This window comes from Miscanthus floridulus, chromosome 8 (assembly GCF_019320115.1).
Source record: "Miscanthus floridulus cultivar M001 chromosome 8, ASM1932011v1, whole genome shotgun sequence".
NCBI classification, from domain to species: Eukaryota; Viridiplantae; Streptophyta; class Magnoliopsida; order Poales; family Poaceae; genus Miscanthus; species Miscanthus floridulus.
The window spans coordinates 16,944,097-17,016,185 of record NC_089587.1 but is presented as its reverse complement, the minus strand read 5'-3'; the positions used below and the strand labels follow the sequence as shown (position 1 = coordinate 17,016,185).

Genomic DNA, 72,089 nt, shown 5'->3' with positions numbered 1-72,089 from the left:
AAAAAATTTACTCATGATGACTAAAACATTCACTTATACTTTATTTTCTAATTAAAATTTTCCGTTGATTTCAATTTAATCAGAAAATTAGTAAACTAATAAAAAACTATCCTGAATTGGCTTGACTCAAGCCTTTTCATTCACATATCCCAATATTGCAGCCCATTGACATATAGTCGAGTGATCTCGTCGGTTAAAAAATAAAGCTTATAAGATGCTTCTACATCAATTCTACATGACCGTTGGGCAGAAAATAGAATTGATGCATAAAACTCATAAATTAACTTGAAAGACATATAACTACTCTTCAAAATTGAATTCTCTCGCTGGTTCAAATTTAATTAGAGGATAATCAACATTGTTGCAGCAGAAACTTGATAATAAAATGCATTCTATTAGTTTAGCATTTCTTGGTCTTTATCTACTCTCTGAAAAATTGACCATCTTGGCGTAAAATTTATCAGAGATTTAAACTTCAACCTTAAACTCATTATAATATTGTTATCATCAATGTTGGTCAGAAAATAACAATACCATAATTTAACATAAATAAATAGGACTACTCCTCTAATTTAAATTTTCTCGTTGGTTCCAATTTAATTAGAGGATAAATAAAACCATAATTTACTAAATAAATATAACTGTTTTTCAAATTAAATTCTCCCGTTGGTTCGAATTTAATTAAAAGATAATAAACATGAAACTTTGCAGTGGAAATATGAAAAAATAATTTATCTACTTTTCAGAGATATTTCACTGTACTCATCTACTCTCTGAATAATTTATCCCGTTGGTTCAAAATTGAATAGAGATGAAAAACTAATTAAAATTCATCAAAATTTGCTTCTAAAAATAATAAAATTATTTACTGTTCATTCAGCCCGGCCTGGGGAAATAGTCCGCGGCCGAGCGATGAAATCGCGCCCTCACGCTTGCGCTCGGCCCAGTGCGCTGCACCGCTTTCCCGCAGCCCAGCAGGCGAAATTAGCCTGCAGCGATCGCTCGCGCTGCGCTCCCCCGTGTCCCAGGGCGCAACCTGGGCCTGGGCCGAGATTTTCGAATCCCGCCTGGGCCGAAACTAGGTCCAGCAAATCGCAGCTGTTCCCAGTCATCCGACGGCCATCCGTACTCTTCGGCAGAATAAAAAGCCTCGCCGTGGCCGAGCGCCCTAACCCTAATTTCATTCTCTCCTATGCTCTCTCTCTCTTCGCCGCAACGCTCAGCGCAGCAGCTCTGGTAGCTGCCCACAATGACGTCGGAGAAGAGGAGTGTGGAGCAGCGCTGCCGCCGATCCCCTTGCCGGCGCGCGTGCTCGCCCTAGGCTGAGTGCGCCGTCGTCGAGCGGATTGGGTGACGATGCTTTAAACCACCACACGCTTCGATGGGCTAGCCCTAAAGCCTAGATCTGTCCGGCGCCGTTGTGGGTCCCCTCGCCAGAGCGCGCGCTCTCTAGTGGGCGAGCGCGCCGCCGTCAAGCGGTCCTGTGACGGTGACCTTGGGCGAGGCTCGTGCTCATGGCTACGGGCGCAGCTCGGCTTCTCCCCGTGTGTCGACGAGGCGGTGGAGCTCCTTCCCACGCGACGACGGTGGTGACGGCGACGAGAAAAGAAATCGGGTAGGTCTATCCCTCTTCCGTCCATTCGTTCTAGGGTTAGGGTTAGGGGTTTGGGGTTCAATCCGATTGACAGATCGAGTCCCCTCCTTCTCTTTCTTGTTTTGATCTACTCCAAGAGCTAGATCTATGCCTAACCTGGCTCTGATATCATTGATAGGATTTCTGGAACCTCTAGGTGCAGATCAGTGGGTAAATTGCTTAACTTAGGTAGGCTTGGTGATATACCTCACCACATGCAGTCGCTGCCATGGCGCCGCCATCACGGTGGCCGCGACGTGTCGGAGTAGGAGAAGCCGTGCAGGTGCCCGCTAGGTCGTCGACTGTAGAATCAGCGTAGGCGCGGACCAGTGGCGGCGGCAAAGGCGATGGGGCTTCCCATCGCTCACAGCGCCCCTCTCGATCGGTCTAGGGTTAGGAACTTCGGGGTGGGGCTGGCGGTTACCGGTGACCTCATGTCTTGTGCCCCAGCCCCCACGGTCCTTTTATGACGATGCGCGACGGGGGCCCATCAGTTAGGAGAACCGGCTGAGCGCCCCCGATCAGGGCGCGGATCAAGGGCCCAATTGACTGTTGGACCAACCGGTGGAGATCATCCTAACAAGATTCGCCATTGCCTTGGGCAAGACCTGGAACTTCTGTATGTATTGAGGGCTTTGATTCATCTCTCCATGTTGAGGAGATAAGAACACAGATTTAGATGGCTCAAGCATTGGGAAAGCTTACATAAAGTATGGGAGCTGGTGTTGTTTTTCAAAAGCACTCAATCTGAATGGATCCAACCTTGAAGGACATAAGTTGATCGAGTGTCACTGAGTGTAATGGGGGCAGTAGATTCTGGGATGGCCATATCATCCCTGATTGGCCTCGTACAGGGAAGAGGAAATTGTTTAACAATGACAGCGATTGTGACTGAATGAATAATTGAAAGCTGACATGAAGCGTACAGTTACCTGAAGCAGTAAGTATGGAACATGCATCGTAATGTCACAAATGTCTGTATTTGTGGTGTGACTTTGCTGAAACCCTGCAACCTAAATACAGTTTGAGTGTTTTTATCATATGTGTGATGGTGCTTGAAGACAGTTTAATTTGTCGGTGCTATAAATTTGTTGTGTGAGACATTTTTTGAAAGAAAAACCTAGCTAGTTTTGATCAATCATTTCATTTCCTTTCAACCTCCAATCCTCATGGTATTATAATTCCTCATTTGTTCTCACTATCGCTTCAACCTCTCCCATTAGCACAACAAGAGGCCATGAAAGTAAAAGAAGACTCGAGCTAAGGAGAAGGGCGCTTGTTTTGGTGTAATTTAGGGGGTGTTTGGGACTGCTCCACAAACTCTGTTCCACAAACTCCACCGTAGAGCAGCTCCACAAAAAACTGGAGTTTGTGGAGTACCTCTTTAGGTGCTCTCACAACTCCACCCTTTTTCCTGGAGCAGAGTGCGTGGAGCTAAAACCGTTTGGCTAAAAAACGTAGAGCAGAGCTGAAAAACGTGGAGCGGAGCAGTCCCAAACACGCCATTAATTGTCTCTCTGTTTGGTGTCTTCTTGAGTGGGACGCCCCGTTGGTTGTTTAGGGCATGTGTGGGGCCTCTTTAGTTAGCCCCGGTCTTTATTGTGTTTAAAACTTATTTCTCCTCTTAATTGAAAAGCAGAGTATTTTTTTTAAGAAAAATAGAATATGATTTCTCTTCTCAGATATATAATCTTTTGCATGAGTTTCTTCCATGTGATACAAATAATTCCCTTTTCCATATAGACTGCTACATCATTTATTTATTGATTTTATTCCTTCCAGAACATGTCTTTTCTTGAGGTTTCAATATTCAAACATAATTTATATTAGACTTCTTAATACTTAGTGTGAGATTTAATTACCATATCTTAATTTAAGAATCTTAAAATATTAAAGTTTTTTTCTATAATATAATATGATTTGTCTATCACAACTATAAACGTGTGCTGCATGTGCATAGTCACTAGCGTGTGAAAAGACATGAGAGAATGCTCACAGGCTTTGTGGTGGTGTGTTGCCCTATTAACATAACGGGCGTGGCTAGTGTCCCGACGTCCAGACGGACGCACGTATTCGGACGACCGTGCAGCCCGCCTCCATCCACCTCGCTCTGACTCGCATGTGCACCCCGCCCTCGACACTGCGCCCGCCCGCTCCCCGCGTCAGGACGGCCGCGCAGCCCCTCCCCCACCTTGCACGTGCGCTCCTTCCCCCTAACCCCCTCCTCTCTCTCCGCATGGGCGGGACCCGGGAGCCGGCCCCAGCTCGCTGCGCCCCCCGTCAGTCGGTCTCTAGCTTTGCCACACCCCATCTGCCAGTGCCTGGGCCGTGCGCCCATCACTCAATGTGCCCCCCGTGAAACACTTAGAAACATGATACACTTGGATATAACATACGTCGGACGCAGATGAAACATTTAAAACATAATGTTGCAATATATGTGTGAAACATATGCAACATCAGATAAAATACTTGTAACATATGTGTGAAACATATACAACAAACCCTTGCAACATGTGTGTGAAACATAGCAACATCCAGATAAAACACTTGCTGCACCCTACGTCTGAAAACAGATGAAACATTTTTTTCAAAACACTTGCAACATACCACTGAAAATACTTGCAAAAATATGCAACATGTGCAACATTCTGATTTAATTTTGCAACATCTATATGTAACAATTGCAACATACCTTAAATATTTAAAACATACATTTACAACATAAGTTACTTAGAAAAATAAGAAGATTAAATTTTAAACCTATCTGCTTATCCGTGTCAATATCCCTAGGGCAGCCTTTGCGTGATGGAACTACTTCGCACGCGTGCTGCGCGGAAACCTAAACTTCTAGTGAACAGGCAGGGGAGTGTGAGGGTGTGAGGCATCGATTGAACAGATTTTTTTTGTTTTGTTTTTTACATAGTAATACTACGTTGTATTGCGGCTGGACTGCCTGGTATGCCGCATGCGCACGCACCCCATATCACATTGCAAACTAATATATAGGAATTGGATGCATTATATGACTTTTACCAATATTTGAATATATAATATAAGCAAAAGAGAGCTTAAATAAACTCCACCAGATATCTTATTTCTTATTCCTTAGGGTTACAGGAGATCCCTCAAAAGCAATTTTAGTATAAAGAAGTGCTAAAAACAATTTCAGTATATAGGTATTGTGTTGTAATAGATTACTCAAAACCCATACCTGCATCCATTTTTACATGTGGTGCCACGTCTTCATCAAATATATTTTTTCCTTTTTTCTCCCTACACCACAATCCTTCGTGGCTTCGAATGGACGGGTAGCTTGTGGCACGTGGCTTAACTGCGGGCATGCAGTGCCCGCTGGGCGATGGCGCGAGGAGTGATCGCGAGGGCACGATGACCGGTGGGCGGTAGCGTGAGGTACGGTCGTACGATCGTTATTTTCATTCGTTGCTTATGTACACATTTAACACTTTTCGTCTTCAAATTATGTATTTTATTTATATTCATGTTCAGTCTTTCACCCTTCAAATATGTGTTTTGAAGATTATACATCTTCTATGACAATCCTCGATGGTGGTATTATAGGATAGAATTGTTTCCACTAGCGATTCTGAAATCTTCTAATTTCTTGTCCATCACCCATCCCACCATGCCTCACTCTCCCATTTCCGATTCTGAGAAAAACTCAGTTTTATTTATGCCTAATAATATTGAAAGGAGAAAACTATAATATTGGAAGGAGAAAAGTTTTCTCCTCTAATTTCCATCTACAGGCGTTTCAAATCAAAATCTAAAACAATCCAAATCCACACGAGACCAAGTTTCCAACAGCACGCATTTAACCACATTCCGCTCACAGGTGTTTCTAATCCAAATCTAAAACAACCCAAATCCACAAAAGACCAAGTTTCCAATAACACGCATCTAACTATAATCCGAATACACACGAGACCAAGTTTCCAGCTCGTGGTCTCTAACAGCACGCGTCTAACTACAATCCAGATCCTCGCTCGATCGTTTCTGTAGCTTATAAGCCAGCTGATGTTGTTTTGTTGTGAAAAAAAACACTATATCATAACTGATAAGCACGACTAATACGATCAAACGAACATGATGCAGTTTCCAACAACACGTGCTTAACCACAGCACGGAGTCCAGGTTCAAAGACATTAGAACATACTAAAATCTAGAACAATCCAAATCCAACACAAGACCAAATTTCCAACAGTGCACATCTAACCATGGTATGATGTCTGATTCAAAGACGTATTAGAACAATTGATGCAATTGTTGCATCAATCTCCGAATCACAAGTCGTCCATATGATTGCACAACAAGCTGTACTGTTTCATTGTTACACAGCATGTTTGCTAGTATAAGGCGAATAGGCGATAATATGTACATGCAAGCTCAACAGAAATCCATTATCGGACAACAATGGCTTTATACATCAGTTGCTCTGGCGTGGCTGACACAAGGGTAACAGTTCAGGAGAAACAGAGACCACTAACCCACCCAAAGAAGGCCCTCCCACAGAATAAGGTTAATAAGTGCTTCCCCCTGATCATGTCTGTCACTGGAAATACTGATAATACATTATCTTCCTATTTATTCAGCCCTTCAATGAGTATTTCTTTCCTGTAAATGCTGTGAATTTTGGGTCTTCTTTCTTGGGCTCCTCTGCTTCCTTTTCAGGTGCCTAAACATTTAATGCAAAATGGAACATCAAAGCCGAGTCCCATAAGGTAATCACTTCCACATTATGTGTAGATGGACTCAAAGAGATCAAAATGTTGTAAAGACCAACCTTTTCGGCTCGGCTTCCACCAGAGCCAAAGACAAGTTTTCCTGTGGTCTTGCGCGATGAACTGCCCTGTGATGTGGTGGCTGTTGAGGGCTGCACACCATTGGTCGCATTAGCTTGACGCTTTGCAGGGGATGAGGGCCAGCACATCTTTATCTTTGGAAGGCTTCCCATCCAAGCGCCTTCCTGAACCAGTGAAGGGGATGAACTTTGGTTCTTCTTCAGCTGGAGCCTCTGCACACCAAAAAAAACACAAAAATAATTTGAATGACCAAAAAAAACATATGTAGAACAGTAATGGCATCCAGTGATGTATAGGACAAGAGTATTACCAGTAGTAGGTTCTGTGCTTGCAGGAACAGAAGGTTTTACTGGCTCGGGTTCTTTGTAGTCAAGTGGTGGAGCAAAGTCAACCTCACAGTCAGTCTCAATAATACTTATAGCATTGGAGGGTTTTGTCTCCACTATATCAATGTAGTACTTCTTGTTATTATACGCTACCATAATGTTGTCACCTGTAGTTAGACAAGAAAAGTTCCGCAAAGTTTTCTCCAAGCTGCAAGAATGACACAAACAGGTCATTAATGTTATTGAGGGATTCAATCGCTACTAATACCATGTAACCCTAGTCAGAATACAGCAGTGATATGGGAAGGGAAGGGTAAAAGGATGTTTTCACTAGGATAAGAAATAGTTAATGAAAAAATACTAACATTGCCTTGGGATTTGAAATATCTAGAAAGTCTGTTGTATGAGGCTGCAACTTCACATATGTGCCCTTGGGGAGGTTGGCGTTTTTTATGAACACCATATCTCCCTCTTGCAGAAGAAGATTTTGCATCATCTGAAGACCACATAAAGTTAGCTTTGTTGACGTGGTGATATAATAAAGAAGTGCAACAGTATCCTAGATCTTGACATACCCAATATGGCATGTAGATCATGCCTTCTTCTGCAATGAACTCCAGAACACCACAATGTGAAGTCCGTTCTGCTGCTGCATTGTGAACTTCAAATAGCATAGGGTATTCAATATGCAGAGATGCTGCAGAGAAACCAATTTTTTTTTCAGAATTGAGGAACTTATTGAGAAATCAGTGTGGAAAAAATTGTCAAAAACATGGAAGATGAAGTATCATTGTGCATGTCAAAGATGAGAAGTAACGAATGTGCCTAACTTACCGAGACGATCAAGAGCTGACGGTGGCATTATAACTGGGAAGAAGCAAAATAATAACCCTGTAAACTTCCAATGGCAACTAAAATAGATACGGAGCTCAGAACTCAAAACTCAGGGAACAGAGAACATACTTTTGTCACCAGCCTCAAGCTGTGGCTGCAAAAAACGGTAAAAAGATCTTTCACAATAAATTCCAAAAATGCAAACTAAAATATTATTTTAAAAGCTACTCCCTCCATCTCAATTCCCAAATTATAAGTCACTTTAGCTTTGTCCTAAGTCAAACTTCTCTAATTTTGACCAAGTTTTTAGAAAATACATTAACAGCTACATGCTCAAATAAATGCACTATCAAGACATTTCATGTAGAATTTTAACGAAACTAATTTGATGTTGTAGATGTGGGTCCATTTTTTCTATAAACTTAGTTAAAGCTAGAGAAGTTTGATTTAGGAAAAAGCTAAACTGACCTATAATTTGGAACGGGGCTGTAGTAATTATTCTAGCATTAGACATACAGAATTTACTGCAGGATGCAATTCTGTTATCATAACATTAGAAGCTTAACAGTAATTTTGTGACATCCTTTAGAAAGGCAAGAGTCAACAAACATGCCAACAAGTCGCTACTACAGCTTAGCTACTGATAATGTAAAGATATTTTACTTGTTCAATTTGCAAGTCATTTTGATAAGAAAAGAGAAGTTCCTCGCTCACAATCAAATGAAAATACACATTTGAACCCAACCTATGGAACATGCTACATATGCATACGGCAAAAGCAACTCATATGGAATAATAGAGTTGATTACAGTATCTCATAACGAACTACTATCTCATATAGTCATAGGTGCCATGAAACTTGGCACAGCATGAAACCATGACATGGAACACAACATATTCAACTAGAAAACATGGCACCTCATCACATTTAGATTTACAAACCTTGTCAATGAAGGATGCAGGATAGCAGCGATAAGTCTGCTCGAAAGTACTTCCACGGAATCCATAGCCTTCGAAGTACTACTCATGATGAACAAATGTATGAGAATTGAGGACACAACAGTGTGGTTGAGCAACAAATGAAATAAGTAACTTTTTTGTTGAAAATCTGCACATGTGAAAGAAGACAGGTGACAGCTCACAGCAACTATTTTAGTTTATGAGTATCGACGACATACTTGCTACATGAAAGAAAGTATATCTTGGTTCAGTTCTACAATCAAATGCTATCGTATTGGCCAAGCAAGTAGAGAGGGAAGACTTTGTGGATCTGAACTCACTGCTGCACATGGGACAATGATGTAGACCTTGAGGAATAATCTCTTGGCATTGTTAAACTGCTCAGTTCTATCATCTACTTCCAAGTGGGGGAAGGCGTGTATACCAACTACTTACATGATTCCATAGACGAAATTCTCCAGGCCTATAGGTCGAATTGTTCAAAAAAGATAAGAAGAAAAACATAATTTTAGCTAGTACTTACCATTGTTTCCAACCAGAAGGTTAACCTCTTCTACTCCCTAGAATATGAGGGGGGAAGAGAAAATAAATTAAATGATGCAGACAAGACAGACATACAATACTAGGCGCTCGAGGTATCGAGCATAGATCACAGCTGCAAAATCAATTGCATTCAGACTTTGGATCACAGATGCAACATCACAAAATAGAATTAACATTCACACTAAGGATATCGCCTGTTCGCAAACTGCTCATGGACATGATGACAACCATTTATGGAGGTATTAAGGTATATGCGCCATGGTATAGTCAGTTGTTTTAAGTCCAAGGAAATTTGATGGGAAAACGCAAATCAAAATTCGAGGTCCAAATACTAATCGGCATGGCAACAACAATATACTGATACAGCTTTCTGCACAGCGTGCTGACTTAACAATAGTTAACTTGTTACTTGAACTGTTGAACAAATAGACAATAGTAGGCTGCTAGCTGGGACAGGAGCTGACCCGGTAAGGACATGGGGTGCAAACATGTACACCCGATAATTTTTGCACAACAATCGAAGTTAGTAGGCATAATACATGCATATACACTTGTAAGTAGATCAGATCCGAATACAAACAGTAAGCTAGGGTTTGGGTGCTCGGTTGCGCACATCAGGAAGGGAAGACCAGAGAGCGGGCGTACCTGGTGGTGCTCGTCGCGGCTCAGGGGCCGAAGAAGACCTGGGCGTAGGGCGGCAGCGACGGCGGCCCAGTCCGTCTCCACGAGAGAGAGGGAGGGGCAGAGGGCGCGCACGCTGGGGGGTAACGGAAGAAACGAAGAGTCGAAGAGTGCGCTGTGGGGAAAAGGAAAGGCAGGGGGTAGGTGCAGAGGGGAGCAGGGCAAAATGGTTGGAAAAAAATGGGATAAAAGATCGAAATCGGATATTTTAGTCAGATAATGAACTTTTTACCGGATATGAGTACAGATTTGAATACGAATACAAAACAAATAGTTCAGAATCAAATTCATGTTCATATCTACTCGATTTAGATGATATCAATCTTCATTCTGCTGATACTATTCCTAAAACCTCATAGTATAAGAGCGGTTGTTCGTGCAGATCTTCTATAGAATTTCTTTTTCCCTTTTCTTAAGATCTCTTAAAATATACATTCCTTTCCGCCAAAAGAAAAGAGTTCTTTTAGAGGTAATCTAAAAATCTACCTCCCCTTCGTAAAGAACGCCTCGCGCCTTCACCCTCCCTCCATTGTGTGCTCACTGGATCATACGACCGTATCTCACGCTACCGCCGACCGGTCATCATGCCCTCGCGATCACTCCTCGCACCATCGCCCAGCGGGCACTGCATGCCCGTAGTCGAGCCACTTGCCACTAGCTACCCGTCCATTCGAAGCCACGAAGGAGTGTGGTGTAGGGAGAAAAAAGAAAGAAAAATATATTTGATCAAGATGTGGCACCACGTGTAAAAATGGATGTAGGTATGAGTTTTGAGTAATCTATTGCAACACAACACCTATATTCTGAAATTGTTTTTAGTACTCATTTATACTAAAATTGCTTTTGAGGGATCTCCTGTAACCCTAAGGAATAAGAAATAAGATATCCGGTGAAGTTGATTTAAGCTCTCTTTTGCTTAGATTATATATTCAAATATTGGTAAAAAGTCATATAATGCATCCAATTCCAGCCGTAATGGCTTTGTTCGGCTTACCTCATATTCGGCTTTTCGGCTTCTTTTTTTTAGCTGAAACAGTATTTTTCTTTTACAACAATTCAGCCGAAACAGTGTTTTCAGCCAGTTTCAGACCAGCGAACCGGGTCTATATGTAAAAAAAAAAAACTGTTCAATCGATGCCTCACACCCGCACACTCCCCTGCCTGTTCACTAGGGGCTAATTTGGAAGCACTGATCCCCACCGGATTCCCCGGGGCGGGAACCCACGGGGCGATCTGTCACGGGGTAATCTTCCGCTGCATTTGGAAGGTCCCGGAGACGTGGAATACAGCCCCCTTCCCCGCGTTTTTCACGGGGAAGCAATCCACGACGCAAGAGGCCGGGAGCGCTTCCCTGGGGCCCGGTTCCCTCCTTTCGCAAGTCGTTGTTGGCTGTCACAGTGTTGGCGATGGACTCGCCGAGGGCGGCGCAGGCGGTGACGCGGCGCAAGAAGATGACAAAGCAGCTGACGGGGAAGCGGGACGACACCGCGATGCACGCGGCGGCGCGCGCTGGCCAGCTCGGGTCCATGCGGAGATGATGTCCGGCATGGACGCCGAGGAGCTCGGGGCGCTGCTGTCTAGGCAGAACCAGGCTGTGGAGGTGGTGCGCGCTGCTGGAGGCGGAGCCCAGCATCGCGCTGCGCACGGACAAGAAGGGCCAGACCACGCTGCACATGGCCACCAAGGGCACCAGGCTAGACCTCGTCGACGCGCTCCTCGCCGCCGAGACGGCGCTGCTCAACCAGACGGACAACAAGGACAATATCGCGCTGCACATGTCCGCGCGCAAGGCGCGCCACGAGATCATCAAGCGGCTGGTCACGATGCCGGACCACGGTCCCGCGAGACCCCGCTGGACACAGCGGATAAGATGGCAACGCAGACGCGGCGAAGCTGCTGGCGGAGCACGGCGTGCAGTTGGCGCGCACCATCACCCCAGGCGGCGGCGCGCGGCAACAAGTAGGCGCGCGAGCTGAAGCAGCAGGTGAGCGAGACATCAAGCACAAGGCGCACTCGCAGCAGACGCGTGTGCGCATGCAGGGCATCGCGAACAACGCCATCAACTCGACGACGGTGGTGGCTGTGCTGATCACAACGGTGGTGCCGCAGGCCGCAACGGCTTCAGCCTCGCTGTTGCAGTGTCGCTGGCCTCCGGCTCGGGGTTCGCTCCACGCCTGTCATGGCCGGTGTGCACATCCTGGTGAGCGGCCTCGCCATCATGTTGCTTAGCTGCTTGGAAGCCTGCTTCGGTGTCTTCCTGATCATCAGGAACAAGAAGAGGAGATAGCGGTCATACTTTTATTTCTAGTTTTTCTCTCTCTCTTTTCATGATTTATTGAGACCATTTTTTCCCCGAGATTCCTGCTCTTTTCTCCAAACAGCGACAGGGAACTAAACCTCTGGCAAGGAAGACAACCCAGGGAAACGAATTGGCGTCAGAATCCTGTCGAGGGCTTCTCTTCCCTGGGCTAGACTCCCCATACTTCCAAAGTAGCCCTAGAAGTTTCGGCTTCCGCGCAGCACGCGTGCCAAGTAGTTCCATCACGCGAAGGCTTGCCCTAGGGATATTGACACGGATAAGCACATAGGTTTAAAATTTAATCTTCTTATTTTTCTAAGTAACTTATGTACTTAATTAATTATATATCTGTAATTTATTTGCATATCTACGAGACTATCGAGATCACTAGATTAGGGATCAGAAATATTTAATTCATCCAGTATTAGTATATTAGTATAAGGGCAGTCCCAATAGTGCATTGATGATGGTTTCTATTCTCATTAAATGACTTGCCACATAGGCAAAACGCTGACATGGCAACGTAATTAATGAAGAAAGAGAGCAAAAATCATAGAAATGGTTTCTTCATGAAGAAATCAGGTCTACTTTTGACCCAATGCACCAAGAAACCATGAAATCGCCATTGAGGAGAAACCACCAATTTCTAGAGAGCTCGTGTCACACTCTCATTGGAGGAAGAAAATAGAGTTGGAAGAGAGAAAGAGAAAATAATTATTACTCATAGAAACCATGGGTTGGAAAGCAATACTTTTTGATGCGGTATCCTATGTTATAGAAACTACTAGTTTCTTTCATTGGGACTGCCCTAAGATGTTTAGCCAGTCACAGTGCGGTTTGTGAGCTTTATCTGCATTTAATAGACTGTTATAGGCATTTTTATGATATGACAATGTTTTTAAGGAGATAGAGAAAAAATGAGTTTCATCTAGATGATAATCTTTTATATGATTACCAACTCTCTATGAGTCATGAAGTTAAACTTTTTAATGAGAGTGAGCTTTCATCCATATTTTCTTAAGTAGATAGAGATAACATAATCGATACTATCATCTCCTATAAAAAGTGGCAACTAAAAGGCAAGTACTATACTAAGTCTCCTTTTTGCCTATATTTTGAATTATTAGTATTACAATTCAAGTATTTATATTGTAATTCATTGTAGTTTCCAGTTTAATATTTGAATTTAGGACCTATTATGTTATTTAGTCCTTTTACCGAATTTTATTGTAAATTTACTATTATTTACGGAATAAATAAATGATTTTACTAAATCGTATATGAAAAATTTTGTGCTGCATACCCTATGATTAAATCCTAGGTCCGCCATGGCTTATGTGAATATAAACGTTCTAGTTTTTTATGATGTGGCTTATACTCACATCAACAATTACACAGTCGTTTAATGTGTTTAAACAACGTCTAAACGGAAAATTGAGGCCACCCATGACATTTAGGCCCTAAACAGTGAATTAAACAGTTGGACCGTTTGAACAGTTAAAAACTATCTAAGCTATTTAAACTGAATCATGTTAAATGAGATTAAATGAGCTAAATGATTATTTAATCCATAATTTAGTTGATAGAAGGATTACGACTACCATGATTAACAATGAATTAATTAACATTGTAAGTATATAAAGTGGTGTGGGATTTAGATTTCTTCTAACGTAGTATTATGTAGAATACTTATTCTTTTAATGTACAAATATGAACACTAGCTTTCTAGTATATTTGACTTTTACATGCATAAATATATATATTTTAGTGTTACTATATAAAACCGTTTAAAGCCGTTGTCGACAAAAGATGCTCGGCAGTCCACCGAGGGGTATCCCGCAATGGTAGATTTGTCGGTGGGGGTGCGCGTAATTAGGAACTGGATGGTGACACAAGGCGCAGAGGCAGTGATTTAAACAGGTTCGGGTCATCTGATCGATATAATACCCTACGTCCTGTGTCTTTGTTGTATTGTATTGAATATGAGATGTATGTAGATGTCGACTAGGGGACCCCTGCCTCTCCTTATATACTCTGGAGGGGTAGGATTACAAGAAAAGTATCATATTTGGTACTATACAATATGATGTGACCACGCTAGCATTGGGGACCCTCCGACCACCTCAGCGACCTCTCCGACCACCTCACCAGCTGATACACCACTCTAAGTCTCTACTAGACCAATCACCCGTAGCCGCGCCCAAAAGATATAGCAAGAGGTGCACGCGCTACTTTGTGAATTTCAATTAAACATTAATGGTAATTTCGAGCTACCTAAGTCGTGCATGTTGTTATTACTCAGATTCTCCGAGAAGGAAGACAAAGATACATCAAGGATGGATCAGAAAGAAGAGCTACGTTTGAGTCAACCCAGCATGACAGAACCATCTAGATGAAACAGTCATACCTTTTGTCTCCCAAAAGCTATGAAGGAAGGAGTTATGACCAAAATATTAAAGACTACACAGAAGCCCAGAAGACGCGCAGGAACTGAAGACCACCTCATAAAAGCTCCAGCCAGTTGACTTTCCACCTCCCAACGTGGTTTCTTCAGTTCACATCTATCTTAGAGACTTCTCATAGTATAAATACCACCTCTAGGCTACTAGAAAAGTACTTTTGATGATTTGATAATTTCAGTGATATTGCAGTCGAGCTATCGAGTGCTTACTCAAACCCTTGTTCTTCCTTGTTCTTCCTAGACTTGTGAAGAGATTCCTCTGGAATCCACTAGTTCGTGCTTTGCGGGTTCCAGTACGGCTGCCCCGCCTTATGTGGATTAGCTCCGGTTGTGGTTTTGCGGTCATTCAGAGATTGAGTCAAAGTCTTCGTGGTTTCGGTGCCTCTCTCCCCGTCGCCTAGTAGTTACTCCGCTGTTCTTCAGCAAGTTATCCTTTTATTTCCCGCTGCCTTGTTGCAAGTTATCTTGATCGTGACCTACTATCGTGAAGATCGGGCCAACTCCCGTACTGAAATAGTTCAGTACCTATCATCTGGTATCAAAGCTTCGGATTGACACGGTAGGTCTTGCCGTCATCCACATCGTTATCCTTGTTTAATCTACTTCATATATTTTTTTTCATATCCTATAGTCCAAAGCCACACAAAAAAACCTATAACCATTTCGCGATACTGTTACGTTGTGTTTTGTGTTCATCGAGTTGCTAGTCACCACCGTTTATATATAAATTGAGTTGTTTCGTTCATTACCACTGTCAGTGTTATAAAAAATATAGATAAAAAAGAGAGAAAGAAAGATTAGTTTCAAAAAAAAGAGAGAAGTGAACGAATTTGAAGGATCTATGTTGCAGTGTATTGCTGAAAATTTTAGTTTACATATTTGAGATTGATGGTAATCTTATTAGCAGCAACGTCGTATCTTTGAGCACATCAAACCACTCGGTTGGCAGTACCGTAGCCCTCTTTGTTAGCCATCTATAGCTCCACCAAAAACCTGAATCGGGACGTTCGATTCATAATCCTTACGACCTCTCTACCACCTCCGTTGAAGCTGCCACACCAGCACCGTCACGATCTTTGAGATCAGGAAAGAACTTGGGTAAGTAAGAGGTGAGATTGTGTGTTTCCACAAATTTACCTATTTCACTTTTTTTCTTGCAACTGGTCTAACATGGTAGGATCCAATTCGAGTGTTCATGGTGGGAACCACAGAGATGAAGAACCCCCTATTGCACGGGCGAAGCTATGCCAAATGGCCAACTCGCTCTTGGAAGCGATGGAGAGGATGTTCAACGAACGTCTCCCTGCAGCGGGTGGTCGAGGTCCACAACATCAACATGAAGACAATCACCGTGAAGAATTTGGTGATGAAAATTCTAGTCTGGGTGCTGGATTTCATGGCCACGATGGTGATGGTCAAGGTGGTCAGGGTGGAAGGCGTCGTGCTAATTTTGATCAACGCGGTGGTGGTCGGCATGCTGAATTTGATCATCAGCGTGGAGGAGGACGTGGACGTGATCGTCGTGTACATTTTGATGATGAAGATAAGGTTCATGATGAGTGTGAGGCATGATTTGATGATAATGAAAATCCTTTTGGTCACCATGGGCGTTTTGGACAGCCACATGAACATCGTCGTGGTGCTGGTCATGATGGGGAAAATCATCATGGTCGTCGCAATAGAGATGATCCGGATAGCATTGCTCGTGTAAAGTTGAGTGTTCCAAAATTTTCAGGGAAAGAAAGTGCTGATGCTTATCTTGAATGGGAGGAGCATTGTGATCAGATTTTTAGAGTGCATAATCTTTCTGATCAGAGGCGTGTCAACCTTGCTTCTGTTGAGTTTTCAGGTTACGCTCTCACATGGTGGAACCAAGTTCAAGAAGATCAACATGTGTTGGGATATGATCATATCAACACATGGGCTGAGATGGAGTGATGAGAAAACGCTTTGTGCCATCAAGCTATCAGCGTGACCTCTGCAATAGGTTACAAACATTGAGACAAGGATCAAAATCTGTTGATGATTACTTCAAGGAGATGGAGTTACTCTTGGTGAGATCTAGAATTAGAGAAGATGAAGAGTCAAAATGGCAAGATTTTTGAATGGTCTCAATGAAGAAATTTTAGGTTTTGTTGAGATGTTTCCATATCATAATTTGCAAGACCTTGTTGATCAAGCTATGCGCACCGAGAGAAAAATTCAGCAAGAGGGACGAAGAAGGTCTTATGGGATCCATTCAATTTTAGCCCCATGGCGTCGGCAGCAACCCGGTACCTCTGTTGGTGGGGGAAGATCACAAGGAGTTGCTACTAGGCCTTCTCCATCCATTGGTGCTGCAAAGACAATGGTTTCTACTGCTTCTTCACCTGCAATTCAGCAAGAACAGTGACGTCCTGCTGCAAGCACAGCAACCCCTTCTGTTGCATCAGCTGCTGCTTCTTCTTCCCATACCTGAGGCATTGTTTGTCACAAGTGCCAAGGTCGAGGACATATTGCTGCTCAATGTCCTAGTCGAAGGACCATGATTATAAATGAGCAAGGTGAATGGGAATCTAAAAGTGAACCTGAGGAAGAAGCTCCAATATATGATGAAGAAATTATGCAAGATAAAGGTGATGAAATTCAACCTGATGATGGAGACAATAATTGCTTCATTTCTCGCCGAGTGCTTAGTGTTACTGCTGTCCAAGAAGAGAATAATCAGCGGCACAATCTTTTTCACACCCAGGGCATGATCAAGGACAAGTTGTGTCAAATCATTGTTGACAATGGCAGCTACAATAATATTATAAGTCAAGAATTAGTTGAAAGATTGGGACTGAAACAGCGGCGCCACCCTTCTCCATACAAGATGCAATGGTTAAATGATTATGGTGCGCTGCGTGTAACAAATATTGTGACCGTTCCCTTCTCTATTGGGCGGTACAATGATTATGTGGAGTGTGATGTGGTTCCAATGAAAGCATGCCAATTACTATTAGGAAGACCTTGGTTGTATGACCGAGATGCTCAGATTTACGGTCGTGCCAACAAGATTGTTCTCATGTACAAAGGAGAGCGCATCACTTTGCTTCCCTTGTCACCGGAGGAGATTGTGAGAGATGATCTGAAAAGAAAACAGCGAGGGAGCGAGAACCACTTACGAGTGACACACAAACATAGTGAAGGAGTGTTTCCAAAGCCAAATAAAACTCCACAGCTGCAAAGAACCGAGCCAAAGGGAAAAGAGGGTTTAGTGATGATGGCTAGGAAGGGGGGTTTAAAAGAATTGAGTGAACCCAATGCTGTGTTCTATGTACTCCTGTACAAGGACAATTTTCTTATCACTAACGACTTACCCTCTACTTTGCCTAGTGTTGTTTTTGATGTGTTACAGGAATATGAAGATGTGTTTCTAGATGAAGTGCCACCAGGACTACCACCTAAGAGAGGAATCGAACATCAAATTGATCTTGTGACCGGTGCTTCACTCCCAAACCGTGCTGCCTACCGCACCAACCCAGAAGAAACCAAGGAGATTCAGCGACAAGTGGAAGAACTGATGAGAAAAGGGTACGTACAAGAAAGTCTATCACCTTGTGCTGTTCCTGTCCTTTTAGTTTCTAAGAAAGATGGGTCTTGGCGGATGTGTGTGGATTGCCGAGCAATAAATAACATTACCATAAGGTATAGACACCCCATCCCTAGGCTAGATGATATGCTTGATGAACTTAGTGGTGCTATCATATTCACTAAAATTGATTTAAGAAGTGGATACCACCAGATTCGTATGAAAGAAGGAGATGAATGGAAAATAGCTTTTAAAACAAAATTTGGGTTGTATGAATGGTTGGTAATGCCTTTCGGGTTAACCAATGCACCAAGTACGTTTATAAGATTGATGAATCATGTGCTTAGAGCTTTCATTGGCAAGTTTGTTGTCGTTTACTTTGATGACATCTTAATTTACAGCAAGTCTCTTGATGAACATGTTGAACATATCCAATGTGTGCTTGTTGTCCTACGTGAACAAAAATTGTATGCTAACCTTGAGAAGTGCACCTTTTGCACCAACAAGATAGTCTTTCTTGGATTTGTTGTTACAGGACAAGGAGTGGAGGTAGATGAAGAAAAGATCAAGGCTATACGGGACTGGGTGCCTCCATAGAACGTGAGCCAAGTAAGAAGCTTCCTTGGACTTGCTGGTTTCTATCGGCAGTTCGTGAAGGATTTCAGCACTATTGCTGCACCAATCAATGAGCTAACAAATAAAGAAGTGCTCTTCAAGTGGGGAGAAGCACAACAGAAGGCATTTGAAGAATTGAAGATGAAGTTAACAATAGCCCCAGTCCTTGCACTCCCAGATTTTGGTAAGTCATTTGAAATAGAATGTGATGCAAGTGGAGTTGGGATTGGAGGTGTGCTCATGCAAGGACGAAGGCCAATTGCATACTTCGGTGAAAAGCTAAGTGGTCCAACTCTAAATTATTCAGTTTATGATAAAGAATTATATGCTCTTGTTTGGAGTTTGGAAACTTGGCAACATTACCTTTTTCCTAAAGAATTTGTGATACATTCAGATCATGAATCATTGAAACACCTTAAAGGACAACTGAAACTGAATAGAAGACAGACAAAATGGTGTGAATTCATTGAATCATTTCCCTATATTGTCAAGTATAAGAAAGGAAAATAGAATGTTGTAGCAGATGCGTTGTCTCGACGTCACACTTTGCTAACCCAACTTGACACTAAGATTCTTGGATTAGAAAACATAAAAGGTTTATATACAACTAATTCATATTTTGCTGAACCATATTCCAAGTGTCGAGATGGCAAAGGATGGAAAAACTTTTATGTGCATAATGGGTTTTTGTTTCGAGCTAACAAACTATGTATTCCAAAGTGCTCTGTTTGAATTTTACTTGTGTAGGAAGCCCACACAGGAGGACTCATGGGCCATTTTGGCGCCAAGAAGACAAAACAAGTCCTTACCAACCACTTCTTTTGGCCAAAGATGAGAAGAGATGTAGAGAGACATGTTCTTTGCTGCGAATCATGCCACAAAGCTAAGTCTCATGTGAACCCTCATGGATTATACACTCCTCTACCTATCCCTATTGTGCCTTGGGAAGATATCTCCATAGATTTTGTTCTTGGTTTACCTCGAACCAAGCAGGGAAGGGATTCCATCTTTGTTGTGGTTGATCGTTTTAGCAAAATGGCACATTTTATCCCGTGCCACAAGAGCGATGATGCTTCACATATCACTGAATTGTTTTTCAAAGAAATTGTACAACTATATGGAGTGCCACGAACCATTGTTTCTGATCGTGACACCAAATTTTTGAGTTACTTTTGGAAAACTTTGTGGGGAAAACTTGGAACATGGTTGCTATTCTCTACGACGTGTCATCCATAAATGGATGGACAAACTGAAGTTGTGAACCATACTCTATCAATGCTACTACGAGCAATCCTCAAGAAGAACTTGAAACTTTGGGAAGAAAGTTTGCCACATGTCGAGTTTGCATACAACATGGCAGTACACTCGACCACTAAATTTTGTCCATTTGAAATTGTATATGGGTTTAAACCCATTGCTCCCATAGATCTTTTGCCTTTACCTATGTAGGAACGTGTAAACTTCGATGCAAGCAAGCGAGCTGAGTTTGTTAAGAACCTTCATGATAGAGCTCAGACAAACATTGAAAAGATGACAAAGATGTATGAGAAGCACGCTAATAAAGGTCGAAGGAAGGTGGTATTTGAACCAGGAGACTTGGTTTGGGTGCATCTACGCAAGGACAGATTTTCTGAACAACGCAAAAGCAAGTTGCAAGCCCGAGCTGATGGTCCTTTCAAAGTGCTACGCAAGATCAACGACAACGCTTATAAAATTGATCTGCCTAGTACTTATGGTGTGAGTACCAGTTTTAATGTGGCCGACCTATCTCCATTCTTTGGATTGGAAGAGTCGAGGATGACTCTTTTTCAAGGGGGGAGGATGATGTGACCACACCAGCGTCGGGGACCTCTCCAACCACCTCGGCGAGCTCTCCGACCACTTCACCGACCTCGACGACCTCTTCGACCACCTCACTAGCTGATACACCACTCCAAGTCCCTACTAGACTAATCACCCGTAGCCACGCCCAAAAGATACAGCAAGAGGTGCACGCGCTACTTTGTGAATTTCAATTAAACATTGATGGTAATTTTGAGCTACCTAAGTCGTGCATGTTGTTATTACTCAGGTTCTCCGAGAAGGAAGACAAGGATACATCAAGAATGGATCAGAAAGAAGAGCTACGTTCGAGTCAACCCAGCATGACAGAACCATTTAGATGAAACAGTCATACCTTTTGTCTCCCAAAAGCTATGAAGGAAGGAGTCATGACCAAAATATTAAAGACTACACAGAAGCCCAGAAGACGTGTAGGAACTGAAGACCACCTCATAAAAGCTCTAGCCAGTTGACCTTCTACCTCCCAACATGGTTTCTTCAATTCACATCTATCTTAGAGACTTCTCATAGTATAAATACCACCTCTAGGCTACTAGAAAAATACTTTTGATGATTTGATAATTTCAGTGATATTGCAGCCGAGCTGCCGAGTGCTTACTCAAACCCTTGTTCTTCCTTGTTCTTCCTAGACTTGTGAAGAGATTCCTCTAGAATCCACTAGTTCGTGCTTTGCGGGTTCTAGTACGGCTGCCCCGCCTTGTGTGGATTAGCTCCGGTTGTGGTTTTACGGTCATTCGGAGATCGAGTCGAAGTCTTCGTGGTTTTGGTGCCTCTCTCCCCGTTGCCTAGTCGCATCCAACCTTGGTCAGGTATAAAGCTAGTTACTCCGCTATTCTTCAGCAAGTTATCCTTTTATTTCCCGCTGCCTTGTTGCAAGTTATCTTGATCGTGACCTGCTGTCGTGAAGATCAGGCCAACTCCCATACTAAAATAGTTCAGTACCTATCACAATATCTTGTGGTGCACGTCGACTAGTACCATGCATGCCTTGATCTTATGGGTTGGGCCACCTCTGATAGTACGACCCATGTCTTGTCTTATGGATACCAGGGGTCATATCCCCCATAGTCGTTTTACTCCATCTAAACATCATCTAGAAATCATAGTTCCAATGGTTAGTTTCTTCGAAGAGTAAAATTCATGTCCGGTACTCAAACTTGGCGTGAGGTGTCATGTAAGTTCATGTACTTCCAAAATGGTATTTTTAGGTCTCTAAGCTTGGTTTTGGATCTCATATGGGTCCAAACCAACCTTAACTCATTTCTAACATGTGGGGCACTCGTGTTAGGTCCACTCATCTCTCCGACTCTCCGTGTTCGTCCATCCTCCCGGCTCCAAGATCGTGAACTCTATGGTCACCACCGGTTCCAACACTCCACGACATCCTCTGGTGCGTCGTCGTCGAGGCCACCGTAGAGATCGGAGACACCGACGTCGAGGTCTCTCTGGTCACTCATGGACAAGAGCAGCGGTAGGGTCATGTGGTGCCCCGGCCATGGCTGCGCACACGCTGTGGGGTTCATCGAGCGCGTATGTGGCCACGGCGGCGAGGAGCATGACGGGCTTTTGGGTTTGGAAGGCCCAAAGCCTTATATGTTGTAGCTCCAGTGGACCTGGGACCTATGAGAGCGTAGGCTCATGGTAACGAGCCGGGCCGGCTGCAAGCCCGCTCCAAGATCATGAACTCGGTGGTCACCACCGATTCTAACATGGAGGTGCTGCTCCACGAACTCGGTGCCAGGCGCCATCGCTGTGGCATGCGCCCACTAGCTGCCATTACCGCACGAGTCCAGACACTAGCAGATGTAGCCCTCGGCATCATGGAACGCACGATGGAGATCATTGTTAATGAAAGCATGCAGTCGATTCAGTATTAGCATGCCGCCCTCCTGTCGTGGCTAGCCGCCTAGGCCTTGTCCTGCATTAGCATGTCGCCCTCCACACAAGCACCACCACCTCTACCACATACACGGACGTCGAGGCCAAGGCCGGCACCCGGCAGCACTCCACGCGCCACCCCCTCGCTGCCACCATCACCATCGTGGCACCGCACGAAGAAGACGCCCTCCGTGTGACCTCCTCCATCCCCGGCTACCGCGCCGTGCACCTCAAAGCATGCACCCTCGATGGTGGTGATGCGGTCGGCACTCGCGTACGCATCCTGTCCTCGGAGCGCGCGGCCGTTGAGCCCTAGCGCTGCGCCGCCGACATCTAACACCACCAACCACCTACTGCTGTTGCTGCTTCTTCTTCCCGAACTTGAGCATCAGCGGTAGCCCAATGTAGCCATGGCAACGAGGAGCCTCCACGTAAGGTGCACCACGACGGCCCCATCTAGCGTGGCTGCGGACAAGAGCAGGCACCCGGACGCCGCTACAGCCCACGAGGTCTTACGTTGTCGCGTGGCATAGGGCCCTGCCCCCGTGCTCGAGGTGGAACACACTGCGTCATGCGCCTGACCGTGAACACGGAGGCCAGGCCAGTAGGGTCCGGGTGGTGCAGACCGTGGCGCTAGGTAGGGAGGTGCGGCTCCACGGGGTCAATGTCTTCTCTGAGCAGTGGTATGGTCAGTGGGAGAGCATGTTGGGCTAATCCAGCATATGCACTAGTATGGTGAGTGGACTAGAGAAGCCAAGTCAGCAAGTCACGTGGGAGATTCAAAGTTTGAAGTCGAATCAAGGCGGCGCGCGGTGAGCGCACCCACGACATCGTGGTGGAGCGGCAGTTGCGCTGAGGGCTCATTGTATCCATGTTTTAGTAGTTTATTCGCATGTGTGAGTGCTTTTGTAATGGCTGGGATATAAAGCCAAGAGTTAAGACTTGTTAGCAGTTAGCTAGTCTAGAATTGTCGTGCATTGTAATCAAACTTATCAATAGTGAAAAGGGGCACTATCTCCCTGTTGACAATTTCTAGTTCATGGTGCACACAGTGTTCTTGATCAATTTCATCAATTGATTTCTCACGTTCTAGGCTAGACACCGATCAAAGCTCGTGATTGCTGGTCCTAATTCCTACATTTTGGTATCAGAGCCGCAATCAACGAAGCAACCACCACATAGTTCTCATCCATAGGGTTGACTGGCGGAGATGGAGATGGCGGTCGAGGTGACGGTGGGCGTGGGCACTAGAAGGTGTTCCCAACTCTGTCATCGACAAACTTCACTAGTTGGAGCATCAGGGTGTAGGCGATCATGGAGGAGAAGGGGTGGTGGGAAGTTGTGGAAATGACAGAGGGCACATCGACAAGGCCACAGTCAGAGACGGTGGTCGGCAAAGATAGGAAGGTGTGGGCGCATCTGTTCTAATGCTTGCCGGATGACTTGCTCATGCAAGTAGCCAAGAAGAAAATAGGAAAAGAAGTCTGGGACTGCCTGAAAGCGAGATTTGTGGGCGCAGATCAGGTGAAGGATGCACGCCTGCAAGCGCTTAAGGCGGAATTTGACGCGATGAAGATGAAGGACGAGGAGCCCCTAGACCAGTACGCTGGAAAACTGACAGCTATGTCAGTCAAGTACGGTAACTTGGGGGAACGCTAGAGGATGCAGATCTAGTCAAGAAACTGTTCGATACTATGCCAGATCGCTTCATCAGCGTCGTTGTAGGCATTGAACAGTTTATGACTTGAAAACACTACCATTCGAGGAGGCGATCGGGTGGTTGAAGGCATTTGAGGAGAGAATTCAGCGGGGAGATGGAGGATCGGGAGCCAAAACTGATAGCAGTGGCCAACTGCTGCTCACTCAGGCGGAGTGGGAATCACAACAGAAAAGATTTGACGGTGAATCCTCAGGAAGAGGAGGAAGATAGTCGGATGGGGGGAGTCATGGTCATGGACGTGGCCGAGGGAGAGGCCATGGTCGTGGCAGGCCTGAGGAGGCACAGGGCGTGGCGAAGAGAGACAAGGGGCACATTCAGTGCTTCAACTACAAAGACTATGGACACTATGCTAACAGGTGTCCAAAAGAGAGGAAGGGTGAGGAGGCTCATCACGTGAAGGTGCCGAAGCCGCTTGAGCACGCGCCATGTCTGCACCAAGCTTCAGTAGGGCAGCGAGCAGTGATCCTGAACGAGCAACGCTTGTTCCTGGAGCTACATCTCACTAGCGGTGGGGCCAGCACTGGTAATATCTGGTACTTAGATAACGGTGCTAGTAATCATATGACTGGGGATCTATAAAAGTTTAAGGAGCTTGATCGAAAAATTGCTAGGAAGGTTAGGTTTGGGGATGGTTCAGTAGTAGATATTGTTAGAAAAGGTTTAGTCTTATTTCAGTGTAAGAACAGTGCTGATCAATGGCTGCTACATGATGTGTTTTACATTACCAAGTTAAAAAGCAACCTAATAAGCTTAGGTTAGCTCACTGAGATAGGTCATAGAATTAATCTTGATGATGATTGGCTTGAAGTGGTAGACAAAATGTTAGGGAAACTGATAATGAAGGTACAGAGAACAGTGAATCGTCTGTACAAGATAGAATTGCAGCTAGCAAAGCCAGTCTATCTAATGGGGAGTTTAGAAGAACCTGCATGGTTGTGGCATGCTAGGTTGGGTCATGTCAATTTCAAGGCTATGAAATTGTTGGTGGAAAAGAGAATGGTTGCTAGAGTGCTAGAGATTACACACCCTGAACAACTATGTCATGGGTGTGTGGCTAGGAAGTAGACTAGAAAAGCTTTTCCAAATGCTACCACATTCAGGGCTAATAAACCACTTCAGTTGGTGTATGTTGATTTGTGTGGGCCCATTACTCCAGCTACATCAGCTGGGAATAAATATTATATGCTCTTGGTGGATGATTATAGTAGATGGATGAATGTGTTTATGCTGAAAAGTAAAGATCAAGCAATTGATGCTTTTGTGAAATACAAGGCAGAAACTGAAAATCAAACAGGGCATAAGATCAAAATGCTCAGATCAGATAGGGGTGGGGAATTCCTATCAAGCATATTTGCAGGTGTATGTGAGGATGTTGGGATCAAGAGACAACTGACAGCCCCATATTCACCACAACAGAATGGTGTGGTGGAGAGAAGAAATAGAACAGTAATTGAAATGGCAAGATGCATGCTAAAAGGAATGAAAATTCCATGGAGGTTTTGGGGTGAGGCTGTCAGACATGCAGTATATTTACTGAATAGACTTCCATCAAAACCAATGGGTGAGCAAACTCCATTTGAAGTGGGAAAAACCACACCTTGGACATCTCAAGGTGTTTGGCTGTCTATCACATGTGAAACAGACATTGCCAAATCCCAAGAAGCTAGATGACAGAAGTCACAAAATGGTGTATTTTGGTGTGGCAGAAGAAAGCAAGGCTCATAGGTTATATGATCCTGTGCAAAAGAAAATTGTTGTGAGTAGAGATGTGATATTTGAAGAAGGAGCAGAATGGAAGTGGAGTGGAGACTCAGTAGATAACCTGATGGAGTTTCAGGTTGAAGATGAAATTGGTGTCGACAACAGACACTGGGAAACAATTAATGTTGATGAAGAACCAATTCAGGCACAATAAGAGCAAGGGGGAGCACAGGGTACAGAAAGCTCAGGTAGTGTACCAAATGATCCACAGTCTCCTAGAATTGTGTTAAGAAATGATGCAACAGAAGAATTTCCATTGCAAGAAATTTTAGAGTCGCATAATGATGCATAGTTAAACCCAGAGTTGCTAGAGAATGGTCTATCAGATGAGGAACCAGTGCATTTTAGGAGTTTGAATGAAATCTACCAAAACACATATATAGTGGAATTGGTAGATTCAGACAATGAGGCTTTACTTGCTAAAACAGATGAGCCAACTAGCTATAGTGAAGCAGCAACAGATCCTGAGTGGGTGAAAGCCATGAATAGTGAATTCCAATCTATTCAGAAGAATAAGACTTGGGAGTTGTTAGATCTACCTGCAGGTCACAAAGCTATTGGATTGAAATGGGTATTCAAACTGAAAAGAAATGTAGATGGTGAGATTATTAAACATAAAGCTAGGCTGGTGGCCAAGGGCTATGTGCAACAGCAAGGAATTGACTATGAGGAAGTATTTGCACCAGTTGCCAGAATCGATACAGTAAAAGTGATCTTGGCATTGGCAGCAAATAGAGGGTGGAAAGTGCATCATCTGGATGTGAAGACAACCTTCCTTAATGGTGAATTAGAGGAAGAGGTCTATGTGGCTCAACCAGAAGGTTTTGTCACAAAAGGGAAGGAACAGTGTGTTCTGAAATTGAGCAAAGCCTTATATGGACTAAAACAAGCTCCAAGAGCTTGAAACATCAAACTGGACAAAAGTTTGAGGAAACTAGGGTTTGTGAAATGCCCAAGTGAATCTGCAATTTACAAGAGAGGAACTAGAAGAGATGCTGTAATTTTGGGAGTCTATGTAGATGATTTGCTTATCACAGGAAGTGAATCAAGGGAGATTGAGAAATTCAAGCAACAAATGGCAGTTGAGTTCGAAATGAGTGATATAGGACTATTGTCCTACTATTTGGGAATAGAAGTGGAACAGCATGAAGACTTTATCACTCTGAAACAGGCAGGTTATGCTAAGAAGATTCTCACCAAGTTTGGGATGGAGGATTGTAACTCTACCAGAGTACCTATGAATCCAGGGGCTAAGCTAGATGAAGATAAGAAGGGGAAAAGAGTAGATGTTACTGACTATAGAAGTGTCATTGGTTGTTTGAGGTATCTGATACACACAAGGCCTGATCTTGCATTCTCAGTTGGTATTGCAAGCAGGTATATGGAAAAACCTACTGTCATGCACCTAAAGGTAGTAAAGCAAATTCTCAGGTATGTGAAAGGGAGTGTAAACCATGGGCTTGTGTACACCAAAGGAGGAGATCTAGAGGTGTTGACTGGTTATTCAGACAGTGACCATGCAGCAGATGTTGTGGGAAGGAGAAGCACTACAGGGATGGCCTTTTATCTCAATGGTTGTCTGATAACATGGAACTCACAGAAGCAAAAGACAGTGGCATTGTCTACGTGCGGCCTATGCTCCAGCTTCGTCACTGAGACTCCTCCCTCATGCCACCACTCGCACGACTCACCGCCATCATTGTCGTCGCCGCTGCCGCTCTCGTCGACGACCACGACGCCTCACTAGGGATTCCCGCCGCCTGTGCCGAACCGCCCTCCCTCCCGCTCGATGAACTCGCCGTCGTCTTACAACGACGACTGGACCAAACACTAAAATCAAACGCCACAAAGATCAGAGAACGTGCCAGCTCATTCATTCCGTTCCAGATGATATAAAGTTTAATTCTTGCAGATGTTTATGCATGAGTTGTTGACAAATGTGATATAGTTCTTGGCTCATAATTTATACCTTTTCTATTTAAAGTACTTATAGGTTTATTTTTGAAAATGTCATAAAACCATAGTGTCACTTACTCCTCAATAGTGGGAAAAGTCCTACCAGAGCCATATATGGTCTTACAAAGTTCAAAAACCTTCTTCTTCTGCTTGTATTTGTATTGAGTTTAATCAAACCTTATAACCCTTGTTAAGAATTTTGTCATAGTCCCAAGATCAAGATTACGTACACACCACATACGCATGCTGCTTCTACACTAGAAGTACACAAAAATATACATTTAATTCTCTACCAAATAAATGCTCCATAATTAGTATGATCTCTCTCTGAATTTCTTGCAAAAAGAGATATGGCTATGCAAAAGAAAAAAAATTAAAAAAATGAGCAAATTAAAGGGCTCATGAAAAAATAAAAAAGAGAAAAAAGATAGTCATATCTCAAATAATCATAAGTTAGAGAGACCATGCTTGTCTAAGGAGTAAAATAAAAACCATTATCATTTTTCCACACACTTGCACATCTTGATCAAGGTTTATGATATTTTTCTTCTTGGATCATTTTTTTGAGTTTATAATATATATACAATGCAAGTATGCTATTACGTTTATCCCTACCTAAGCTCCACATAAACATGATAGAGTAGGATGAAACAAAAGAAGGCAAATTTCATGTTATGCCATGGTAAGAAATCGGACACCTTTTGAGTGATCTGAGTGCTATTTGAGGAGTAAGAATGAACTATGTGCTTTCTTTTGAAAAACTTATCAAAAACTCTAAGTACTAAGATGTGAAAATAGGAAGATGACTTTGCTTTGAGAACTATTCCATTTTTTGACATCTCAAGGATATAGATAGTGCCACATAACCCACTTGTATAAGATATGGCTTGAATTAAGCTTTGTGTTTGTTGTACATCTTGAAGATATCATGGTGATTGTTTGCTTTTCTCTCTAACCTTTACTCAAGGATGAGCAAAGACTTAAGTGTGGGGGATCTTATTGACGATGATTTCGTCAACATTCTGGTTGGTCAAAAACATCACAAAACTATGACATATGAAAGGACATAAGCCAACCATAAATGATTTTGGTTCAAATAACTTGGTTCCACATGTACATGTCCTCTATTTGAATATAGGTACACAGTGGAGGAAAAAACAAAGCTTGGGCCCAACTTAACACATTGGCCAACTCCACAAGTATGGCAAATGGACAAACCAACTCCACCATCATGATGAGCAATGCTTCTAGAAGTTGCCTACAGAAGATGGGCCAGATTTGGCCCCATATGGCCATCGCCTAGTTCCATGCTACCTTCTTTTATGACATCTATACTAATGAGATACACTAAATGACTGAGGGATGGCACTATCGAATTGACTTTGTGACTTTTAGCCAGATACTTGGTTTTGGTGAGGAGGAGCGGGGCTTCACTTATATCCATAATAAGGCTAGAGCTGAGATCCGTGACATTGCATACATGTGGATTGACAGGAGAGGTGCAGATAGCACGATTAGTGGCTTGCAAAGCTACTACTACATCTTGAACAACCTAATTAGGCACACTATCAATCCTAAGGATGGATCAACTTCAGATCTTAATGGGTATGTGAGAAATGTGCTTGCTAGGTAAAAGCCTAGTTTGGTTTTGGTGAATTGATAAAACCCTAAGTGCTAAACTAGTTTATCAAAGTGATTATGAGATAGGTAGCACTACTCCAAGTGATTAAGCATGTGAAGATCATGACAAGATGATGGTGATGGCATGGTGATGATCAAATGCTTGGACTTGGAAAAGGAGAAAGAAAAACAAAAGACTTAAGGCAAAGGTGAAATTGATAGTAGCTTTTTGTTTTAGTGATCGAGACACTTAGAGAGTGTGATCACATTTTGGATCGATAGCCATACTATTAAGAGGGGTGAAACTCATATCGAAATGCGGTTATCAAAGTGCCACTAGATGCTCTAACTCATTGCATATGCATTTAGAATCTAGTGGAGTGCTAACACCCTTGAAAATGTTTTTGTGAAAATATGCTAATACACATGCACAAAGGCGATACACATTATGTTTAGCACTTGGGAGCAAGGGTTCAAAACTTCACCGGCGGAGTATCCGTCCGTAGAGTGTAGATAGTCCGACGGTGCCACCGGCGCCCTATAAAGAAAAGACAAGGTTTTCACAGAGTGCACCGGACGCTGGTCACACAGTGAATGGACGCTGGTCATGCAGTGAATGGACGCTAGGGTCCTGCGTCCGGTCAGTGGCGCAATGAAGTCCGTCGGTGCCCTATACAGAAAAGATAGGGTTTCATAGAGTGCACCGGATGCTGGTCACGTAGTGACTGGACGCTAGGGTCCTACGTTCGGTCGTGGCATAGTGAAGGCCACCCTTGGTCTCTTGATCGGACGTAGATGATTGGACTCTAGCTAAACACTATTCAGTGTTCGGTCCTGCTGATGTGGCAGCTCATAGAGTAGACGGTGAGTGACCGGACACTAGGCGAGTCCGGTCAGGCATGACCGGACGCGTCCTATCACGACTGGAACCTTACTAGAAATGATCGGATGCTAGGGTCCTATGTCCGGTCACTTTGGCACTAGTTGTAGTATGTGGCAGAACCACCCGGAATAGCGTACTTACGGAGCGCTCGTCTTCCACCAGACACTAAGCACCCCGAAAGCCACTACCACGAGCGGTATCCGTCGGGCACACCCCGAGGGAGAACCCGAAAGATCCACATTTATCCCAAGGATCCAATAATGAAAACGAGTTACAACACCAGTCCATCTCATACATTAGAGTTTCTTCAAAGTACATTATTACAATACCAAATACAGAGTGCGGAATGATAAACAGCGGAATATTAAAAGATAACATCTAGCGATAAGATAACGAGGATTCCGTCTGAGCCCACCAGATGGATCCTCCACACAAGGAACTCCTCAAGCATCACCTGCAATAGGGGTAAATAAACCCTGAGTACACAATGTACTCGCAAGACTTATCCGATCAGTGGGAATACTTTCCCGACTCCAAGGAATATGCTAGGCTTTATGGTTGCTGGTTCTCTTTTAGCAAAAAGCAATACTAATAGTGAATCCTTATTGATACATTATTATCATCAGCCGGATTAAGTTTTCATCTAGTCAATCTATATAAGCACCTGTTCTACTTTCAAGCAAGGGTTGAGCAATCGATATTGTTCCTTCTCCTTTTTCACTTCCAGTTCTTACTACGGTGCTAAACCGCAGACAAGCCGTACCGGATAACCCGGCGATTCGCGAATCAATGTACCCAGCTGGGTGCCCCGAAGACACACGCCCCGCTTGTACCCCAGGCACAAGCAGGACTAACCCACCACTCTCCTGTCCTGGGTGTCTAGGTCCCCGTCCAAACTTGGACTCCAAGCCCCCGCCTCTGAATCCCGGACTCAGTGCGGCGCAAGGACCTCCACCACCTCCTCTTCCCATCAGTCGGTCCGGAAAGAGCCGGATCCGCGACAAGAGAGCAGCAAGTCTTCCCTGCGCCCATACCCAAGTATGTGCTCGGGACAATAGTCTGTGACTTGCCTAGAGTCATATGCAACGACCGGTCCTTAATCGACACAGACAGGGAAAAAGTGTAACCGGGCTATGCCCTGTTGGCCGCAGGACACAACCCCTCACACCCACCAGTACCAAATCCACATCCCTGTCCGGTCACCATTTTCCTTTCCATTATTTCATCATGATATCATAGTTTAATCACCTATTTGCGAGTAACGACAGGTTACTCACGCTACCGACATCCTGAGCATAGCAGCTACTCGACCTGTACTAGTAGGACTCATGGTGGATATATTTATGCATGTAGCTTCCATAAAATGCCTGTAACGTAAATGCATATCATATAGATATATTCAGTGATCATTTAAAAATAGGGTTATGCACCGGGGCTTGCCTTGGGCAGTTGCCGAGTCAGCAAAGTCAGTACCAACAGGCTCCTGGTCTCCTTCCTGCGTGAAAAGCTCCTCCTCGTACTCCTCGATCACCTCGTCGTACTCCGGATCGCCGACGAGTACGAAGTCTACCTGTTCGTGATCTACATGAAATGACGAGGCAATGATTACACTATGGCAACAGAAATTCTCAATGCAAAAGTACCTCTATTACATTACTAAGCGAGGTCTTCCTACTAAAGTCTAAGTTATACACCAGTACTACTAACAAGTATGACCGTGTCCTATATCCTTACAATGACTACGGATATTCATACTCCTAATGTCAGTTTATGATAAAGCAAGGATAACAACTACGTCCTCTAACGACTCGTTCTATGATTATCATCAGTACAGCAAGTATATACATGCCTAAGGAACCTACGGTAACGATTTCAAAACTAAAGTAATCGTCGGTTTGTCCCAACAAATCTTGCAATTAAGGATCGATATACCGCTAAGCTTCTACTTCAAGCTTATGAGCCTACCATCCTGACCACTAACGGTGAACCAACTGTACTAACAGGTAGGCGACATTTATGCGAACCTAACAAACTTTGTTTCGCTATTTTTGGACAATCATGCGATTTACTACTAATTATTGAAGTTCAGTTCATAACCTAAATAGATAAACAATTCCTAATACCATGAAATGGAGAAAATGAAACCTCCCTGACCGGCCCACGACGCGCGGCCCGACCCAACTCGCCATTTACTACGGGCTCTACGGTACTGTTTCTCTACTCTACCATTTTACACCAGCACCCTCCCACCTCCTCTTCTTCACCGCGAGGAGGTCCCTGGCCCCCCCAGGGCGCGCACCGGCGCGACGGCACGGCACCGGGCGACCACGCCGGCCTCACCTGAACCCCTACAGCCTACCTAAGGGGTCGATAGGTACCTGGATAGCACGTAGAAGCTACTGGAGGCGACGCGACGAGCAGAGATGCAGGCACAACCTCCCTCCCCGGCGGTGACTCCTGACCTGCAAGAGCGAGCGCGTTCCCGTGAGCACCATCGAAAGCGAGGCCAGCGCACGAGCTAGCGAGCCCCAGGGAGCACTCACCGACACCCCTGCGTTGACGGTTAGGTTGGAGGCGGTCTGAGCAAAGCTGGCCACGTGAGCTCGCGGCGGTGCGGTGATGACCGATGGGGGCACTACCGTGGCGGTGGGGCTGGCCTGCTGCTATGCTAGGACTGAGGTGCGCGGGGTGCTCAGGAGGACATGGCGAGTCTGTGGGTGCACTGAATCGCCACGAGGCGCACTGCGGGACTGGCTCGCCGCTAGAGGGCGTCGGCACGGCCTTATGGACCCGGTGGCGCGGTAGTCCAAAATTGAAGCGCAGTGAGTCGAGAATGGCAGCGCAGTGGGGTAGGCTAGATGACCGGCTGTCTAACGGAGCTGCAAGCAACGTCAATTTGAAAAATGGTGCACCCACTACGGCGAATTGGAAGAAAAAGTCGCGACGGCTAGGAGACAACGGATACAGAGGAGGTCCCGTCGCGGTATGGCTCACCAGCAACGTCAACGCTCGGTACTGACTTGCCTGGCCATGGGGAACTCCATGGCGTGCTCCTGACAGCCGTTCACACGGCCGCAGCAGCAACGACGAGCCATGGCATGGCATGTCTGCGGACAGCGCCAGAAAAAGACACGGCGGACGCGACGCCGAGGCGACAGCGCAGCGGCAGGTTTCTAAACGCGCAGGCGGCCAAGGGGTCAACTGGGGGTACCGAGCGCAGCCGCTAGCGACACGGACGCGGGACCCCGACCGACCACGGCCACAGCGGGGGCAGGGCAAGGCAGGCAGAGCACGGCCGGCGGTTCGAGCGCGACACATCGGTTGGCGAGGCGAGCAGCAGCGAGGTAGAGCGCGTAGGCGGGTAGCAGCCAGGCAGAGGGTCAAGACGCGCGGGGCGTGCGAGTGAACGGCGTCGTCAGCCCAGCCGAGCGTGGCAGTAGCTCAGGCCCGCGCAGCACAGCGCGCTGGCAAGCCGACCGGGTGGTGACCGCGCCCAGCGCCCAGCCAGGTGATGTGCACGACTTTTAAAGCAGCTCGACAATGCGTACGCCATGTTCCAATCGTTAATCTAATTTCTCGATGCGAATATGGGTACACCTAGCCGTCACCATCAGTCGCGACATTGCTCTCCTTCTTAGACCAATTGTTCTACAACTAATGCCGAAGATGGCTTCGTCGACCACTTCGAATACTTACGCGGAGGACGTCGATTAGAAAGGTTTCGCGTCGAATCACCAAACCCGACCCCCGGGACGTACGCGCTAGCCATCCAATGTTATCGGCCGCAACCTTTTTATCATCATTCACGAAACGTTTTACACCATTTAGCGTTAACAATAATTCGATTAAGGTAATAAACACGTTATGTGACACGAAACATAACCTTGTGCTTTCCCGTTTCGTAAACATGTTTCCAAGCCAAATATGGATTATAAAGCCTATCTTACACCAATGCACCTAAATCAGATGCTTGCAAAATGTTTCAGCAAAACGTTACAATATAACACCAGGGTGTTACAAATCTACCCCCCTAAAACAAAATCTCGACCCGAGATTTCATGTGCCTAGTGAGAAAAGGTATGGAGTACATTTTGCACAAAACTAACTATCTGGCCCAGAGAGGAGATGGGGGTAATGCTTTGTTAAGTAGTTCTCTTGCTCCCAGGTGGCCTCGTCCTCTGAATGGTTTTGCCATTGTACCTTGTAAAACTTTATCACCCTGTTCCTGGTCACTCTCTCCTTCTCATCCAAGATTTTTATAGGATGTTCCACATAGGACAGATCAGGTTGGAGCGGAAGTCCTTCTATTTCCACAGATTCTTCAGGAACTCGTAGGCATTTCTTCAGTTGCGAGACGTGAAATACATTGTGAACTGCCGAGAGAATTTCAGGGAGTTGGAGACGATAAGCAACGGGACCACACTGCTGCAACACCTTGTATGGACCCACATACCGAGGGGCTAACTTGCCATGGACACCAAACCGATGTACTCCTCTCATAGGAGATACCTTGAGGTACACAAAATCTCCAACTGCAAATTCTAAAGGCCTTCTTCGTTTGTCTGCGTAAGCCTTCTGTCTACTCTGAGCTGACTTCAAGTGTTCACGAATAATATTTACTTTCTCTCGAGCCTCCTTTATGAAATCAGGCCTGAAGTACCCACGGTCTCCTACTTCAACCCAGTTTAGTGGTGTCCTACACTTCTGTCCATATAAAGCTTCAAATGGTGCCATACGGATACTCTCCTGATAGCTGTTGTTATAAGAAAATTCGGCCAGCTTCAAACACTGATCCCACCTCTCAGGAAAAGAGATTGTACAAGCCCGCAGCATATCCTCGAGCACCTGGTTCACCCTCTCAGTTTGACCATCTGTCTGTGGGTGGTATGCCGAGCTCCTGAGAAGGCGAGTACCCAAACACTCCTGGAGTTTCTCCCAGAAACGAGAGACGAAAACTGACCCTCTATCCGAGATGATGGTGAGAGGAACTCCATGTAGGGTCACAATCCGATCAAAGTATAACTCCGCATACTTCTTTGCATTGTATCTAGTGTCCACTGGAAGGAAGTGGGCAGACTTGGTGAGACGATCCATGATGACCCAAATAGAATCAAAACCAGAGGAGGTGCGGGGTAAACCCACAATGAAATCTAGGGAAATATCCTCCCATTTCCAAACAGGAATGGGCAAGGGCTGCAGATATCCCGGAGTACGCATATGATCTGCCTTGACTCTGCCACAAGTATCACATTCCACAACGAACTGGGTGATATCTTGCTTCATGTATGACCACCAGTACAGCCTGCGCAGATCATGATACATCTTGTTGCTACCAGGGTGGATAGACAGCTTGGAATGATGGCCTTCTTGCAAAATCTTCCTTTTCAACTCTTCATTGGATGGAACTACCAGTCTATCCTTGTATCTCACGACTCCCTGCTCATCAATGCTAAAATGAGGATCACGCCCTTCTGCTAGTAACTTCTTGATGTGAGGAATCTCTTCATGGTCTTCCTTCTGTTCCTGAATAATTTGCTCCAGTAATTCTGAGGTTAAAGCAATATGAGCTAGCACCTCAGTGTGGTGGAGTGACAAGGGTATTTCCTCAACCTGATGCGACTTATGACTCAAAGCATCAGCCACCACATTAGCTTTTCCTGGATGATAGTGGACTTCCAAATCATAATCCTTGATCAACTCTAACCATCTCCTTTGTCTCATGTTCAACTCAGACTGAGTGAAAATATACTTAAGGCTCTTGTGGTCAGTGAAGATATGTACTTTGTTGCCCAACAAATACTGCCTCCAAATCTTCAGAGAGTGAACTACAGCTGCTAGCTCTAAATCATGGGTAGGGTAGTTCACCTCGTGCTTCTTTAGTTGGCGCGAAGCATAAGCTATCACACGCCCTTCTTGCATAAGCACACACCCCAATCCCGTCTTCGAGGCATCACAGTAAACATCAAAGGGCCTCTCAATATCGGGTTGAGCCAATACAGGAGCAGTGGTCAGAAAAGTCTTCAGGGACTGAAAGGCTTCTTCACAAGCTGGACTCCAAACAAACATAGCTTCTTTCTGGAGCAGCTTAGTCATGGGCTGGGCTATCTTGGAGAAATCAGGGATGAAGCGTCGATAGTATCCAGCTAGTCCAAGGAACTGGCGGATCTGGTGCACAGACCTTGGAGACTTCCAATCTAATACATCTTGCACCTTGCTGGGATCCACAGACACGCCCTCAGGTGTCAACACATGTCCCAAAAACTGCACTCGATCAAGCCAAAACTCGCACTTGCTGAATTTAGCATACAGCTGGTGCTCCCTTAGCCGAGTCAGTATTATCCGGAGGTGATGGGCATGCTCTTTCTCATTCTTGGAATAGATTAAGATGTCATCAATGAAAACTACCACAAACTTATCTAGCTCCGGCATAAAAACTGAGTTCATCAGGTACATGAAGAAGGCCGGGGCATTGGTGAGGCCGAAAGACATCACTAGGTATTCATATAGCCCATACCTAGTAGAGAAAGCTGTCCTTGGTATATCCTGGGGCCTGATCTTGATCTGGTGATAGCCCGATCGGAGATCTATCTTCGAGAACACCATGGCACCAGCTAACTGATCAAACAAAGTATCAATGCGGGGCAAGGGATACTTGTTCTTAATTGTTACCGCATTGAGGGGATGGTAATCCACACACATCCGCAGGGTGCCATCCTTCTTCTTCACGAAAATCGCTGGGCAACCCCATGGTGAAGAACTTGGGCGGATGAAACCCTTGTCCATCAACTCCTCCAGTTGCTTCTTCATTTCTGCTAGTTCTCTTGGGGCCATGCGGTACGAACGTCTGGAGATAGGAGCAGTACCAGGCTCAAGCTCAATAGAGAATTCTACCTCACGGTCCGGTGGCAATCCAGGAAGATCTTCAGGGAAAACATCTGGGAACTCACATACTATTGGAATGGAGGTAAGATTAGGAACGGCTTCAGCAAGGGCAGCAACAGGTAAGACCGGTTCTGAGGGTATGATGAGAGACATCCTGTCCTCAGAAGACGGAAGCCGTAACTCTACACTTCTTCTCTTCATATCCAATACTACCCCATACACCCGCAACCAGTTCATCCCAAGAATAACATCAATGCCTTGCCCAGGCATTATCATGAACTGTAGACGGTAAGTGTGGGTGGCTAATACCAAACTTACAGTATCCGTACGGGTATTGATAAACATCTGAGAACCCGCAGTACGGATCTTATAGGCATACGGTATAGCCACAAGTGATAAGTTGTGCTGCTCTACAAACCCCATGCTCATAAAGGAATGCGATGCACCAGAATCAAACAACACCAAAGCTGGATGGGATTCGATGGTAAACATACCAGCCATAACTGTCTCCTGATGCACAACTTGCTGAGCATCCGTGAAGTGCACCTGACCAGATCTGCTGGGCACCTTTCTCTTGATGAAAGTCCTCTTAACGAGCCTGGAATTTGCAGACGGCTGAGACGGCTGAACTGTCTGCTGCTGAGGACACTCCCTGGCATAGTGGCCCTCCTTGCCACACTTGAAACAAGCACCAGGCTTGTTCCTGAATCCCTGACGAGGTGGGACCTGCTGTCCCTGAGTCTGCTGGGGCTGCACCTGCTGCTGAGATGCCTTGTACTGAGTAGCAGAAGTATGTGATGTCTGCTGGGGTGACCGAAACGGAGGCCCGCCGGATGGTTGATAGGGCCCCCGCCTAACAATTTGCACCTTCTGAGTATGAGGGTGGCTGGAGGATCCAGCTGCCACCCTCCTCCGCTTCCAATTCGCCTGAGATGCCCGCTGAAAACCCTCAAGAGCAATGGCGGCGTTCATCAGAGCCCCAAAGGTCTGATAGTTTCCCAGGTACAGTTTCTCCTGTAGAGCAGGAGTGAGACCACGAAAGAAACGATCCTTCTTCTTGTCATCTGTGTCCACCTGACTACCAGCATACTGAGCCAAGTGGTTGAACTGATTCACATACTCCATTACCGTCCCGCTTCCCTGACGCAACTCCATGAACTCGGTCACCTTCTGGTGGATAACGCCAGCCGGTATGAAGAACTCGCGGAAGGCGGCGGAGAACTCCGGCCACGTTGCCGGGTGATCCGGCAGCTCCGCGGCCTGGAAAGTCTCCCACCAGGCACCTGCGGACCCCAAAAGCTGTTGGGACGCAAAGTGCACCTTCTGCTCGTTGGCCACTCCGAGCAGCCGAAACTTCTGCTCCAGCGTGCGAAGCCAGTGCTCCGCCTCCAACGGCTCGTCCGACGGTGTGAACGTGGGCGGGTGGGTCTTGAGGAAGTCCTGATAAGAGGACTGTCCCTCAGGACGGCGAGCACCACCCCCATTCCCACCGTTGCCTCCGGGGCCTCCACGGGCGAGACCCGCGACGGCCTGTGCCATAACCTCCAAGGCACGAGCAGTCTCCTGTCGAGCAGCGGCTGACTCCCGACGAGCAGCCAACAACTCCACCATGACCTCCGCGGCGGACAGCGGCGGAGGCGGTGGTGGCGGCGGGAAAGGATGAGGAACCAAAGGTGGAACCTCCCGAGCTCCCTCGTTGTCACGCTCAAAAGCCCGAGCACTATCACCATGGCCCTCGTTGGCCGCTCCCGAACTGGTGCTCCCACGTCCGGACCTCAGATTCATCTGTAAGAGAGACGAACCATCCATTAGGACACCCTTCCGATTATCCGATGAGAATCTAGGGATTAAAGCGATGATAGCACATTTTTTTTAAGTATTCATTAAGTTAGTTCTACCAATTTACTACTTTCATTATACGTGAAGGGGGATTCCTAGATCAAGTAAGATGCTATTATATGATGCATGCTTCGACCTATACGTTCCCTCAAGCCGGAATATAGCGGCGTTCGTAACATTTTCGGCACATCGCACCCTCACTTTCCGTATACTAAGCGATTTCTTACGCAACGTAAGTCAGTGTTCCTGCAGAAAACTGATTAGATAAAACCAGTGCCGCTATCCTAGATACACCATATAGCTAGGGCTTATACTTATATAACTTAACTTAATCGCATCCTACTTTTCGCAAAACCTTTGTTGGTCAAACTTTTAGTTTTGTAACAGAGTGAGGAACTCATGACCATTATTGGCTCTGGTACCAACTGTGGCAGAACCACCCGGAATAGCGTACTTACGGAGCGCTCGTCTTCCACCAGACACTAAGCACCCCGAAAGCCACTACCACGAGCGGTATCCGTCGGGCACACCCCGAGGGAGAACCCGAAAGATCCACATTTATCCCAAGGATCCAATAATGAAAACGAGTTACAACACCAGTCCATCTCATACATTAGAGTTTCTTCAAAGTACATTATTACAATACCAAATACAGAGTGCGGAATGATAAACAGCGGAATATTAAAAGATAACATCTAGCGATAAGATAACGAGGATTCCGTCTGAGCCCACCAGATGGATCCTCCACACAAGGAACTCCTCAAGCATCACCTGCAATAGGGGTAAATAAACCCTGAGTACACAATGTACTCGCAAGACTTATCCGATCAGTGGGAATACTTTCCCGACTCCAAGGAATATGCTAGGCTTTATGGTTGCTGGTTCTCTTTTAGCAAAAAGCAATACTAATAGTGAATCCTTATTGATACATTATTATCATCAGCCAGATTAAGTTTTCATCTAGTCAATCTATATAAGCACCTGTTCTACTTTCAAGCAAGGGTTGAGCAATCGATATTGTTCCTTCTCCTTTTTCACTTCCAGTTCTTACTACGGTGCTAAACCGCAGACAAGCCGTACCGGATAACCCGGCGATTCGCGAATCAATGTACCCAGCTGGGTGCCCCGAAGACACACGCCCCGCTTATACCCCAGGCACAAGCAGGACTAACCCACCACTCTCCTGTCCCGGGTGTCCAGGTCCCCGTCCAAACTTGGACTCCAAGCCCCCGCCTCTGAATCCCGGACTCAGTGCGGCGCAAGGACCTCCACCACCTCCTCTTCCCATCAGTCGGTCCGGAAAGAGCCGGATCCGCGACAAGAGAGCAGCAAGTCTTCCCTGCGCCCATACCCAAGTATGTGCTCGGGACAATAGTCTGTGACTTGCCTAGAGTCATATGCAACGACCGGTCCTTAATCGACACAGACAGGGAAAAAGTGTAACCGGGCTATGCCCTGTTGGCCGCAGGACACAACCCCTCACACCCACCAGTACCAAATCCACATCCCTGTCCGGTCACCATTTTCCTTTCCATTATTTCATCATGATATCATAGTTTAATCACCTATTTGCGAGTAACGACAGGTTACTCACGCTACCGACATCCTGAGCATAGCAGCTACTCGACCTGTACTAGTAGGACTCATGGTGGATATATTTATGCATGTAGCTTCCATAAAATGCCTGTAACGTAAATGCATATCATATAGATATATTCAGTGATCATTTAAAAATAGGGTTATGCACCGGGGCTTGCCTTGGGCAGTTGCTGAGTCAGCAAAGTCAGTACCAACAGGCTCCTGGTCTCCTTCCTGCGTGAAAAGCTCCTCCTCGTACTCCTCGATCACCTCGTCGTACTCCGGATCGCCGACGAGTACGAAGTCTACCTGTTCGTGATCTACATGAAATGACGAGGCAATGATTACACTATGGCAACAGAAATTCTCAATGCAAAAGTACCTCTATTACATTACTAAGCGAGGTCTTCCTACTAAAGTCTAAGTTATACACCAGTACTACTAACAAGTATGACCGTGTCCTATATCCTTACAATGACTACGGATATTCATACTCCTAATGTCAGTTTATGATAAAGCAAGGATAACAACTACGTCCTCTAACGACTCGTTCTATGATTATCATCAGTACAGCAAGTATATACATGCCTAAGGAACCTACGGTAACGATTTCAAAACTAAAGTAATCGTCGGTTTGTCCCAACAAATCTTGCAATTAAGGATCGATATACCGCTAAGCTTCTACTTCAAGCTTATGAGCCTACCATCCTGACCACTAACGGTGAACCAACTGTACTAACAGGTAGGCGACATTTATGCGAACCTAACAAACTTTGTTTCGCTATTTTTGGACAATCATGCGATTTACTACTAATTATTGAAGTTCAGTTCATAACCTAAATAGATAAACAATTCCTAATACCATGAAATGGAGAAAATGAAACCTCCCTGACCGGCCCACGACGCGCGGCCCGACCCAACTCGCCATTTACTACGGGCTCTACGGTACTGTTTCTCTACTCTACCATTTTACACCAGCACCCTCCCACCTCCTCTTCTTCACCGCGAGGAGGTCCCTGGCCCCCCCAGGGCGCGCACCGGCGCGACGGCACGGCACCGAGCGACCACGCCGGCCTCACCTGAACCCCTACAGCCTACCTAAGGGGTCGATAGGTACCTGGATAGCACGTAGAAGCTACTGGAGGCGACGCGACGAGCAGAGATGCAGGCACAACCTCCCTCCCCGGCGGTGACTCCTGACCTGCAAGAGCGAGCGCGTTCCCGTGAGCACCATCGAAAGCGAGGCCAGCGCACGAGCTAGCGAGCCCCAGGGAGCACTCACCGACACCCCTGCGTTGACGGTTAGGTTGGAGGCGGTCTGAGCAAAGCTGGCCACGTGAGCTCGCGGCGGTGCGGTGATGACCGACGGGGGCACTACCGTGGCGGTGGGGCTGGCCTGCTGCTATGCTAGGACTGAGGTGCGCGGGGTGCTCAGGAGGACATGGCGAGTCTGTGGGTGCACTGAATCGCCACGAGGCGCACTGCGGGACTGGCTCGCCGCTAGAGGGCGTCGGCACGGCCTTATGGACCCGGTGGCGCGGTAGTCCAAAATTGAAGCGCAGTGAGTCGAGAATGGCAGCGCAGTGGGGTAGGCTAGATGACCGGCTGTCTAACGGAGCTGCAAGCAACGTCAATTTGAAAAATGGTGCACCCACTACGGCGAATTGGAAGAAAAAGTCGCGACGGCTAGGAGACAACGAATACAGAGGAGGTCCCGTCGCGGTATGGCTCACCAGCAACGTCAACGCTCGGTACTGACTTGCCTGGCCATGGGGAACTCCATGGCGTGCTCCTGACAGCCGTTCGCACGGCCGCAGCAGCAACGACGAGCCATGGCATGGCATGTCTGCGGACAGCGCCAGAAAAAGACACGGCGGACGCGACGCCGAGGCGACAGCGCAGCGGCAGGTTTCTAAACGCGCAGGCGGCCAAGGGGTCAACTGGGGGTACCGAGCGCAGCCGCTAGCGACGCGGACGCGGGACCCCGACCGACCACGGCCACAGCGGGGGCAGGGCAAGGCAGGCAGAGCACGGCCGGCGGTCCGAGCGCGACACATCGGTTGGCGAGGCGAGCAGCAGCGAGGTAGAGCGCGCAGGCGGGCAGCAGCCAGGCAGAGGGTCAAGACGCGCGGGGCGTGCGAGTGAACGGCGTCGTCAGCCCAGCCGAGCGCGGCAGTAGCTCAGGCCCGCGCGGCACAGCGCGCTGGCAAGCCGACCGGGTGGTGACCGCGCCCAGCGCCCAGCCAGGTGATGTGCACGACTTTTAAAGCAGCTCGACAATGCGTACGCCATGTTCCAATCGTTAATCTAATTTCTCGATGCGAATATGGGTACACCTAGCCGTCACCATCAGTCGCGACATTGCTCTCCTTCTTAGACCAATTGTTCTACAACTAATGCCGAAGATGGCTTCGTCGACCACTTCGAATACTTACGCGGAGGACGTCGATTAGAAAGGTTTCGCGTCGAATCACCAAACCCGACCCCCGGGACGTACGCGCTAGCCATCCAATGTTATCGGCCGCAACCTTTTTATCATCATTCACGAAACGTTTTACACCATTTAGCGTTAACAATAATTCGATTAAGGTAATAAACACGTTATGTGACACGAAACATAACCTTGTGCTTTCCCGTTTCGTAAACATGTTTCCAAGCCAAATATGGATTATAAAGCCTATCTTACACCAATGCACCTAAATCAGATGCTTGCGAAATGTTTCAGCAAAACATTACAATATAACACCAGGGTGTTACATAGTAAGCTCTTTAGTATAGCTAGAATTGAGAGCTTACTTTGTAGCTTAAGTTCATCTAGTGGAGCTCTTTAGTGTAGCAAGTGTGAGAGTTCTTAGTGAGTAGTGACTTAGTAAATTGTGTGTCTAGTGATCATAGTAACTAGAATTGTTGGATAAGTAGCTTGTAACCCTTGTAGAGCTAGAACTAGTTTGCTTTTTGCTATTTGGCATACTAATCAAATTGCTCTAGTTAGTTTGTTGAATTTTAAATAGGCTATTCACCCCCCTCCCCCCTCTAGCCATATTAGGACCTTTCACTAGGTTTGCTTCTGGAGGTGACAGGTTCAATGTCCCTCACTTTATGTGGCGTGAGCTAAGAAATGTCATGGATGATGGGAGAAAGAGGCTGGCCTATGCCCCTATCTCATGTTCATGATTGAGAGGGTCACCGGTTATAAGTTTGACAAAGATGGTCTCCACACCATCTACAAGATTGAGAAGACCCAAGCCTTAGGTGCTAGCAAGGCAGTGAGACGCTCTCCATCAGTTGTAGACGTGCCTGAGTCCTCTCGCTCTAGGCCTCACAAGGATAAGAAGATGGAGAAGTTTGGGAAATGGATCAAGGCCATTTTCACTACTTGCACCTATACAACGAGGACCGCATATGAGGACCGGTTGAAGAATCGTGAGGCCAACTAGGAGGCTAGGGAGCGTGCAGGGCTACCACCCCTTTCTCTAGCTCAGTCACCGTCGAGGTTTGATAACCTCCCTAGCCTCTTTGACATGGATTTAGAGGATGAGGAGGAGGAGGAGGAGCAGGAGCAGCCAGAGCTTGACCCTCACACAACGTTGAGCTCTACCTTGTAGTCCTTGAGGAGGAGCACCAGGCGTAAGCACCACACTTCGACCACCCATCACCAAGGGAGGGCAGTGGTGTCCTCCTCCGATGATGATGATGGTGGTGGTGGTGAGGAGGCTGCTACATGTGCTGGTGGAGCTGTTGGTGGCGCTAATGTCGATTGGGAGAACATTCAAGAAGATAAGGAGTGAGTTCGTTGGTTTTTCTTATTTTCTTCTCTTTTTGGTGCTTTATGCCAAAGGGAGAGAAAATTAGAGGGGTCGACAACTTTTTTGATGCCATGGAGAGGTTGTTGTAGCAGGAGCTTCATGTTCTTATCCGTTGAGAGTAGGCTTCGCTAGGTTGAGAGTTTGACAGGCGATTAAAACTCTATATGTGTAATAATGCTACCTAAGTACTCTATATGTGTGGGATATGAACATGTATTAATCTGTGTTGTAGCTTGTGAAACAATTATGCTAGAATGTACTTGTTTATATGTGTTACATGTTGTATGGTGCCTGTTTTTATCTGTGCTGTTGCAGCAAGTGCGGCAGTGCCGCACCCAGCTATCACAGCTATCTTGTTGTGCATGAACTATCATTTGCATCATGGTTATATATTTGACACAAGTGTGTTGCACCCCACAGGAGCATGGATGTAGGGGGAGCTCCATCACTTTCACTAAAAATGTGAATCTTGGCCTCTTATGCCAATTTGAGAATTCAAATTCTCCATTCATATATTTAGGGGGAGGCTCTACACCCATGGTTCAAAAATCTCAGTATTATTTCTTATCTTTTGTAAGCTCTAATTGGGTTCTTATCAATCACCAAAAATGGAGAGATTAAAAGTGCAATCAAGCCCTAATTATGGGTTTTGGTGATGATGACTACACAATTAGAGAACTAATGAGATTTATCAAGATGACAAGCAGGGAATCTATATTCGAGGATGTTACACAAAACAGAGGAGCCCCCAATTACAAATGTTGATGGCTTCAAACTCAAAGGAGGTTTAAATTATTTTATATTTTAAATTTGAGTACAAGAAAAGTCATACTATAAAGGGGAGCACAATGCTTAAGCCAACATGTGCTACCAAGTGCTCAATCCTACACATATACCCTCAGTTTCACAGCCAAGATAGCCAGCACTTCACTCTTACCCTTGTTGTCTTGCCTAGTGCGGCAGTGCCGCATATGAAGAGAGACACTACCGTAGAGCGACACTACTGCACTTGAGCCGCGGCACTGCCACGACTTAAGTGACCATTGGGGGCTAGGGGTATTTATACCTTTTCCCTGTCTCCCTAATGTCTCTCTCTTCTTCTAACCCTTTTAGTTCGACCAGAACATAACAGAGTGCTCTTCTCTATCTCCTTCATTGGTGACCTTGAGCCCCCAAGCTTCTACATTGATTTCTCCATCAATCCTTGAGAAAAAAGGTCTCAAACTCGATTAGAGAGATGATCCTTTGATTCCCCAACTCAAAAGAGCACTTGGTTCATGTTTTGGCCGGTGGTTGTGTTTATTACTCTTGGAGCTTTGCTCCTAGCCGACTAGAGCATTGTCCGTGGAGCTTGCCAACTTATGTGGCAGCCCCGGGAGGTTTGTAACTATTTCTTAAAGCTGGTAAACTCACCCCTCATCTCAAGAGTTGAGTCTCTTGACTTGAGAATGAGGAAGGGTTGCAAAGCCCTAAGCCTTAGTGGCTAACCTCAATAACATAGACTTAGGCAAGCCTTGGTGGCGAGCTAAACCATGGGATAAATCATCGTGTCATATTGTGCTTGATTTACATAATTTGCATTTTATATTGTTGTTGACGTGATTTCTAGGGTTTATGGCCGATCTAATTGTGTGTGGTGTTTCTATCACTTCTAGTTATTGATCTGTGTTACATATACCTACAGGAAGCTCAGTAATTTATCTGATTCAAGTTTTCATTCATAGTTTTTGAATTGTGCCACGAAGTTATCTGTAGGTGTGGCAGTGTCGCAGGTTGAATTTGATGAAAGTTTGAGTGTTTGTTTTAACAGGCCTATTCACCCCCCTTCTAGTCTAACCAGAGATCCTATAGAATGTCACCTGGATCAACGACATGGCACCGAAGTAGCCCCTACTCCACCTCCACCTATAAATACCCCCTATACCCTCACTCTCAACTCATGACATATTGGAGGAAACTACTCTATCTTTAGATAGGAAGCCAAGCTCTAGTAGTAGTGTTATGAGAGGGAGAGAGTGAGGGGAGTGTGGTGAAGAGCCGGGCCTATCTAGTGTCAAACAACTGCAGATGCAAATGATGAGGCATTGGGCTGTTAATCAACATTGTTATATGTTTTGTCATTACATACAACGAACACAGACACGTAGAGAGAGAGGAATACATTTTTTGAACACAGACAAGTAGAGAGAGGAATACATCTTCATCACTCTAAAAGAAAGAAATACATAGTTATAACTCCACATGCACTTGGGAATATATAAGCTTCAGTACTAGCAGTCTATAAACTTAACTGCTATACTTATGTAGTTTTCCTTCTGAAGCAACTAACTAGAACGACCAACTTGTACTTGTCTCGGCCGCCTCAAGAGATCCACAACAGCAATTGCCTGCTCCGCGTTGGTGATCCCAGTATGAGTTTTCAGATCACCACTTTCATTGTTGTCAGGTCATATTCCCTCTCTATCCCATCTCCATAAGAGGACCGATATTATTAGGAAATAGTTCATATAACTGGCTTGCTCTTTAGTGAGGTACGTCTCCATCTCCCACTGCTCCTCGCTGAATTATTCACCGATCACTCGGAATCTTAAGGCTTCAAGAAACATTATCATGTTTTGAACCATGGTTGTCCTAATTTTAGAGGTTTTAGTAATGACTTGTCTATACCGAGCAAGCGTTCACACAGCTTTCAACTCCAAGTTCTTCCCTAGGGGTATCCTGACCAGGTTCTTTCTACCACCCTCTACGAGGCAGGGATAGGACTCACCCCATTCAGGTTCTTTCTACCACCCTCTACGAGGCGGGGATACGACTGATACGACTCACCCCATTTAGGTTCTTTCTACCACCCTATACGAGGTGGGGATACGACTCACCCCATTCTTCACCATCAGGATTCAGGACGGGAATAGGTGTTCATACCCCCTGAATGCAGCAGGTGCCTTCATTATTCACGAAAGACAGGAGGTACAAGTCACTGTCGCTAAATATAAGTGTGGCTTTGTCCTCGTCAGTTTCCTTTTTGTCGAGACGCTCATAGTCCTTAGTCATCCCTAAGTAAAGATGGCTTTTGCATTCTAGTTTTGGAAGGTAGCCGCTAATGCTGTTGCATGTATGGAATATTTCCACGTGCGTATGGGTAGTCAGGTCGAATCTTTAGTCCTAACCTCATCACGTAGGTAACGAGATTGGACGAGGGTAGCAAGCGCCAGGATCCATACCATGACAAGGGGGATGGTGGTGCCTGCTGTTGTGCGGTGCTGGAACAAGGAACAGCTCCGCAAGTCGTTCTCCCGTGTCATGGCATCCTTCATGGCGGGGTGGTTGCTCTTCCTGCTAGAGCATGATTTCTAGGCCCTCTTGACGGAGCGCTTATTGGTTGTGGCACCTGTCATCTTGAGAAGAGGACTTGCGCCGCCTGCGCAATTCTCCGGTCGACGCCCGAATGCAAGGGATATAATGGGACCGAATGCAAGGGAGATAAAGGGACAAATGCAAGGTGCGTGGTTAAAAGAAACAAAAGGGTGCTGATAGTGTGTGAGATTAAATTATGGTAACTAAGCAAGCAATTGAAAGAAACAAGAAGGGCATGAGAAAGGCGGTTGAATGACGTACGAGTGATCATAAGTGTTAGTGTGTGAGCTGCCCGGTGAAGGGACAGCATACATACCATGCAGCAACATGATAGTTGCACTTCAGCACTTGTTCGCCGCCTGCCCCCATTCACCCTCCGCCAATTAGTAATTTGCGGATAAATGGTACCCGGGTATACTATTGCGACTAAATTAGTAACTGCAGAAGAAACATGCCCCTCGCACGGCTCCACCTAGCAAGGTATACTATTGCGACTAAATTATTAATTTTTTGTTTGGTCTGTTTACCATTTTTTTTTGCCACTTTGTTCATATGGATGTACCTTTTTCAAACAGTATCCCATTACATTCTTACCATAACGGTTCCTTATTTCCACTCTTTCTTATTAATTAGCACTTATTTTGAACAATTACACAAGTCCTCTCTCTCCTTTCTCAAGCCTAAATAGCAAAAAGTTATTAAATATCTTCATGCACCAACTGTTCGATGTGCACCTTCGAGTATCAACTCATTTATTCATATCCTCACTGTGAGGCAACGTACCAGATTCAAAAACTCATTTATTCATCTCCTCACCATGAGGCAGCCTACCAGATTCGATAAGGGGCCATTTGGATCCCTTTATTTTAGAGGAATTGAAATCTATTTATTGGATTAGGCTATTTTGCTCGGAATTTGGCATTTCACAACTTTTCCAAGCTCACAAATAAGCCTATCTCAAATTCATATGATGGGAGATATAAATAGATTATATAGATCACCATGCTATATTTAAACTCTCCAACTTATTGCACACTCTTTAACTCGTTTTCCTACAATAGAAATACAAGATATAAAGTACTACCTCCGGGCAACTTTTTTAGGCGCTCTCACTTTTTTTCGTATAGGCAGGTACGTGACATTCACTACCGGAAACAGTGACTTTGCCGTGTGCCACAGGCACTCGGCAAAGACTAAAAAACACTCGGCAAAGGTTTTGCCGAGTGTAACACTCTGCAAACAGCACATGACATCTACAGTGTCGGCAAACAGCTATTTGCCGAGTGTTTTTTATCGCGCACTCGGTAAATGGTTTGCCGAGTATCAAATTTGACACTCGGCAAAAAAAAATGGTTTTCTGAGTGTTTTTCCAAAATACACTCGGCAAAGAATTATTATTTGCCGAGTGTTTTTAGGAATTACACTCGGCAAACCTATTTTCCAAAGAAAAAATAATAATTTTTTTCTCAGCATATCATTATTGCTTGCCGAGTGTTTTTAGAAATTACACTCGGTAAACCTATTTTCCAAAGAAAAAATAATATTTTTTCTCAGCATATTTATATGGTATAGGTAGGCTATTGCATCTCTGAAGAGGCAGTGACACACGGAGTACTAAAGAACTAATTATTACCAATGGATGGGTGTCATGAAAAAAAGAGTAGAAGAAATTCCCAAGTAATTGAGACTACAATTACCAATTAATTAGAAATTGAGACTACTGACATGATGTCAACAATTGAATTGAGAAATGAGAGGCTTTGGAGAAAAGAACGTCCAGGTAAATGATAGATTAAGGATACATCAGCTTATTTGACAAACAAAAGGAAACAGAAAGCACCATTTTTTTTGGTGCGGTCTCTATTTGCAGACCATAAAGTAGAACACCATGCACTTTGCTATGTACCTGAGATTCCTATGAAGCAAAAGAAAAAGATCACCACAAACATTGCAAAAAGATGGTTAAGGCATTTATATGTACATATGGGATCAACATAATCAGGTAGCATGGTAGAACTATTTTAATACCTCTATTCCATAGCTATTTTATCTGCACCATGAAAACAATCGTTCTATTCTGAAATTTGTCCCATAAGTTAAATAACCTGTGCTGATTCTATGAACCAATTATAGAAATAAAATAATCAATGTCACAGTACAGTATGAAGCAACTATAGGGGGGAAATAAAGAGTTCAATCTGCGCAGAATTTATGTTAGCATGAAACACATGAGCTTGGTTGGCACAAAAAAAAGCATTAGTCCCATTAGGAATTTGTCTAAATTCTGATATAGCAATTTGCATAGGTACTGTCAGTGCTTTGTGCGCAGGGTGTGGTTACTGGATGAGCTAGTCAATATAAATTAAAAGAATGAACCCTTTCAGTATGTATGCAGATTAATTGAACAACTGAACTTTTCAAGTCGGTGATTGAAGGATATAACAGAAGAAAGGGATAGCATTTACCGCAATGTCTTGTGTGACCAAAGGATCTTGATGTGTTGACCTATCGGCCTATCATGGCCCTGCAAATTTAGGCAAATTAACCCTTTCAGTCTTTACATGCAGATTAATTGAACTAAACTTTTTAGTCGGTGATTGAAGGGCATATCAAAGCAAAGGGATAGCATTTACATCAATGCCTTGTGTGACCACTTTTGTTCGCACCTAGTAAGATCTGAACTGAATCAGGAGTAACATTCTTGAAACTGTGGACTTAAATGGATAGCTAAGTAAAAACTACATAAGCAAGAGAGGAGCATGGAGAAGGTTTTACATGAATATATCACAGTCCCATGCTCACAGTTGCCATTTACGGAGGTGTCCAGGACATGAGACTCAGACGAAACAGACTACAATGAATTTCAAATAACAAAAATGAATTAATGATCAAATCAGGAACTAATTCATATTGAAAGCAAATATGAGTTTAAACATTGTGCTGGGGATAACAGCTTACAAACCCAATGGCACAACATTGCAGTTGCAGCTTCACAAACTAGTAGAACAGAGATAATTGTGCTACATTATTATAAAGGTATTTGTCCCAACTTTCAGGCCATGGCATGTAAAATTAAAATTCAGAATAATGGGATAGATACCAACTAACAGATGGCTATATAAGACCGAATGGCATACTAAAAGCAGATAATGGCCTCAATATAGTAACACTCACACAAACACGGAGCATCCAAGAGACTTGGTATTTACTACCATATAATCTGATTTGGATAATAAGAGACTGTAAAACATAAATAACGATTCTCAGTGTGGTCTTCATAGCTAGCAGCAGTGATTTTGCTAAAACAATAATATGTGGTTTTGAAAAATGAATTTTTATGGTTAAGAATAGTTTGGACACAATATGCGTATCCAACAAAAGAAGCAAATTTTGTTGCAGAGATATAGCAATCCATGCATTATTAGTTGAGAGATCCAAGACAAAATAGTACCTAACTAAAAGTTCAATATACACAATTTACCAAGGCATGACAAATTGATAATGACACTAACAGGATCTCAAAAAATTAACAAATCCAGAATTGATAATCCACAATTTGCAGTTAATTAAGCATATAGTGAAAGAAAGGACCTTCTAGTTGAGCAGTCCCATTGCTAGCTGAGGATCCTTTACAGAAAGGGCATCTGATGTACAGACACATGAAAATTAGTAGTGGTGAAAAAATTACAAATACAAAATCAAGGTAGGAAAATTAATATAGAAAAAATCATAATTAACCCTGAGATCCTCCAAATCGCCGTGACCTCCTCCTTAGATCCTGTCAAAGTCACACAATATTCCTGTGAGATTAAATTATGTGAGAAAATTACAGATCGACCGTTGCCTGTCCCATGCGGCCATGTGTTGTGTTGCCTTGTGGGGTGGGAAGCAACAAGAGATCCGAGGAGACTTGCGACTCCTAATGGCCTAACGCAAATCAAGAGATAGGTTAGGGTTTGGGGGAATAGCAAATAGGAGGCCAAAGGAGAATCGGGTGCTGAGAACTCACCTGGTGTGGTGCGATGGCGGAGCTGCGGAGGTGGCTGGCGCCTGGCGGCGGTCCTCGGCTCGGCCGCTTGGGCCTTCGGCGTGGTAGCGCCCAGTCGCCCTATCAGGCATCGACCGAGAACAAGAGCCACGGACGAGGGGGCCGTTGGAGAGGAGGGGGCGGACGTGGGCCTAGGGGCCGGCCAGGCCGGGCGCCGGCGCCGGTGACAAGGGGCAAGGGGAGCCGGCGGCAGCCGGGGGCGGGTGTGCCGGTGTGCGTGTGTGGCGCGGGTGGGTGTGTGAGTGTGTGGCTGTGTGCGGCCGGATGCGGGGTATATGAGTGGGGGTTTGCCGAGTGTCCCAGACCTGACACTCGGTAAACCCTTTTTGTCGAGTGCCAGACTAGAGGCACTTGACAAATCTAGTATTTTTTTATTTTCTTTTATTTTCTTCTTTTTCATAACATATTTTTTTAAATTTGTTCCGATGTACTTTAAAAATATCTTGTCAAATTCACTCAACAATATATATTTGATTTTTCTACGAATATTATTCTATTATTTCATGCAGTTATAACTCAAATTCAATTTATATCAATTAAAATTCTATAATTGTACTTAATAAATTAAAATTATCAAACAGATATAAAAATTTACCAAAATTTCACATGAAACAATCTATGTTCTCTATTGCCTATACAAAAAAGTTTTGATGTCAAACTCCAATTCGACTGTCACTTTGACTCCAAACTGTCACTTTGATAAGTCCTGGCCAAAACCAACGACCGAACAAGCTGAATGTCGCAAGATTTATTCTCTAGCTATACACACTCTTTGCTCCATGGTAGTCAGGAGTCATCTTCTCACGCCTAAAAAAGCTGCCCAGAGGGAGTATATGTCTCTAGTATGGCTAACAATAATATGCAAGTATATTTCATATAAAACCATATTAGCATAATTATTGTATGACTAAATTATAATTATTAGAACAAATTCAATTCCAAGAATCCAAACGGCCCTAATATGAATTTTGGTGGCCTCCTCCAGATCTGAGCAGACAAGCTAGTTAGCAGAGAAATATTGAAGTATTTGTATGACAGGCTAGACCTTGTAACTATGGTATTGGATCTTGGTAAAGATAGGGTTATACATATCAACCCTTTTGCTGTTAAGCAAGCCTTTGGCATTCCGGACAGTGACGAAGAATTATCTCTACACACAAACCAGGAAGGATGCAAGGCCTTGACTGATTTCAAGGATTTTTATTGGTTTACAAGAAGCTAAGGACAGCGACGGAGCCAGCGGTGGGGCTGGGGGCTCTAGCCCCCTACCGATCTTGGACACGTGGAGCCCCCTAAGCCCTCTCTTAAAATTTTATGCATATATATATATTAGGTAAAAGAGGTTAAGATTAAGAGAAGATAAAAAAAATCTCTATTCTTTTGTTCAACCTTTTCTAAATTTTTTTCTGGCTTCGTCGCCTGGCTGAGGATATGGCTGATGGAGTGATCGAAGAACCGAGCTACGGTAAGATTCTGTCAGAGCTAACAAAGAGGAACTTATACATTGTTAACCTATACAAATTACAATGACCAAACGGGCTCTAAAGTCTAAACACACCAGCTTCGCGCAAGTCCCCACTGGCACACAGAAAACCGGGCCCCAAGCAACGTACGCACGCTAGCTGTACAGTACATGTACAGCCCGTACGGCACGCTAGCTGCAACTGCAAGCGCAAGGTCACTGTCCCTGTCCGTCCCGCGGCACTGGCACTGGCTGCCCCAGCGCCAGTGTGGCCGTGTCCTGCCACAGCCGCGCCTCCATCTCCTTCTCCGTCAGCTTCCGCTGAGCGCGCCGCAGCGCCGACTCCAGCGCCTCGATCCGCTCCCTGTCCTGCCGGTGCTGGAGCTCGTGCAGCCTCCGCTCCAGCTCCGTCGCCGAGACTCCTCCCTCGTGCCGCCGCTCGCACGACTCGTCGCCGTCGTCGTCGTCGTCGCTCTCGTCGACGACCACGGCGCCTCGCTGGGGATTCCCGCCGCCGGTGCCGAACAGCCCTCCCTCCAGCTCGATAAACTTGCCGTCGTCGTCGGACGACAACTGGACCGAACACTAAGCAAACGCCGCAAAGATCAGAGGATCAGAACGTGCCAGTTCATTCATTCCGACATAGACGCAACGCGAACAAAGGCTTGTACCTGATCAGGAGTGTCTTGCTCCGTGTCGCACTTGCACTCTGGCGGTTGGCGCCGTGCAGTCGGCTCTGTCTCGACCTCTGCTTCCGACGCCCGCTCCCCGTCCTCGCCGCGCCGGATCTCCAGGCAGTTGGTGGTGCTCGTGTCCGAGACGCAGCTCGACGACGCGGTGGTGGTGTTGGTCGACGACGACGACGACTGCAGGTTGTTGCAGGCTTTCGGCGTGACAAGGACGACGTGATCATCCGCGGCGCCGCCCTTCACCCTGCTAGCCTCGTCTCGGATCTCCTTGAGGAGCGTCTCCATCTGCGCGCGCACCTCGGCCATCCGGTTGAGCTCCACGCATGTCCTCGCCAGGAGGAAGAGCATGCTTAGCCCCATCCCGGTTTGTCCGGCCGCTACACAGCCGCCGCCGCTGCCGCCGCTGCTTCCCGCCGCCTCCTGCTTCCATCCTGCGATATATATGATGGCCGGGAGCAAGGCCTCAGGATCGATCGACTATACAACTAGACGACGCACGTGGAGGTTAAAACGAGAGAGTGAGTGAGTGACCGCGCGCGCGCGCACCTGAGGAGTCCACCGAGGCGTCCTCGCTCTTCTCCGTCGCGACGGCCTCCTTCCGGCCACCCTTTCCGCCGCGCTTCCTGCCGAACCGGATCCTGGCGCAGGTGAACGTCGGGAGCCGCAGCCGCGGCGGCGTCTCCGGGGAAGGCGGCGAGGCCTCCTCGCCGTCCTCGCCTTCGCCGAGGTAGTCGTAGATCGTCCTCCTGTTCCTCGTGGGCGTCGTCGCCTCTGCTGCTTCCCCGATGTCGCCGTCTCCGGCGGAGGCCATCGCGCGAGCAGGAGCTCAGAGCACGAGACGCGCGCGTCGAAGTGGGCGTGTGGAGTGGATCGGCCGGAGTGGACACAAGAGGGGCGGGGCGGGGCGGCAACGGGGATGGCGCTAATACGGTGGGGGCACGCGACACGTCGTCGTGTTCCTGTTGCCGGACCGTGGCAGCTGCCCCAGAAAAGAACATTCCATTTCCTATAGACGAAGGGGGGAAATCACCAGGAGCATGTTTGGTTGATTGGTTCGTTTAGTCGTTAGTTAGTGAAGAAGTATTGCTGGCTGGTTTGTATGAGAAAAAAATACCGTTTCGACTAGAAATTTATGATCGTTTACGACAAGCAGCAGCCAAACGAACAGGCTGCAGATTTCTCACTGTGGCTTTGCCTATTTCGATGTCAAGCCTTCTGGACCCATGCTAGATAGAGTTGGAGTCTAGGAGACTAGGAGTATTAAGCATGCATGGCATTGCGATTATCTTGACGGGACATTAACACAGGTGGATCAGCAGTGTTGTATCCAACTCGTACACTTAGGACGACTGGGAAGAAAAAGGACCATACTGTCTCCGACAACCATAACCCAAAATACAAGACTCATTCGTCCTTTGGGTAACACTACAGACAAAGGGTTTAATACATATTTTGATCTTCTCTAACAACAAAACCATACTGTCTACCAATAGGTCTCCAGGAGAGAGGATACACATATTTAGGTTATGCCTCTCCTAACATCTAAAATGGATCTTCTATATAGGTACTCTATTGAAGGCTATAAACATTGTGTTCTAGATCTATTTTGGATTTGGGTTTCGCAATATGTCTCATGTTACACAGCCTCATCAAGTGCAACATGGGGCCGTCTCAGTCTGTCTGGTGCATGTATAGTCATACGGTCCGCCAGCAACAGTCCACTCTCCAAATCATTGATCGATCGGCGACGCAGTGCTGGAGATTACGCGGGTACGTGAAAGCAACCCGCCCGGCTGGGGAGGCATGGGCGTGAATGCTGCAAGTGTCAAGCGCCCCATCGTCAGCCATGGCCCCGTCCGTCCCAGCCGCCCCGCCAGCCGCCAGGGACCCCGCGACAAGTCTAACCGTACCCCAGAGGCCAGAAGCAAGCAAGCGGCCAAGAACGCTGATTGATTTAATAAATCCGGCCTGCTCGTCGGCTGACCGCCGGCCGGCCGCCAATGCAGGCGGAACGCGTCGGCGTCGGCGGTGAGCGCTGCCAGCGTGCGCCAGGCGCGAGGTGGCCTTTTCGCTCGCGGAGTAGCTGCCGCTTCGCGTCATGAGGTAGCCGCCAGCGATGGAGTGCATGGCTAGTGACTTGACGAGGGACTGATCGATCGATCGAGCACATCCGAGATCGATCTCGTCTGCTGCTGTGGACCGTGGACGGATTCGGACCGGCCGGTCGCAGTCGGCTGGCGTGGAGGCCGGTAGTTAGGGAACGCTCCAAACGGTGCACTGGTCGGTCGGTCCCATCGGGTCTCCTCGTCGATCTCGCCCGAAGAAACGGCACACGACGTGGCACCTACTCATCCATCAGCCTTTATTACGTTCGTTCAGCAAAACTTCTCGGACCTTTAATAATCTTAAAAGAAACATTTGAATCGTGAACATCACAGTGGTCGTGCCGGAGTGGTTATCGGGCATGACTAGAAATCATGTGGGCTTTGCCCGCGCAGGTTCGAATCCTGCCGACCACGATTTTTGTTCTCTTTTTCTTTACTTTTACTTTTTGGGCCCAGCCCACATTGCCCAACTACTTTGATCGTTGCCATCGAGAGACTGCTGGCCCGTAAGCTTCTTACCCGGTACACGGCCTTACTTGGGTTGATTCATTGCCATTGAACGACAGCTGGGCCGTAAGCTTCTTGCTCGACACAGGATCTTACTTGGGCTTTGTAGCGGTCCTCAAATCAATTGTCATCACTGCTGATGAGCTGATGTTACATTGGACATCGGACATCGGACAGTTAGGACGCAGAGTCATCCCGAGGCCTCGTTGGGTTTTAGAGGATGTGGGAGGGAATTGACAAGGACCGAGGAGATTTTATTCCTTATATATAAATTGAAATCTTCTGAATAATTCGGTCCTTTTCTTTGCCACTGTTGTTTTTTTTTGTATAGCCTAAAATACTCGTATCATTTATTTGTCTCTCCAATCATTGACATAGAGGGCCCATGTGCCATCCTCTGCTCTTTTTCTTCTTCATCCACTGATGTCGACTGCATGGGCTGAGAGCTAGATCCGGTTGTCGCTAGGCCGAGGGCGGCGAGCTTGGGGGCGACAAGCACGGAGATGGATGTAGGGCCACTGCTGGAAGCGCTACTGTGAGGCGGAGGCCGACAGCGCCGGTTGCCGGAGTAGAGGACGCCAAGGGAGGCGAGGGGAAGTGCATGCCGGAGGGGGAGAAGATGGTGCCTCAGGCGCCAGTGCGGAGAAGGATGCCGTGAACGTCGGAGCCTGCCCGCCAGCTCCTTGGGCGCATGCTCGCCATGGGAGCTCGAGCTAGAACAAGGGAGACGAAGATGGATGGGGACCGGGAGAGAGGAAGGGGATGAGGCATGGCCCCACTTTGTCAGTGTGGAAGAGAGGGGGCTAGCAAGGGTATTTCGGGCCATAAAAAAGATTGTATTAGCACATACGCCTGCGCGTGGGCCCAAAGTAACTTAGAAGACACGGAAATTATAGCATGGACCCAAACAACCCTAAAACAAAATGCCACACGAGTAGAGGATGGTTGTGGAAGAGACGACAGGTTACTGCGGATTAGATGGGCACGGGAGACTGCGTGACCCTGTTCGGTTTACCCCATATTCAACTTGTTGGGTTGCTTTTTTTAGCCAGAACAGTGTTTTCCTCTCACAACAATTCAGCCGAAACAGTGTTTTCAGCCAGTTTCAGCCAAGTTGCAGACCAACGAACGGGACCGTACAACAGATGGGTGGGAGATGTTGAAAGTTTCTCAAAAGAAAAAAAATCTAGCTTTGCATGGTGGTAGCATTTCGAGAAGTGGATTTTGAGAATGAACTATAAATAAGAGAGAGAGAAATGTTTTTCACCTTTTTTTAACATGTGGATTTTGAAAAACACAAGTTGTTATAGATCGAATAGGGCGATATCTCTCTAGCGTTTCAGGAATTGGATGTTGAGAATGGACTATCAATAAACTGAGCAAAATATGCTTTTCACCTCTTTTCTAATGGGGGAGTCTGGAAATCAGAAGTTATTAGATCCATCTTAAAACTAAGAAAAAATATCCACTTATCATGAGTTCATGACGATATAGTATTTGGGATCAAAGAAGGTGGACTAACATGAGTCGAACCATGGTTTTGAGACGTAAGTAAAAGAGAAGGCTACAAGACTATAGAAGTAGGAAGGCCCGACGGCAAGTGGAAGAGACTGCGGGTTAGCGTAGAAGTGGAGGCGACTGTTGGATTGATCTCCCACGCCATTAGGCCCAATGGCCTTTGGGCCTTGTTCTCATGCCTTGATCGGGGGCGCCCAACCCTACATGGTTGGTGGGCCCCCGTCGCACAGCGCTATAAAGGAAAGGTGGGGGCCGGGGCTCGCAGTATGAGGTTCACCGCGCCGCCAGACACCCACCGACATCCTAACCCTAACCCAATCTTGAGAAGGGGCGCTGCCAGCGACGGGAAGCACCACCGACACCGGCAACGTCACCCCGACGCACATGCCGCCGCCAAGGACGCCACTGCACTGACTCCTCTCTCCACCGAACGTCGCTGCCGGCGCGCAGATGGGATCCGCCAATGAGGCCGCGGCCGGCGCTTCCACCACTCCGACTGCTCTGACCACTACGGCCTTCGATAGTCTGCGACTTCATACTCTACCTATCCCTTTTCCTCCCTTTTTATGCCTCTTTGTAGATCGTGTATTCGGATCTTTGATTACTGGGATTTTGACTCGATTGAGTCCTACGAAACTTAACAATGGCATCAGAGCCAGGTGCCTCTGTGTATCCCTAACCGGGTAAAAGAAGAAAAGAGAACAAATCCATTTGGATCAGAGAAGATATAGGGCCCTCGGCTCACGAAGCCGAACCCTAAGACCTAACCCTAATTCCCCACATCAAATCAAAGAAGGGGAAAAGGGGAGGGTCGGATTCCGAACCCTAGATCTAAATCCTTGTTCGGAGAAGAGAAAAGCAGACCCAAATCCGAAGAGGGGAAAGGGGATAATCTTGGAGAACTCGAATCAAACAAAAAAAACATGAATCGGGTTCAACCGAACCCTAACCCTAGACCCCCTTTTCAGGTGAACGAGTAAAAAGAAAAGAAAGAAGATAGAAAACGAATCTGAAGGGAGAAGAAGGTCTACCTCGCCGTGCGTCGGGATGTCCCTTCGTCGGCGCGGGAGAAGAAGCCGAGCCAGGGAGCTGGCTCGCCAGGCTCGGCCAAGGAAGCGCCGTGGCCAGGCCGCTCGACGGCGGCGTGCTCACCCGTTGGGGAGCACGCGTGCCGGCGAGGGGGCCGACGACGGCGCTATGGTCGCCCCACTGCACGCTCGCTCGCCGTCGTCGCTCTCGGTCGCTGTTACGCTAAGAAGAGATGAGGTAGAGAGAGGAGCGAGCGGCGAAGAAGAGAGAGAGAAGCAGCGGCCGAATGACCTAGGGTTTCAGGCACCCGCGCGGCGTCGGAGTTTTTATTCGGCCGAAACGAACGCTTGGCCGTCCGATCCGATCTGACGGTGGAGCGCGACTGGACCGTCGGCTGGCCCAGGCGGGCGCGCATGGCAGCGCGACTTTGCCGACCTAGGCCCAGGTTGTGGCCTGGGTGCGGCCTGCGCGCGCGCGGAGGACTGGGCCGAGCCGATTTTTTGCCGTCCTGGGCCGCGCTGGGCTGAAGTGAAAAGAAAATTTTTGTTATTATTTTCCAGGAGCAATTTTAATGCATATTTTTTGATGAATTTGAATAATTTTGATACAATTTTTTCTATGCAAATTTTATCCAACGATATTTTACCAGAAAACAGTAAAGTACTTTGTGCTTCTGAAAAAATAATAATATGAAAAGATTATTAATGTTTCCGCTGTGCATGATAATTATTGTTCTCTTTGATTAAATTTGAACCAACGGGATAATTTAATTTTAAGAGAAGTGATGAATTTCTGATAATTTTGACGAGATTATGATGTTGTTATTTTTCTGACCAACGTTGTTAATAACAATATTATAATTTTGATCCATGAGAAATTATGCATTAATTTTATTTCTGCCCAACGGTGATGTAAAATGTTTTGCATGGATGAATTATAAGTTTTAATTTGACCAACGTTGAGTTAAAGCATGAAATTATATATATATATATATATATATATATATATATATATATATATATATATGTTTCTTACTTACTCTGGTGTGGTTTCAGGAGGCAAATGCATTGTGAACATTGCCAACATCCCGACACTCAATGGGACCAATCACCGTGTGTGGCGGGAGAAGTATGAATTGGAACTTGTGTTGGGAGAGGTCGATTTTGCCATCACCTCACCGTGTCCTACTGAGCCAGAGGACCTAGTGAGAGGTGAAAATGAATCTGACGCAGATTTCGCTACTCGAAAGCGTGATCATGCTAAAATAAAAATGAAATATGACCTTGAACATAGGCAATGGACTCTCTCCAATCGCAAGTGCCTGTTGGTGGCCAAGGCCACCATAGAAGAACAGATAAGGGGCTCAATCCCTGAATGTGCTACTGCCATAGAATATCTTGAGAAAATCAAGAGTCAGTTTACTGGGTCTACCAAGGCCACAGCAAGTTCACTGATTAAGAAGCTTGTGAATGAGAAATTCACTGGTGGTAGCATAAGAGAGCATATTTTAAAGATGAACACTACGACATCTAAGCTAAAGGAAATGAATTTGAAGGAGGAGGATTTCCTGATTCATTTGATTTTTGCTTCTTTGCCAAAAGAATATGACACCTTCATTGTGAACTATAATATGCAGCCTGAAAGATAGGACATAGAAAGACTCATCTCAATGTGTGCTCAAGAAGAGGAGAGGATAAAGTCCTCACAGGGTGAATCCGCTTATTTTGTGAAGGATAATAAAAGAAAGAACTTTAATGGCAAGAATTCTAAACCACAAGGGAAACCTAAGTGGGATAAGGCCTCTTCCTCTAATTCACAGGGAAAGAAACCCCAGGATTCTGAGAATCAGCAATATGGTGGAGCTGAAAAAGATTAGTGCAAGCACTGCTTCAAGAAGGGACACTACAAGAGAGATTATCCAGACTTCCTGAAATCTCTGTTAAAGAAAGGTGATGAGTTTATTACATTTGTAGATAAATCCCTATATTTATGTTATGATAAATCCACTTGGTGGGTTGATTCAGGAGCAACTACTCATGTTGCAAATTCCTTACAGGGGTTAAGTGGGACGAGAACCTTGCGAAGAGGAGAAAGAACGATTAAAGTTGCAAATGGAGTGCAAGCCAATGTTGAAGCCATTGGAGTTTTTTCTTTAGAATTGAATAATGGTTTTGTACTTAGACTTAAAGAAGTACTTTATGTTCCCTCTTTGCGTAGAAATTTGATAAGCGTTTCAAAACTTGATGATGATGGAATTGATTGCCATTTTGGTGGTGGCAAGTGTAAGATACTGGTTGATAATAAATATGTTGGTCTTGCCTTCCGACAAGACAAGCTTTATTTATTATCTCTTGCTGAGAATGCGAACAATATATACGATGAGAATGTGAATGATTCCCCATCTGCGAATGTAACTAAGAAGTGGAAGGGAATTGATAATGTCTCTTCGAAATTATGGCATTGTCGCTTAGGCCATATTTCGAGGGGGAGAATAGAACGATTGGTTAAGGAATCAATTCTCCCGCACTTAAAATTTTCAGATTTAGAACAATGTGTTGATTGTATCAAAGGAAAGTATGTCAATAAAATTAAGAAAGATGCCAAACAAAGCATATGAATTTTAGAAATAATCCACATAGACATATGTGGTCCTTTTCTTGTGAAAAATGTGGATGGTTATGATTTGTTTATAACATTCACAGACGACTACTCTCGTTATGGCAATATTTATCCAATTAAAGAAAGATCGGAAGCGTTGGATAAATTCAAGATATTTAAAGCTGAGGTTGAAAATCAGCACAATAAGAAAATCAAGATAGTACGATCAGACCGAGGTGGAGAGTACTATGGGCGACATACCCTATATGACCAAATTCCTAGACCGTTTACAAAGTTCCTATAGGAAAATAGCATAGTTGCTTAGTACTCCACACCAGGGGAGCCTCAGCAGAATGGAGTGGCTGAAAGACGTAACTGTATCTTAATGGATATGGTAAGAAGCATGATAAGTTACTCCACATTACCAATTAGTTTATGGATGGAGGCGCTGAAAACCGCCATTCACATACTTAATCGTGTACCAAGCAAGTCGGTGCCTAAAACACCATATGAATTGTGGACAGGAAGGGAACCCTCACTCAACCATTTGCGTGTGTGGGGCTGTCCAGCCGAGGCAAAAGTTTTCAACCCGAACATAGAAAAGTTAGACTCCAAGACAGTCAGCTGCCATTTTATTGGCTATCCAGAAAGATCGAAAGGATATCGCTTCTATTGTCCTGACAGACATACGAAGATTGTAGAAACAAGACATGCTATGTTCTTGGAGGATAACATGATCAGGGGGAGCATGGTAGCATGAGAAATAAGACTATAGGAAAAGTGGGTACATGTACCCACTCCGATGGTTGAAGAACCATTCTTCACGCTACCTGCTGCTGTTGCACCGATAGTGCATGACACTATAGTACCAACACCTGTTGCAAGTTCTCCCGTGGCGACAATAAATGAACATGAGGAACCTGTCCTTGAGGAACCTATCCTTGAGGAACCTATAGAACCAAATGTTGCACATGAGGAAGAATAACAACAGCCCAATGTGGAACAAGTGCCGGAGGCACCTAGAAGGTCTCAAAGAATAAGAAGATCAGCTATTACTGATGACTATGAAGTTTATGAAACAGAAGAATGTCAGATGGGGGATGATCCCACCTCATTTGAAGAAGCCATGAGAAGCGACCACTCATCAAAGTGGCTTAAGGCCATGGAAGATGAATTGAAATCAATGAGAACCAATAAAGTTTGTGACTTAGAAAATATTCCTAAAGGAGCCAAAACAGTAGGCTGTAAATGGGTCTACAAAACAAAATATGACTCCCAAGGGAATATAGAAAGATTTAAAGTGCGACTTATGGCGAAAGGCTTCACGCAAAGAGAAGGGGTTGATTACAATGAGACATTTTCTCCAGTCTCATGTAAAAATTCCTTTAGAATTATAATGGCACTTGTAGCCCACTATGATTTGGAGTTACATCAAATGGATGTAAAGACGGCTTTCCTAAACGGGGATTTAGAAGAAAATGTTTATATGGCACAACCGAAAGGTTTTGTCGTAAAAGGAAAGGAAAATATGGGGATGCCGCCTGAAGAAATCAATCTACGGATTGAAGGAAGCTTCAAGACAGTGGTATTTGAAGTTTGATAGAACGATAAAAGGTTTTGGGTTTAAAGAAAATATTGAGAACAATTACGTTTATGCAAAGTTCAAGAATAGAAAGTACATATTCCTAATTTTGTATGTGGATGATATCTTACTTGCTAGTAGTGATATCAATCTACTAATGGAAACAAAGAAATTCTTGTCCTCAAACTTTGATATAAAAGATCTCAGTGGAGCCTCATTCGTTTTGGGAGTAGAGATTCACCGAGACAGGAGAAAATGGGTTCTAGGATTATCGCAAAAGGCATACATAGAAAAGGTCCTGAAGAAATTTAGTATGCATGCGTGCAGTCCTTCACCTGCTCCTATAGTCAAGGGCGATAGATTTGGGAAACATCAGTGTCCCAAGAACCAATATGAAATTGACCGAATGAAAGCGGTACCGTATGCTTCAGCTGTTGGAAGTTTACAATATGCTTAAGTGTGTACACGCCCTGACCTAGCTTTTGTTACCGGGTTACTTGGCAGATATCAAAAGAATCTAGGAATTGAACATTGGAATTTAGTGAAGAAAGTCCTGCGTTATTTGCAGGGTACGAAAGGCCTCATGCTTACATATAGAAGATCTGATTCCCTGCAGATAGAGGGGTATTTAGATTCTGATTATGTGGGAGAAGAAAGAAAATCCACGTCAGGATATATATTTACTCTCGCAGGAGGGGCTATATCGTGGAAAAGCTCCAAACAAATAGTAACTGCATCCTCGACAATGTATGCTGAGTTTGTAGCATGCTATGAGGCAACGGAGCAGGTGAATTGGCTGAAGAAATTCATACCCGGATTGAAAGTGATTGATAATATAAATGAACCACTGAGATTGTATTGTGATAACAATCCAGCGGTACAGTACGCTCACAATAATAGGTCAAGTGGTGCTGCCAAACACATTGACATAAAGTACTATGTTGTGAAAGATAAAGTTCGGGATCATATAATAAATCTTGAGCATATAAGTACAGAGAATGCTCGTGGATCCAGCCACAAAGGGCTTACCACCCAACGTGTTCAGAGAACATGTAGCCGGCATGGGTTTAAGGGATGAAAGTGCATTTGCCCCCTATGTGGGTTTTGGTGTATTGATGACATCCAAATTAGGGACTAATGTGATCTTAATGAGATATGTTGCAGCTATTAGTCCCATGAAAGATTCAAAGAGTTGATAAAGATGAAATGGTATCCTTCAATTCTTAAAGTTGTAAAGGCGGATGAATTCAAAACGATCTCCAAAGGTTTTAATTTTGTTTTTGAGTTTAGGATCCGCCGCACTATAAAGAGGGATGCAAGTTTAGTTGGTCTGAGGAAGATAGAGTGCTCAAGCATTTAAATAAAATCAAAAGTGTGTCACTCTAGCACTTCACGAGCACATAGAATAATTTTCTGTGACTTTCGATGTCGGAAGTCCCGACGTAAGTCGGAACTCCCGACGGTCGGAAGTCCTGACCTAAGCCAGGGGTCCCGGCACCTGTGCTTCTGACTGCTCGCTGTCTGTGCATGTCGAAAGTCCCAACGTTCACCGGGAGTTCCGACCGTCGGAAGTCCTGACGTTCGCCGGGAGTTCCGACACTGACCTGACCCAAGCCGGGAGTCCCGGCCTCAGCAGTGCTGGCTGTTTGATTAACTGTGCTCGTCAGAAGTCCCGACGATCGTCGGGAGTTCCGACCGTCGGAAGTCCCGATGTTTGCCAGGAGTTTCGACACTGACTTTCACCCGTGGACTTCTAACTCGTTGTGAACAGTGGTTTCTGTTGTAGTCGGAACTCCCGGGATCTGCGTCGGGACTTCCGACGTAGATCTGAATGGTTGGATTTTCACTTGGAGTATAAATACTCCTCTCTTCACTTCTAACCATTACGGACTCATTTCACAGTTGACTCACTTCGTGCTGAACAGCTCCCAAGCAACTAAAGTACCCCTCTCCTTCCCCCTTTGCTCCAATCTTCGATTCCCTTAGTTTTTGAGTAAAAGGAGAGTGGATTAAGTGAGAGCATCACTTTGGAAAGCTTGAGCACTTGATTTCTTCGTCAAGCCGGTTGATTTTACATCTATTACTCTTGGGGCTTTGCCCCTAGCCGGCTAGGTGTTGCCCTAGAGCTTCTATCGTGTGGAAGAACCTTGGGAAGTTTGTATCACCCTTCGATTTCTTAGTGGAAAGCTCAAGTGACCTTTGTGGTCGCTTTGAGAGAGGCAAGGAGGTGGAAAAGACTCCGACCTTAGTGGTCACCTCAACAACGAGGACATAGGAGCTCCTTTGTGGGGTTGCTGAACCTCGAGATAAATCCTTGTGTCCCGCGTGCTTGTTGTTGTTGTGATTGCTTGAGATTACTTGTATGTGTTTTGTCTCCTTGTCTCCAAAATCTTCATTTTAGGGTTTGGACTCGATCTATGGTTTGGAGGCATTACGACATCAAGGGAGTGACCCAACATCTTCACCAAACCACTAGGAAGTGAGGTTGTAAGTTTATTTATCCGTAAAATTAAATTTGGCACTGCTTTTGTAGTTCACGTAGGCGTTGGAACTGCTGACGTTTGCGTCGGAACTTCTGACAACGTCGGAAGTTCCGACCCAAACGTCGGGACTTCCGACAGTTGCTGACAGATTTGAACTTAGCATTTGCAGTAAATATTTAGATACGCCTATTCACCCCCCCTCTAGGCTTTGTTAGATCCTTTCAATTGGTATCAGAGCGAGGTCTTCTCTTTGCGTTTCACCACGTGAGAAGAAACAATGTCAGAGACCGATAAGATGCAAGCCGTTGCCGTCGAAATGGCCAAGAAAATAGCTGAAGAACTGATGAGTACTCAAGTCAAGCTCTTTTAAGATGAAATGAAAAAGATGCAAGATGAAATGAGCAAGTTGAAGGAAGAATTGAGCAAGAAGGTTGATGATGCAATAAGTGGCAAGAATGATATTAGTGACAAGAATGAAGCAAACAAAGATGCCGCTAGTGATATTAGAGCCGGTGAGCATGCTCATGAAAAAGGAATATATTCACACATGAGTTTTGACTATGGACAAATCATGAAAAGTTCAACACTCCATACTCCGTCCGTCAATATTGGCAAGCCACCTCACTTTGATGGAACAAGATACACCGATTGGTCTTACAAGATGAAGATGAATCTAATAGCCGCAAGACTTTGGGAAGTTGTGGATGTTGGTGTGATGATTCCTACCGATGAAGATAGAGAGATAACTCCAGAAGAAGTGCACAACCTTCATCAAAATGCACAAGCCGTAGCATTGCTTGTGTCAAGCTTAGCTCCGGATGAGTTTAGAAAAGTAAATGGAATGGAAAGTGCAAAGCAAATTTGGGATACTTTGAAAGTATCATTTGAAGGAGATATAAGTGTGAGGAAAGGCAACATAGAGTTACTTCATGGTGAATTGGAAAGATTTGTATTCTTGCAAAATGAAACAACACAATCCATGTTTGATAGGCTCATGGCATTGGTCAACCGCATAAGAGCTCTTGGTAGCAACGAATGGGATGACAACAAAGTTGCTAGAAAGATGTTGAGAACCTATAGAGCCAAGAACAACATGCTAGCGTCCGTGATCATGGAAAGGCCCGGTTATGATGAGATGACACCTCAAGAAGTTCTTTCAAAGCTCAAGCATCATGAGTGTCTAGATGAAGATACAATCAATGCTCACAATCAAAATCCTAATGCAATGGGATTCAACAAGAGTGTCGCCCTTAAAGCAACTCAACAACATGAAGGTCAAGTTTCAAGTCAAGAAAAGAAGAAGAAAGTGAAGGATGATTCCTCAAGTGGAGAAGAAGATTCCGATGCGGAGGTTGTATTTATGATTAGAAATCTTAGAAAGTTTATGAAGAAGAAAAGCAATCGCAAGACCTATGGTGATGGTAAGAGAAGGTTCAAAAAGAGATTTTGCTATGGATGTGGTCAAGTTGGTCACTTCATAGCCGATTGTCCTAATGAGAAAAAGAAGCACAAGCATGACAAGGATGAAGATAAGAAGAACAAAAGCAAGAAGAGAGGTGAAGCTCATATTGGGGAAGAATGGGAGTCAAGTGATAGTAACTCAAGTGATGATGAGAAGAAGAAGAAGAAGGGAGCCGCAAACATCGCCATCCACCACTCTTCTTCACCGACCATGATCTTCCCCTACTCAACTTCACCACCAAAGCTTTTCGCCAACCTATCTTCATCACCGAGGCTCTTCTCCAACCTCATCGACAACGACTACTACACTCCAACTTGTCTCATGGCAAAAGGGGAGAAGGTACATACTACACCCATTTCCTCTAGTGATGAGTATGATAGTTGTGATGATAACATAGAAGAAATTGAAGCAACCATGATAAAGAAATTTGGTAAAAAGGCATTCACTAAAATAAAAATGCTAATGAAAAAATTAGAGAAGAGGGATAGATGCTTAGAGTTACAAGGAGATATAATTACTCAAGAGAGAGAGAAAAACCTTGCACTTGAAGCATCTATCACCGAGGAAAAGATAAAGGTTGAGAAGTTAACCGTTGAATTGTCTTTAGCCAATGACTCAATTGGGAAATTGACTAAGGAACATTCCACGGTTAATGATCAAATAGCTAGCCTTAAGAATGAAAAGAGTATAACTCAAGAAAGCCTCACAAGCTTGAAAGAAAAATATCAAAATCTTGAGCTAAACTATAGTACTCTTTGGGCTAGCACTTCAACTTCTCCTAAGGCAACCGAAGTCTCTAATGTCTCCACTAGTGATGGTTGTAAAAGATGCTATAAAATTGATGTAAATGCATATGCAACTAACCTTGTTGAGTTAGAGAAGAAAAACAAGGAGATTCATAGGTTGGAGATGATATTGAAGAATGGGTGTAAGTGTCAAGAGCAATCTAACAAGACTATATACAAGTCATCAAGGCACCCATCAATCAAGGAAGGCATTGGCTACAATAGGTATGATGGAAAGGCAAATGGAAGGAATATAATAAATGGTGTGCCTTGTGTGAAGTTCAACAAGGGCATTGCTCTTGATGAGCTTATATGCAAGGCCAACAACAAGGTATACATTCCAAAGATTCAACCTACAAATACCAAGACAATCAAGACAAAGCAATCCGATGTCCTCAAGCCACAAGCACCACTTCCACGGTGCTATGCTAGTGACTATATGTGTTGTTGGGGCAAGGATGGCAAGATTGTGGTTAAGTATGTTGGTGCCCAAAAGAGAAAGGAAATTATGAGGAGTGTTTGGGTGCCCAAGTTTTATGTGACTAACCCCTTAGGACCCAAATCTTTTTGGGTACCTAAAACAAAAGCATAATTTGTTTTTGTAGGAATATTCCTCCGGTGGAACAAGTTGGGTGTTGGATAGTGGATGCACCAATCATATGACCGGAGAGAAGGACATGTTTACATCATTTCAACCGAGTCATGATCAAAGTGGAAATATTGTGTTTGGTGACAATGGAAAAGGTGAAGTACTCGGTTTGGGTAAAATTGCAATATCAAATGATAATTCCATTTCCAATGTCTTACTTGTGAATTCGTTGAGATACAATTTGTTGTCCGTTTCACAACTTTGTGAGATGGGTTACAATTGTCTCTTTACGGATAAGGGTGTGGAAGTCTATAGAAGGGTGGATTCCTCTATTGCATTTACGGGTCATTTAAAGGGGAAACTCTATCTAGTTGATTTCACATCAAACAGAGTAAATCCCGAGACTTGTTTAATGGCAAAATCTAGCATGGGTTGGTTATGGCATCGCCGACTTGCCCATGTTGGGATGAGGAACTTGGCCAAACTTCAAAAAGGCGAACACATCCTTGGACTAACAAATGTTTCTTTTGAGAAAGATAGGATTTGTAGCGCATGCCAAGCGGGAAAACAAGTTGGATCTAAACATCCCGCCAAGAATGTTGTGACAACCGAAAGGCTATTGGAATTGCTTCACATGGACATATTTGGACCCATCGCTTATATAAGCATTGGTGGTAACAAATATGGTTTTGTAATTGTTGATGATTATTCTCGTTTCACTTGGGTATTCTTTTTGCGTGAAAAGAGTGAAGTCCAAGGAATCTTCAAGAAGTTTGCTAAAAGAGCCCAAAATGAGTTTGATGTCAAAATCAAGAGAGTTAGAAGTGACAATGGGACGGAGTTCAAGAACACCAACATTGAAGAGTTTCTTGATGTAGAAGGAGTCAAGCATGAGTTTTTGGTTCCATACACTCCACAACAAAATGGTGTTGTGGAGAGGAAGAACCAAACACTCATAGAAGCCGCAAGAGCAATGTTGGATGAGTACAAGACCCCAACTAATTATTGGGCGGAAGCGGTCAACACGGCATGTCATGCCATCAACCGCTTATATCTTCACAAGATAAGAGAAAAGACCGTCTACAAACTTCTAACCGGTAAAAAGCCTAAGGTGCACTACTTTAGAGTTTTTGGATCCAAGTGTTTCATACTTAACAAGAAATCCAAAAGTTCTAAGTTTGCACCAAAGGTTGATGAAGGTTTCATGCTTGGTTATGGTACTAACGAACATGGATATCGTGTTTTCAATAAAACCACCGGTTTGATTGAAATAGCGGTAGACGTGACTTTTGATGAAACCGACGGTTCTCAAAAAGAGCAAGTCAATGTTGAGAATGTAGGTAATGAGGAAGCCCCACATGAAGCAATCAAGAAGCTTGCTATTGGTGAAGTGAAGCCCGTTGAAGACGAAGATGAAGACCATGTTGTGCGTAATTATCTTGATCCAACCATTCATCATGTTTCATCAAATGAACATGGTGAAGCCTCCACAACAAGAAATAATCAAGATGGGAGATCAAATGAAGCACAAGGTCAATCTCATGAAGATGGGGTCAACAATGAGCGAGCTCAACCACAACTCAACAATGAAGAAAGAAGTGAAGTCAACCCTCCGCAAGCTCATGATTGTGATCTTCCAATCAATCATGACTGTGATGATGATGATGATGATGGCCCTATCCAAAGATCAACTCAAGTGCCACATCCTAGAGTGCATCAATCCATTCAATGGGATCATCCCGTTGATAACATATTGGGGAGCATTCGACGAGGGGTAACTACACGTTCCCGTTTAGCAAGTTTTTGTGAATATTACTCGTTTGTTTCTCCTTTGGAACCTCGTAGGGTGGAAGAGGCACTTGATGATCCAGATTGGATGATAGCCATGCAAGAGGAGTTAAATAACTTCACTCGGAATGAAGTCTGGTCCTTGGTGGAAAGACCCAAGCAAAATGTGATTGGAACCAAGTGGGTTTTCCGCAACAAGCAAGATGAGCATGGCGTGGTAACAAGGAACAAGGCAAGGTTGGTGGCTCAAGGATTCACTCAAATTGAAGGCTTGGATTTTGGGGAGACCTATGCACCGGTGGCTAGGCTAGAATCAATTCGTATTCTACTTGCCTATGCCGCCCATCATGATTTCAAGTTATATCAAATGGACGTGAAGAGTGCATTTCTTAATGGCCCCCTATCCGAGTTGGTGTATGTGGAGCAACCACCGGGCTTTGAAGACCCCAAGTATCCAAACCACGTCTACAAGCTCGACAAGGCGCTCTATGGGCTCAAACAAGCCCCTAGAGCTTGGTATGATTGTTTAAAGGATTTCCTACTCAAACAAGGTTTTGAGATAGGAAAGGCCGATGCTACTTTGTTTACTCGCAAAGTCAATAATGATATCTTTGTTTGCCAAATATATGTCGATGACATAATATTTGGTAGTACTAATGTGGCTTTTTGTGAGGAATTTAGTAGGATCATGACAAATAGGTTCGAGATATCCATGATGGGAGAGTTGAAGTTCTTTCTTGGATTTCAAATCAAGCAACTCAAGGATGGCACGTTCATAAGTCAAACCAAGTACACCAATGACATGTTGAACAAGTTTAACTTGGACAAGGCCAAGCCCATCAAGACACCCATGCCAACCAATGGACATCTTGATCTTGATCAAGGAGGAAAGGACGTCAATCAAAAGGTATATCGCTCCATGATTGGATCACTCCTTTATCTTTGTGCATCTAGGCCCGATATTATGCTTAGCGTGTGCATGTGTGCAAGATTTCAAGCTAATCCGAAAGAATGTCATTTGATGGCCGTTAAGAGAATTTTTCGGTATTTAGTGCACACTCCTAATCTTGGCTTGTGGTATCCTAAGGGCTCCACTTTTGAGTTACTTGGCTATTCCGATTCGGATTATGCCGGTTACAAAGTAACCCGAAAGAGTACTACCGGAACTTGCCAATTTATTGGTCGTTCCTTGGTGTCTTGGAGCTCTAGGAAGCAAAATTCTGTTGCTTTGTCCACCGCCGAAGCCGAGTATGTGGCGGCCGACGCTTGTTGTGCCCAACTACTTTAGATGAAGCAAACACTAAAGGACTTTGGATGTGAGTTAACCAAGATTCCACTTTTGTGTGACAACGAGAGTGCCATTAAGTTGGCAAACAACCCCGTAAACCACTCTCGAACAAAGCACATAGACATCTGGTATCATTTTTTGAGAGACCACGAAGCCAAAGGAGATATCGCCATTCATCATGTGAGCACCGAAAAACAATTAGCCGATATCTTCACAAAGCCCCTAGATGAGTCAAGATTTTGTGCTTTGAGGAGTGAACTAAATATCATTGATTCTCGTAATGTGGCTTGATCCCTTGCACACAAATTT

At 45.2% G+C, this 72,089-nt stretch overlaps 1 protein-coding gene, 2 long non-coding RNA genes, 1 other non-coding gene and 1 pseudogene across 9 annotated transcripts; 1 reads left to right on the top strand and 4 right to left on the bottom strand.

Annotated features, from left to right (window-relative positions):
- Positions 1-5,897: 5,897 nt before the first annotated feature.
- LOC136471234 (uncharacterized) lies at positions 5,898-9,936 on the bottom strand (annotated as a pseudogene).
- A 20,705-nt stretch (positions 9,937-30,641) lies between these two features.
- LOC136471233 (uncharacterized) lies at positions 30,642-32,851 on the bottom strand. The gene is made up of 3 exons (XR_010761968.1): positions 32,767-32,851; positions 31,829-31,969; positions 30,642-30,842 (listed from the first exon to the last, which is right to left on the bottom strand). It is a non-coding gene; the product is annotated as an uncharacterized lncRNA (long non-coding RNA).
- A 16,595-nt stretch (positions 32,852-49,446) lies between these two features.
- LOC136475838 (uncharacterized) lies at positions 49,447-52,166 on the bottom strand. 6 transcript variants are annotated; one of them, XR_010763300.1, is made up of 4 exons: positions 51,857-52,166; positions 51,586-51,774; positions 51,439-51,491; positions 49,447-50,698 (listed from the first exon to the last, which is right to left on the bottom strand). It is a non-coding gene; the product is annotated as an uncharacterized lncRNA (long non-coding RNA). The 6 variants fall into 6 exon arrangements; XR_010763299.1 differs by having other exon boundaries at positions 49,449-49,762; positions 49,876-49,963; positions 50,313-51,774; XR_010763298.1 differs by having other exon boundaries at positions 49,449-49,963; positions 50,313-51,774.
- Positions 52,167-53,311: 1,145 nt separating this feature from the next.
- On the bottom strand, positions 53,312-54,925 carry LOC136471232 (protein POLAR LOCALIZATION DURING ASYMMETRIC DIVISION AND REDISTRIBUTION-like). The gene is made up of 3 exons (XM_066468966.1): positions 54,593-54,925; positions 54,029-54,477; positions 53,312-53,942 (listed from the first exon to the last, which is right to left on the bottom strand). The coding sequence occupies exons 1-3, from the start codon at positions 54,855-54,857 to the stop codon at positions 53,574-53,576; spliced, it is 1,083 nt and encodes a 360-aa protein (XP_066325063.1). The 5' UTR covers positions 54,858-54,925; the 3' UTR covers positions 53,312-53,573.
- Positions 54,926-56,483: 1,558 nt separating this feature from the next.
- TRNAS-AGA (transfer RNA serine (anticodon AGA)) lies at positions 56,484-56,565 on the top strand. The gene has a single exon. It is a non-coding gene; the product is annotated as a tRNA-Ser (tRNA).
- The last annotated feature ends 15,524 nt before the right edge of the window (positions 56,566-72,089 follow it).

Coding starts and splice junctions, on each gene's coding strand:
- LOC136471232 (XM_066468966.1), bottom strand. CDS start 54,857: ATGGCCTCCGCCGGAGACGGCGACATCGGGGAAGCAGCAGAGGCGACG. Junction 54,478..54,592: donor CGCCTCGGTGGACTCCTCAG/GTGCGCGCGCGC, acceptor TATATATCGCAG/GATGGAAGCAGGAGGCGGCG. Junction 53,943..54,028: donor AGCAAGACACTCCTGATCAG/GTACAAGCCTTT, acceptor GCGTTTGCTTAG/TGTTCGGTCCAGTTGTCGTC.